The sequence below is a fragment of the Pinus tabuliformis genome, chromosome 1_1, assembly GCF_031772625.1.
Source record: "Pinus tabuliformis cultivar Carrire ecotype Pingquan chromosome 1_1, CPIR1, whole genome shotgun sequence".
Taxonomy (NCBI): Eukaryota; Viridiplantae; Streptophyta; class Pinopsida; order Pinales; family Pinaceae; genus Pinus; species Pinus tabuliformis.
The window spans coordinates 191,149,691-191,221,779 of NC_142297.1; the positions used below are offsets into that span (position 1 = coordinate 191,149,691).

The following is a 72,089-nucleotide window of genomic DNA, read 5'->3' on the forward strand; positions in this document are numbered from 1 at the left end:
TTGTTTTAATGCAAGATGAATGACCCATTGCTTTCGAAAGTCGTCCAATCAAGGGAAAGTTTTTACACAAAGCTATTTATGAGAAGGAAATGTTGGCAATACTACATGCACTTAAGAAATGGTGACCCTACCTAATGGGAAGACACTTCAAGGTAAAAATGGATCATGATAGCCTTAAATACTTTTTAGAACAAAGATTATCCTCTGAAGAGCAACAAAAGTGGGTCACAAAGATGTTGGGTTATGACTTTGAAATAATCTACAAAAAAGGGAAGCAAAATGTGGTGGCAGATGCACTCTCAAGAAAGGATGAGGATATGAAAGCATTGTTGTGCGCCATTTCTATTATCCAACCAGATTGGATAAACGAAGCAAGGGAGGAATGGAAGAATGATGAAGAAGTGTGGGCACTTATTCGAAAGTTACAACAGGATTCCAGTACATCTGATACACTTAGCTGGCAAAATGATTCGTTATGGTACAAAGATCGCTTATACCTCTGTAAGAATGCTCAACTCAAACAAAATATTCTTATGGAATTGCACACTTCTCCCTTAGGAGGGCACTCGGGATTTTTAAAAACGTACCACAGGGTTAAGAAGGAATTTTTTTGGGATGGCCTTAAATCGGATATTCAAAAGTTTGTGGCGGAATGGTTGGTTTGCCAACAAAATAAAGTTGAAACAATTAAGACCCCGGTCTATTACAACCTTTATCCATTCCAAGCCAATGTTGGGAGGAGGTTTCAATGGATTTTATCACTGGTTTACCCAAGTCTGAGGGAAAGAGTGTCATCATGGTGGTAGTTGACAGACTTACCAATTATGCACACTTTTGTGCATTATCACATCCATTTAAATCTAGTACAATTTCTACTGCATTTATGGAAACAATTCAAAAGCTACATGGAAACCCAAAGATTATTGTAAGTGACAGAGATCCCATTTTCACTGGAATTTTTTGGACAGAATTATTTTCTTGTCTTGGTACTCAGTTAGCTCATAGCTCATCTTATCATCCTCAATCTAATGGGCAAACTGAGATAGTAAACAAATGTTTGGAAGGATATCTTCATTGCTTTGTATCTGATAAACAGACACAATGGGTCAAATGGTTGCCTCTGGTTGAATGGTGGTATAACACTTCCTTCCATACAGCAACAAAAATGACCCCATTTATGGCACTTTATGGATATCAGCCACCATCCATCACATCATATTTAAGAGAAAATTCTAAGGTTCAAGCAGTGGAACATCACATCGAACATCAACAACAAGTCCTCCAACTCTTAAAGGATAACCTCGTGTTGGCACAAAATAGAATGAAACAACAGGTAGATCAACATCGCAGCGAAAGAAGTTTCGATGTAGGTGATTGGGTATTCCTATGGCTACAACCATATAAAAAAATGTCTCTCAAGCAAGCTAAGAAGGATAATAAATTATCACCAAAGTATTATGGTCCGTACAAGGTGTTGCAAAAGATTGATACTATGGCATACAAATTGGAGCTTCCTACAGCTTCTCGAGTGCATCCAGTTTTCCATGTTTCATGTTTAAAGAATGTTATAGGCGACAAGCTCCCAGTTCAAACAATATTGCTAGAACTTGACAAGGAAGGAAAAATTATATTGGAATCGGAAGCAGTCATAGAAACAAGAACTCGACAGCTACGAAATCGATCAATTTCGGAGTATCTCATCAAGTGGAAGAACTTATCTGCTGAAGATTCCACATGGGAGGATGAGAATTTTATATAGAAGCATCCAGAACTACTCAAGCATTGAGGACAACACTTTTTTGAAGGAGAGGGGCATGTTAGGTCCCTATAATACTAGTGATTACCCCATTACTATTGTAGTTGTATCCCTTATTAATATTGTTGTGCCCCTATTGTCCCCATATTGTTATTACTGTGCCCCATAGAATCCCTCTATTGTTATTTTTGTGGCTTTATATTACTATTGTTAGGTCCGCTGGGTTATATTGTGACTCCTTAGACTCCTACATATAGAAAGGAGGTTTTGTCATTTGAATTTTCCAAGAATTGTTCATTTATGTAATGTAAAGGAGGTTTCCCCCTCGAAGAGGCTGAATTCTAAGGTGTTGATCTATCTTTTCTATCTTTTTGTGAGCTGGTTTCATAACAATGTTGCCAAAGGTGTACTTCACAGCTCCAAATATTCATAATGATGCAAATCTGACAATAACCATAATTCATGATGTGCTTTCTCATTGGTCTGGTAATCTTCCTGAAGTTTTGTATCTACAATTGGACAACATTTGCCGTGAAAAAAAAATCAGGTTGTTTTTGGATATCTAAACATGCTTGTTGAATTGAGAATTTTTCAAAAGGTAAAGATTGGTTTCCTTCTTGTTGGGCACACTCATGATCATATTGATCAAATGTTCAATCATTTTTTAGTCACATTGAGGAGGAAGGAAGTTGGGAACTTGCCATCATTAATTGAATGTATTAAGAAATCATACATGCTAGAGCCTACTTTTGATGTGTTGGAAGAAACTGTTGACATGCGAAGATTTATTCTGGGATCGCATGGTGAGGAGAAATGCATTGAACAACTTAATGACATTAGCTTCCAACATCAATTTTGTATCAAAAAAATTGATGGGAAAACACTAATATGGAGCAAGAAGTATTCAACTACTGCAGAATGGGCATCATCATCAGGTTTGGAATTTTTGAAGTTCATTCCAGATCATCCAATATTTTCATCAAAAATATTATTATTACAATCATTTGGTGAAGTTCATAATGCATGAAGACAGTATAGAGATATAAATTATTCTGATTGCCTAGAAGAAATTAAAAAATATATTAGATATACATATGAGTACTTTGATATTGTTGATTCAGTTTGGTGGGAGTCATTTTTCAATAATCAAAATGATATCATTTCAACAACAACAAATGAAGATATACCTTTGAAAAGTCCATTTATTTGGCCACAAAATGTGTCGAATGAACATGAGGAAATAAACATTGTTGAATAGCAACAATCTCAATGTATTATTAATTCTTCACATGTAGAGGAAAGAGAGATGTATATTGGTTCCAGAAGATCTCGTGCACAACGTGAAGCCATGGAAGACCTTTACAGGGGTTCAGTACAGGATATTAAGGAGGGTTGCATGATTGCAGTGCTAGCAGATGGGGATCCCAATGGCTATCCATTTTGGGTTGTTAAAGTTATAAAGGTCTTTAAAAATGAGGATGTTATAGGTGTTGAAGTACATTGGTATGCCACAAATACACACCCATTCAATGGTGTGTATAAGCCAGAGATGGTAGTTGACAAAAAAAATGGTGGAAAGAGAAAAAGAAAGGGTGCAAATATAAATCGCCACCTCACAGACATCTTAAAATTGGAGGATGTTGAAATACTTGTTTATGACTTCAATTTAACAAAGAGAGGAACTCTTCACTTCAAGACGATAGAGATTCTGAAAAGGTTGTTACCAGAAGGAACACTGTTGAGATGGGAGTCTGCTGAAACCAGTTGTAGATCTAGAAGAATTTTGAAACCTAAAATGGTGGGCATGCATGTGGACTCAAATGGGGCACTAGCTGATGAAAGAGAAGAATATGGAACATCTTCGTCAGCATGCAGTCACTCATCTGAAGATGTGAATTCTGATGGTGTGCAAGAAAATATGAGTTATTTTGAATAATTGTTTAAGACAGTTTATATAACTGATGTTTGCATCGTATCTTGAAATATAAATTTTGATTTCCATATGGTGTTAAATCAGAAGTTATGAGTCATTTTTATGTTGTTGGATTATATGTCTTAATTATGATCATTTTTATTGTTTAGAATATCTACAATGCAACATTAAATTAGAGATATAATGTATGTTTCATTCAATATACAATTAATGACATTTGAATTCATTTAGTCATGTAATTTGTTCATAATGTCATGGTTTTTTAATTTTTATGGTTGAAAAAATTTCAATTTCTTTTGTATCTAGCATGTTATCGTTGAAAACATGTTGAATTTATACTTAGGAAAGAAAAATGTTATTCTACCAAAAACATTAGTGTGTTTTTTTTCTCATAAACAACTTTTTTTGGCACATAAAAATTCAGTTTTACTAGCATTTTTTAAAAATGTTGAAAATTGACCCTAAAAAAAATCATTGTTCCAGTATCACCACTTTTTCGTTTTCAAGGTGTTTTTTGCACGAAAATTTCGTTTTCACTGCCATTTTTAAAACATGTTCAAAATTGACCCTAAAAAAAACCATCGTTCCAGTATACACACTTTTCTTTTTTAGCACTGTTTTTGATGTTTTTTCGGGGTTTTTTGGCCAGAGTTCCCGTTTTGAGTTTATAGTTCCCGTTTCAAAGTTTACATTGTTTATCACTCTAATAAGAGGAAGATCCAAATCCCATACATCTCCATTTCTTTTGAATTTTGAAGTTTTCAATAAAAATATACACAATTGTTTAGTTGATTCTGGAGCTTTATCCAACATTCTACCAAGAACAGTTTGTGTGAAATTGAATGTGGAGCCCCAAAAATCTATTGTTCGCATCATGCAATTAGATTGATCTCAAGTCAAAGTTATAGGGGAACTCAATCAAGTCACTATTCAAATCTCATCAAACCTGAAAGTACATCAAGTCATTGACATTCTTGTGGCTAATATCACAAAATTTTGTCGCTTTGTTAGCGCTCGAAATTTCACCTTAGGCTGAGAAAGGTAAACTCCAAGGCAACATCAAACCACTTAGCCTCGTAGCTAGCCCTACGGGGCTGGAGAGGGCTCTCTCCGGTCTATCTCGGTAAAATATTCAATGGATGAGATGACCAATAAGGTAACATTGATTTTAGGCTAGTAAACTGATCAAAAGGGTTGATTTGGGATTTTTAGGGTTTTTTGGTGGCAAATTGGGGAAATGGCAATTTTGGGTGCGGGGATTGGACACAGTTTCTGCAGGGGGTTCTTTGGGGCGAGGTAGGAGACAGTATTGATGCCTTTGATAGAGGTGGATGGATGAGAATGACAGGTGAGGAGCTAAGGAGAGCAAGCAATAACCTTGAATGCTGCTTAAACAATAGAAAACATTGATATTAAGCAAACTTAAAAGAAGAGCATGACAGTCATGAGTTCTACTTTAACACTTCATTTGCCTAATGTGCAGAAGGAAAAGTAAGGAAATGATTCACATAACACACTTACAAGTACAAAGAGAAACACACCATCAACACATGTGTCCACAAGAATCCCAAAAAGGACTACAAAACCCTGGTCTTCCTTTGCCAAAAATTGCAGAGATACAGTGAGTAATACAATAAGAGCTTCTCCCTCAAGAGTCCAACCATGAAAATGAGCAAGAAAGTACATAATATAGATCATCTAACCTCTTTCCCTGCCTCTATGGGTCGAGCTCACTATCCTAGGAGCTGTTTCAACCACTTCTAAACTAAGCACTACAAACTAGGCAGTCAAAACAACTTGCCTCTATAAGCTAGGAAACCAATTCATTCATTTAATTTTCACCTTTTTCATGAATGAATCTTCTAGAAGAGGTACATAAGTGTAAAAGTGTCATAAAATTACATTAATTACATCAAGGAGGATAACAATTCACTCCATAAAGTCAAACAAGGTCAAAACTGCGTTTTTCTGAGCTATATACTTGAAAATTTGGAAAATTTGCCTGACGGGTCGCGCGCCTCTGCCTGACGGGTCGCGCGCCTTTGGGGCCACTTTTGGGGAACTTCTAGGTGTCCAAATGGGGCAAGAGTAGGCTTGTTGGAAAGGTTTGTGAGTCTACTTTCCTACCCAACTGGAATTTCTTAATGTGGTGGTCATTTGCCCCTCCAAAATTGCAATCTCCCAAGACTGCTTTCTCTGTCTCAAAAATGTGGCAGAAAGTCATTTTTTGCTTGTTTTTTGACTTTCTGGAGGCCAAAAACTTCACAAAATCTTTTGGCAATGAGTGAGCATGTGTAAATTTGCATGAAAAATCTGGAAATTCTGAGTTTTTGCAAAATGGAGTTGCCTAGTGAAAGGGTCGCGCGGGGGGTGAGACCCGTTAATGGACAAAACCTGTAAATTGCCTGAAAAAACCAAAATTTACCCAAAATGCTCAAAATTTCTTGGGATTTGTGCTGTGGCTAGGCTATTTAGTGCCTTGGTCCCTCAGTGAAGCCTCGACCAAGATGTGGAGGGGATGAGGCCTCTTTCTCCGTTTTAGTGCCTTGGTCAACCTCCTTGGATCTGGCGATTGAAATTTTGACATTTCTCTAAAACCATGACACCTGTGCAAAAAGTGAAAGAGGTTTTTCTTCTTTGGCATGTTATGGACAAAAACCTCTCTCCGTTTTCCAAAATTCATCTTTTATTTCTCTGGAACATCATTTGAGTGCGACTTGTCCCGATGTGTGAAACAAGGAATTTTGTCGAAATGGAGCGAAATGAAGGGGATAGGGGGCTTCTAAATTCTTGGGGAAATTTTTGGAAGTAGGGAGGGATGTTAGTAAGCAGGGGAAAGTGGAATCTCAGAGATTGAGTGAGGGGAAGGGGTCCAAAAGGGAAAAACACAGGCCAAACCTAGAAAATTGCCAGGTTGTAGCTAGAAACTAGGGTTTGTGCAAAAATGAGGAATTTGGCGGATCTAAGGGATGGGAAGTGTTTGATAAGGTACTTTAAGGATAGGGGAAGGTGTATGAACATCAGGATACAAGTTTTTCCGATGATTTGACCGTCCAAGAGAAATTTCCTTCAAAACCCTAGGAGAGGGAAATGACCTTACCTAGGCGCAACTGAAGCATGGACAAGGTGTAAAAAGACTCATTAGACACTGAGATGATAATGAAAACCCTATGAATGATGATATACTCAGCTGAATGATGACATGGACCGCCATTTGGACAACTTTAGAAGGAGTGAAAGCAAACCCTAGACCTAATGCCTAGTGACCAAAGTTTGCTTGAAGACTCACTGAAATGACAAAATTTGACCTTGACACTCTGAGACCACTTTGTAAGAGCATATTTGATCACTGGAGGAAGGCTGGAAAGACTGACACTAACATGCTTAATCCTTAATAGAGACTGGTCAGAAAAGCTTCATGGCTATTTCGCAACCGACTGGTCCCACATGTGGCTTCCTTATAATGGTAAGCCGAATCAAATAAGGCTTGACCATGAGAAACATCAAAAGTATATCGTCACAAAGCTAGAGGGAGAAAATGAGCCCGTCACGTACAACAACAATATCATTGGAAATTATTCAGTTGAATCATTTCTAGGAAATTTTAATGCAAATACATCACCCTTCTTGGAAAATTTTGTTATATCACAAGTCGAAAATTATTCTCAAACAGATTCTTCTAAGTGCATAAATTTTGTAGATAAACCTGTAGTTGAGTCTTTATTTTGGAAATTATATTTTGATGGATCTAAATCTAACGATGGAGTTGGGGCAAGATGCATATTAGTTAGCCCAGAAGGGGAAAATACTATGTTAGCATGCAGACTTGAATTCGAATTCACAAATAACACTGCCGAATATGAAGCATTAGTTCAAGGGTTGTATAAATTAGTCGTTGACCTTGATATCAAATATCTTCAAGTGTTTGGAGATTCAAAAATTGTAATTAAACAAGTAAGCAATACCATACATTGTCTCTTTGGACATTTGAAACATTAACAATCATTAGTCCAAGACCTCACCTCTCATTTTACAGTGTTCAACATTTCCCCATCCCAAGACTCCAAAATGCAAGTGTCGATCTTTTGGATAACGTTGCATCCAAGCTCATTCCGCCAGGAGATTATAGTCCCGATCGCTTTTCTATTGAATTATTTTTGAGGCCTTCTATTCTCGACAATATCACAAATGTGTGAGTCTTTAATAATGATTCGGATATCATAAATTTTCTAACATCTGAAGGCTCTTATGATGACCAGATAATAGATGAAGATCAACATAACAACCAACTTAAGTAAGAAATAACTGTAAATTCCATACCTTGGTTAATCTGGAAGACTTGTATGATCTTAAGGACATGTTCAAGAAACCCACTAACTCAAAACTTCAAAGTTCAACTTTTAGGTTTGAATTAGTTAATATTGGAACTGACCTTAAACCTCAAAATATCAATCTAGGACTTGGTCTTACACCTAATGAACGATTAGCCTTTTGTTCATTTGTTAAAGAAATACAAAAATGTCTTTGCTTGGAACTATGAAGATCTTAAGACATATGATACTTCTATCATTCAACATACCATTCTGATGATATCCGATGAAAATCTTGTACAACAGAAGTTGAGAAATATTCATCCGAATTTAGAAAATCAAATCAAATCTAAATTAAATAAGCTTCTCAAAGCCAAAATAATTTTTCCTATTAGGCATTCAAGGTGGGTTTCTAACCTCATTCTAGTCAGGAAAAAAAATGGTGATATTCGAATATGTATAGACTTTTGCAATACCAATAAAGCTTGTCAGAAGGACAACTTTCCATTACCTCCTATGGAACAGATACTGCAATCATTTGCAAGCTCAAAACTAATGTCTTTTCTGGATGGATTTTCAGGTTATAATCAGATTCTTGTACATCCAGATGACCGGCTAAAGACCACGTTTCGAACTAAATAGGGCACCTATGCCTATCAAAAGATGCCATTTGGATTACTCAATGTTGGTGCGATATTTCAAAGAGCCATGGACATAGCTTTCAAAGGTTTGGTGAATAAATCAGTGGTAATTTATTTAGATGACATAACTGTATATTCAAAAAAGCACAGTAATCATTTAAAATATTTAAATCAAATCTTTGAGCTTGTTAGAGGTATGGAATTTCTCTCAATCCCAAGAAATCTTTCTTTGCTTTGAGTGAAGGAAAGCTCCTTGGATTTATCGTATCCAAAGAAGGAATTCTTATTGATCCCGATAGGATAAGATAAATTTTTGAAATCTCTTTACCTTATAATAGAAAATCCATGCAATATTTTCTAGGTCAGATAAATTTTGTCAAAATATTTGTCCATGACTTTTCATGAATTGTTTTACCCCTCCAATCTATGATTAAGATAAAAATTATTTTTAAATGGGGACATACCGAGCATGAAGCTTTTAATCTAATTAAACAAGAAATCATAAATGGTCCCTATTTACCAAATCCTAATTTTTCTAATCATTTCATTTTATATACCTTTGCTTCCGAGACATCATATGCAGCTATATTGACATAGGTCAATGATGACAAAATCGAAGCATCAATTTCTTTTTTAGCTCCAATTTGCAGGGGGGTGAATTAAACTATTCAGACATTGAAAAACAAGCTTTCCCTATTTTCAAATCAATAAAGTATTTCAGACCCTTTCTTCTCAAGACTCACACTAAGGTAGTAGTCCCATTCTCAGTAGTGAGGAATTTACTAATGCAAAGAGAAGTAGGTGAGAAAAGAGAAAACTGGGTAACAACACTGCAAGACTATGACATTGAGATCAGACCAGCTAAGATTGTTAAAGGTCAAGGTTTTTGCAGAATGTTAGCAGGAGCATCCAACTTACTAGTACTACAAGATCCAAGTGATGATATACAAATATGTGAGGTAAGAATCAATGATATTGAATCTAAATATGTTGATATCATCTTTTACTTGAAAAATGGATATGCCCCTATGCAACTAAGTTACAAAAGAAAAAGGGCTTTGAGGATAAAAGTTAAGCAATATGAAATCATCAATGATGTGCTGTTTAGGAAAAATTATGATTCTGTTTTTCTTAGATGACTTGAAAAATCTGCGGTAGAAAAGGTTTCGCAGGAACTCCATGATGGACCAGCTAGTGGACATTTTGGAGGAGACACAACAACACATAAAATCTTGCATGTTAGCTATTATTGGCCAACCTTATTCAAATATGCACACAAATATGTAAGGAAATGTAAAATTTGTCAAACAACTGCTGGAAGATAGAGGAAACCTGCATTACCATTGCAGCTGGTCAACATTGAATATCCATTTGAACAATGGGGACTGGACATAATAGGTGAGATCATTCCTCACTCTTTAAAGCAGCATAGATATATCCTTACAGCAACTGATTACTTCACAAAATGGGTGCAAGTGATTCCACTTAAGGTAGCCAATTATGAAAACATCATTGAATTTATTGACCAGTTTATTATACCAGATTTGGCCTACCAGCTGCCCTCATGTTTGAAAATGCATCTTATTTCACAGGCAATGCTATGAAAGAATTTTCTGTTAAAAGAGGTTTTAAACTTAAATATTATGCTAAATATTATCCTCAGGGAAATGGTTTAGCCAAATCTACAAACAAAAATCTCATAAGAATCAACAAACGAGTTGTTGATCAAAGTCATAAAAACTACCACAAATCTTTAACATTTTCTCTATGGGCAGATCAAATAACACAGAGGGCCTCAATAGGCACTTCTCCTTTTCATTTGGTATATGGGAAAGAATTTTTTCTCCCTACAAATGTATCTATTCCCTCTCTAGCCCTGGTTCAGTTTATTGAAGAAACTCCTTCGTCTTCTATGCAATTAAGGCAATCACAAATCCTCAAGCTTGAAGAAGAAAGAGACAAAGCCAAAATCACACATGCACATCATCAACAATTAGTTAAATCTTCATTTGATGCAAATTCTGTAAGTCCTAAATCCTTTCAGCTCGAAGACCTTGTATTGAAGTGGGATAAAGCACACGAGGAAAAAGGTAAGCATACCAAATTCCAAAGAATGTGGCTTGGTCCATTTTAGATTGCAGAGCAAATCAGCCCATCCACCTTTTTACTGCAAGATTTATCAGGCAAGAGAGATTCTCTACCTGTTAATGGGAAGATTTTGAAGAAATATTTTCATAGAAGATAACCTCTTCTATCCGTGTACACTATTGCCTTTATATTTTTAGGAAAATAAAAGTTAAATAGCATTTACTTTTTCCCTTTACAATAATAATCTCTTTTATATTTTGACTTTTTGCTTGTATAAGTAGAGAATGTTGAGAAGATAATTTTCACATTTGAAACATAAGCTAAGTTCTATTACTATGAAACCTTCTTTTTTTCCACCAGAATTATTTGTCGTTTGCGAAACCTCAACTTTATAAAGAAACCTTTGTTCTACCATCAGTTAAGAAAAGTATCTATAACAAAGAAAAGACTCTCTGCAGAAAAGCATCCTTAACTCTATAATTGTCTTCCAGAAACTCTTAAGGAGTCAATGATTCTCCCCATCTACTAAACTTTTATATTTTTAGAGTGTGATTCTAAAATATACTTAAACTTGAAGGATAAGAGGTCTCATCAAGAACCTACTTACCATGATCATAGTGAAGTAATAAACTTCCATTACCCATACTGCATATCAAAACAAGGTATTGGCTTGAGATTATTTTATCAAGAGACAAAGGGTCTCATAACGAGCCAGCTTGTTCAATTGAGTTACAAATAGTGGATGGCATTGTCAATTTTGGCCACCAAACCAAGACAATGGCCTTTAAGTAGAAAAAATAAAAATTTTAGGAAAAATAATTTGTTTAGAAAAGAAAGAAAAAGGAAGTATATGAATCTAAATTTATCTCTAAAAATTGCACTCTTATCTGGATAGGATACTAAATCATTACTGGTTAAAATGTAACCCTGTCGAGGCTATGGATGCCTACTAGCAGCATAGGCTCTACCTGTGACAAATGAGTACATCTAAAAGCTAATTTGCTAGAGCCCCTTGCTTCATCTTTAAAACCAAGTAAAGACTGGTGTAGACAAAGCAATTTTCATTTTGAAAAGGATAATCAAATGGATGATAATTAGGTGGATTTTATTTTCTTATTCAAAGAAATGTCACTTATCTTAGATTTAAAGTATTTCTTATTTTCTAAACTATCTTTATTTTTTAAGTTTTAGAAATTTCAAGAAACTATCAGATTTAACTGGTTCTTCCAGCGAATCACCAATTGTTGTGCTATTCAATAACCTTCTCCTGCCCCCCCTCCCCCACCAACATTTTATTGATTTATTAACTAATGTTCTATTAGTAAATAGGGACCCTTTAGTAAAAGACCTGCAAGAAAAATTTAGCACTTAGGTGCTTTCTTTTGAACTTTTAGAAATAAATCAAGATATCAAGTCAAAACCCTCTAAGATTAGCAATTCTTTCCTTTTCGCATATCGCTGGACCAAGTACGTTGAAGGGTTAATTAACAAACAAAATCCGCGAATTGCGATAGAATGAATCACTGCATTTAACTTAGACATCATTAGACTTTTCATTCAAAACTAAGACTTAAGGCATTTCCTATAAAATGAAGCGCTTATCGCAATCACATATTGGCGTTCACAAAGGATGCAACTCGAAAAGCATGTCGTAACATGCGAGATGCGATATTGCAATAGAACGAGTCAACCTTATCACATCGCGTCAATTTACTTAAAAGCCCAATCTTATGAACTGCGTGAGCTTGCGAAGTGCGATAAAACCCAAACCCGATAGAAGCAAATGTTATAAATTGTAAGTTAAGTCTGACACGTAGTGAAAAGCACTTTATGAAATAATTACTCATTTGGGAAAACTACGCTCTAAACGATAAATAATATGTCACTTATCTCACATCTCACATCCTGTAGAATATTAAAAAACACTAGGAAAGCGCACAACCAAAATTGCGATAGTGCAATTTGCAATACTACGATAATCTTATCGCAATCGCAAAAAATCGGCGTTGTCGCAGTTTAAACCTGCCACCTTAAAGTTTTTCCTTCTCGTTTGCGATGTGGTAGTTTAATGAGTAATAAAGGCAACGATAAGAGACCTTAGTGGATATTTAATAAATTTAATGGCATTTATGCTAAAAAGCGACTCGACATGATACGATATCTTTTCATCTTCATTTTGATTAAAAACTCCTTTCTTGTCACCTTTTTGAGGTTAACTGTATCATTTATTCTCACTGTCATTCTCGCTTGTGTTTATCCAATAACTTCCATTTTGCTCCATTTTAGGAAAACTCAGCAAAGAACATCATTAGAAACAAGAAACAATGTTGAAGAAGAGGAAGATGACTGCATCTAAGAAATAAGAGATGGTGTCGCTTTCCTCTGATACCACATGCAGCAAGGATAGAGGAACTTCGACATGGGAGGCCATATATAATTTTTTAGAAGAAGAGAAGCCTAGGCCACTGGTAACGAAGGCCACGGCAGATGCTCAAGAGTCATCTGACGCCTTCTATTTCAAAACAGCATGTTCATTCCTACACCGAATAGCTGCGAGACCAAAGGTAATACCATACACAGATATGGTCAATTGGGTAATCGACGAGGTAAACATCACAGACAGAACCTTCAAGAATCACAGGAAAGAGGTCATGGGGTCTTTCTTAGCAGACATCCTACGACTAATGTACCAGTTACCAAAGCCACAAAATCTCTACAACAAACAGTTCCTTGAGAAATTCGCCAAAGAAAATGAGGAACCGTCAGATGTCATGCAGACTTGGAAATCAAGCAAAGGCAAGCTCAAGTAGGATAAAATTGGTGTGTACTAAATGACATCCATTTCTCCCCCTCATAGTTTTGCAACAACAATGATATGTAGGTTATTCAGTAGACCCGATAGCACAAATTTTTCCATGGAATGGCTCCCGTTATAGATGCAACAGCGAATGCAACAATTATGAACTGGGCTCAAATTTTATCAAGGAATTTGGAAAAGACCATTATAGAATATAGAAGGAAAAGAAGGTCTTCTTTAATGATTTTTCCCCCTTTCTTCATGAGTGATTTTGTTATGGACACAATCTATTTTTGTTCTCAATTTCCCAATATGGGATGGAAGAGGATTGTATGGAACCCGCTTCCCATCCATATATACCATAAAATTTTGTGGGAATCTCAATTCCACCCCCATTTTTATAAAATATGTGAAGGGGTTATGCTACCCATTCATAGTGTATGACAAAACTACCCCTAGGTTTTCTAAAGAGGTTGAAGTAGATATCTTGTTAGTAGCCAGATGGTTTGGGGAAGAGACCTTCACCTACATCAGATTTTTTGGGAGCATTGCTTCACCGCATGTCCTTCCATATTATGTCCTCGACAAACTAATGGTAAGAGAAATAGCCTACCAAACAGTCGGGGGGGGGGGGGGGCGGCGGGGTCGGATTAAGTAGAGGACTGAAAGAGAAGAAGAAGGTCATTTGGCCTACATTCCCATTACAATGTGGTGCTTTTTCACTACACGATTATGGACATGCATTAAAATAAGAAGAGATTATTATGTCTGTGAAATTAGCTAAAGTTATGGGAAGGTAATATGACCCAAATGGCATTGTTAAGGAATTTACTACTATGGTAAAAGTAAAAAATTTCACCTACGAAGAGGACAACTTTGATGACCTCTTCCTATAGGCAGAAACATTTTCACAAGTTTTGCATATGGAATCACTACTTTTGACCCTAGAAGATGTTAAGGATTTCCTTGTGTACTGCAGAATGAACCCATAAGGGAGCCAACTCCCAACGTAAGCTTTGAGGGAAGCTCCAAAGAAAACTCTGAAGAAGAAACCCAAGAGAGGTCAACTCATGAGTCAGAACACTCAGAGAAGCAGTCTCAAAATATGGGAGGAAACACAAATAAAGAGTCTGGAAAAGACACAAATGAAAGTACAAAGGAGATGACCGAGCAGGCCTTAGTAAAGAAAAAAGCAAAGGTTGCTTCTACTCCAACAGAGTCAGGTAAATCTCCAATCATTGACGTGGAACAAGAATGGGATCAGTTTAATAAAAAGCTCCACACATACACAAACCCTAAGTAAACATCTGAAATACAAACTCCCAAGCACACTCAACATAAGGGAAATCCAGAAACAACAGGGGAAGGAGCTACAAGCACTCAGGACATTGGGATCATTCCTGCTATTCCTACTTCATAAATTGTCTTAAGAATTGAGGAAATACCTTCATTAAATGCATTCTATAGTCCTACCCACAAGGATGTAGTCAAAATACAAAGGAAGAAAAGGAAACTGGACAACATGGTTGTTACAACTCTAGAAAATGAACCAATGGATATCGCATGGAAGGACTCGCCTATTGACCCATCTAAGAATCTCACAAAATTGTCGCAGTTCACACGAGCCTATGCCACAGTGACCATCGATAAGGCGACAGAGGTCCAAATGCTGCTAAAGGAAAAAGAACAAAAAAATCTGGTGCTAGAACAACAATTAACCCAAGAAAAAGCTAATCAGTAAGCAGAATTACAAATAGCCCAGCTCCAAAAAGAATTTGAATAGATGACGATACAACACCAAAGATAATACCATACACAGATATGGTCAATTGGGTAATCGATGAGGTAGAAATCACAGACAAAACCTTCAAGAATCACAGGCAAGAGGTCATGGGGTCTTTCTCAGTAGACATCCTATGACTAATATACTAGTTACCAAAGCCGCAAAATCTCTACAGCAAACAGTTCCTTCAGAAATTCGCCAAATAAAATGAGGACCCATCAGACGTCATGCAGACTTGGAAATCAAGCGAAGGCAAGCTCAAGCGGGATAAAATTGGTGTGTACTCAATGATATCCATTTCTCCCCCTCATAGTTTCGCAACAACAATGATATGTAGGTTATTCGGTAGACCTGACAGCACAAAGTTTTCCATGGAATGGCTCTCGTTAATAGATGCAGCAGTGAATGCAACAATTATGAACTGAGTTAAAATTTTATCAGGCAATTTGGCAAAGAGAATTATAGAATATAGAAGGAAAAGAATGTCTTCTTTAATGATTTTTCCCCGTTTCTTCATGAGTGCTTTTGTTAGGGATGTAATCTATTTTTGTTCTCAATTTCCCAATATGGGATGGAAGAGGATTGTATGGAACCCACTTCCCATCCATATATACCATAAAATTTTGTTGGAATCTCAATTCCACCCCCATTTTTATAAAATATGTGAAGGGGTTATGCTACCCATTCATATAATAGTGTATGACAAAACCACCCCTAGGTTTTCTAAAGCGGTTGAAGTATATATCTTGCGAGTACCCAGAAGGTTTGGGGAAGAGACATTCACCTACATCAGATTTTTTGGGAGCATTGCTTCACCGCATGTCCTCCCATATTATGTCCCTGACAAACTAATGGCCAGAGAAATAGCCTACCAAACAGCAAGGGAAGGCGAATTAAGTAGAGGACTGAAAGAGAAGAAGAAGGCCATTTGGCCTACATTCCCATTACAATGTGGTGCTTTTTCACTACACAATTATGGACATGCATTAAAATAAGAAGAGATTATTATGTCTCTGAAATTAGCTAAAGTTCCGGGAAGGCAATATGACCCAAATGGCACTGTTAAGGAATTTACTACTATGGTAAAAGTAAAAAATTTCACCCACGAAGAGGACACCTTTGATGACCTCTTCCTATAGGTAGAAAAATTTTCACAAGGTTTTCATATGGAATCACTATTTTTGACCCTAGAAGATGTTAAGGATTTCGATGTGTATAGGGAAAAGAGATTATTAAAGGTCCCATTGCACCTACTGCAGATTGAACCCATAAGGGAGCCAACTCCCAACGTAAGCTTGGAGGGAAGCTCCAAAGAAAACTCTGAAGAAGAAACCCAAGAGAGGTTGACTCATGAGTTAGAACACTCAGAGCAGCAATCTCAAAATGGGGGAGGAAACACAAATAAAGAGTCTGAAAAAGACACAGCTGAAAGTACAGAGGAGACGACCAAGCAGGCCTTAGCAAAGAAACAAGCAGAGGTTGCTTCTACTTCAACTCAGTCAGGTAAATCTCCAATCATTGACCTGGAACAAGAATGGGAGAAGTTCAATAAAAAGCTCCACATAGACACAAACCCTAAGAAAACATCTGAAATGCAAACTCCCAAGAACACCCAGCATAAGGAAAATCTAGAAACAATAGGGGAAGGAGCTACAAGCACTCAAGACATTGGGATCATTCCTGCTATTCCTACTTCATAAATTGTCTTAAGAATTGAGGAAATACCTTCGTTTAGATGTATTCTATAGTCCTACCCACAAGGATGTAGTCAAAAGACAAAGGAAGAAAAGGAAACTAGACAACATGGTTGTTACAAATCTAGAAAATGAACCAATGGATATCGCATGGAAGGACTCGCCTATTGACCCATCGGAGAATCTCTCAAAGTTGTCGCAGTTCACACGAGCCTATGCCACAGTGACCATTGATAAGGCGACAGAGGTCCAAATGCTGCTGAAGGAAAAAGAACAAAAAAATCTGGTGCTAGAACAACAATTAGCCCAAGAAAAATCTAATCAGTAAGAAGAATTACAAGTAGCCCAGCTCCAAAAAGAATTCGAACAAATGAGGATACAACACCAAGTTAGCTTAGCAGAAAAGGATTCACAGATAAAACCCATGATAGATAAATTTAAATATAATCCACAAATCGACGAATTCATCAAAGAAGCACTCAGCCTCAATTCCTTACTAATGCAACAAAAGGAAGTATTTTGCCAGAAAGTATCGCAAATAAATCCTTATTGCGAGACCAGTGATAAATTAACAAGCCAAGTTATGGATATGAGGTTTGAGGATGACGAAATCCACAAAAGGGTTTCTAAATTTATCACCTAGAAAGAATCAAACGATGGGAGAAAGGCTGACCTACCAAAGCTAGAAGAGTCTCATAAAGATATTTTGTTCACGGATTGGGATTCTCGTTTTAAACAAGAAAAAAGGGAAACAATGATAACACTGATAGTAGCAAAAAACATAATAAAATCCATTAACGAAAATATTCATGGTGCCAATCTTGTCAAGGAGTGTGTACCAAGTTCTCTTCCAAATGTTAAACAGCTAGAGCAACAGTGGAAACAACTAGCGCAAGAAAATGAGGAGGCAATCAAACAGTTAAACAGATTGAATTGGGAAGCATACTGACAATTTCTAGGAAAAAAATAGAGCCAGTGGATGACTCTAAAATTTTTAGCAACCTCTACACAAAAGATGGTGCCAACACTGACAGATGCCATATTTGTTGGGCAGTTAAAATCTGCAATCGGCCAACCACCTCAGCTCAAGCCAATGACTGATATTTACGACCTTAGAGATCAAGTTCGAAGGGGTTAGTCATTAATTTACTTTTCTTTTAGTTTTATTTTTTCATATTCTGAGGAAGGTTGTTTGAAACCTCCTCAGCTATTTTTGTAATAATCTATTTTAAGACATATAGTTTAGTATTTAAACCCCTCCCATGCATTTAGAGAGGGGTCCAAATTTTTTATCAAAAATATTTTTCAAGACATTACACTTCTGTAATTTTGAGGAGGTTTTGATGAAATGAATGGAGCAGGATCTATTCTTCTTTACATATCTAACATGTTCTACTGAAATGAACTTTTGTACTCTTAGAATGTGTTGGATTGAATGAGATTGGGTCAATATCGTTCAAGCACATGAGCAGGACTTACCATACATGGTACTTTTATCGTATGATTATGTTTTATTGATGTATTAAGCAATAATTATTCTTTCAATTGTTTTCTGTATCAAAGTCAGAATTATAGTTTCGCATTATTGCACTTTTGTATGATGTTAGCTCTGATTCCATTTTGAATACATGAATGATTTTTATATGCAATATATTTTTCTCAATCATTTTGTCTAACTATTTATCAAAAATGATTATTGTTAAACAATTTAATTTCTTTTGGCAGTTGAATGATCTTTATTACCAATTGTTGTAAGACATCATTGTAGATCACATATCGTATTTTATTCCCGAGTATATTATAGTTAGATAATGTTAGATTAAAGAGATATGCATATGTTTAGTAGTTATATTAGATTACATTTAGCTTAGTCATTTATCGTTACATCTTATATCATCCCACCAACATTATCAAATCTCTCTGGGAAACTGGTCCCATTATCCCCAGTCGGAGCCACTATACCAAACGGAAAAGGAGATGCTTTCAAGGTTTGTACTGGGTGGTTTTCCCCCATGGTGTTGTAGAGATTTTCGAGGCTTCAACATGTTCCAAGGGCTCGATGGTTCTTGGCCCTTTCCTGTTAGGCCTTAGCACTTTGTGACTAAATGCTTGACCAGGGTCCATGTTTATCAGATATCGGGAATATCCATTAACTTTTTACATTCAATGTTATGGGGGCAATTAGATATTGGAAATTAATCATTAAGAAACTCATCACCGATACCTGTGACTAGGGAACTATCTTATCAAATATCAGAGAAATCAAATATATTTTGTTATTGAATAACTTTGTTATACACTCGATGGTCCAGAGGCTCGATAGGAGGAACCTTGTATAGAACTCTAAATATTGATGCCATCAATTGCTACATAAATATTATGTATGTTAATTGATGCTATACCTATAATACTTGGTCCCACCAGTGCCAGAACACCCTCCTTCGGTTTTGTATTGCTTCAATATGTTTCGTGGGGGGTTCGATGGCAGTTTTGGTACGCAGGGGGGCATCCCAATTCCTTTCATTGTATTCCACGTACCTTCGGTGTTTTACTTCATTGACATCATTTTGAAACCACCTATCGATTAAGTTTTGAGCATGGTGGGACCCCTTGAAATGAATAAGGGTTATCAATCTAATTGAAGTTGCATTGATCCTTGATCTGATGATTGAAGTTGTTTTGTGTTGATCCAAGATGTGTTGATCAAAGGTTTTTCCTTGTGCATCTAACTGTGCTCTTCTTGATTTCCTCTTATCACACCTTCATCACTCCTGTGTATATGGGAAGCAGAATCGGGTGAGTTTCCCCTCTGGTGCTAAGAGGGTGAAAGGGATATTAGAGCTTGTGCACAATGATGTGTTTGGACTTGTTTCGGTTCGATAATTGGGTAAGTTTGTGGTCTATGTATCAATTATAGATGACTTCTCAAGGAATACATGGATATATTTTCTTAGGAAGAAATTTGAAAACTTTGACAAGTTTAAAGAATTTAAGGTTCTAGTGGAAGACCAAAAAGAGAAGAAGATAAACTTGTTGAGGACAGATAACGTTGGAGAGTTCTATAAGAAGGAATTTGAAGAGTTCTGTAAGGAGTGTGAAGTTTAAAGAATTTAAGGTTCTAGTGGAAAACCAAAAAGAGAAGAAGATAAAGTTGTTGAGGATAGATAACGTTGGAGAGTTCTACAAGAAGGAATTTGAAGAGTTCCGTAAGGAGTGTGGTATAGCACGGTAGAAGACTAATCCATACCCACCTTAGCAAAATAGAGTTGCGGAAAGAAAGATCAATACATTGATGGAAAATGAAAGAAGCATGCTCAGTGGTGTCAGGTTAGGACAAGACTTTTGGGAAAAGGTGGTGGAGACGACATGTTACATGGTTAATAGATCACCTTCACTAGCGTTGGAGGATAAGACTCCACTTGAGGTATGGACTGTTAAGAAAACCTCTCTTTCACATCTAAGGGTATTTGGCTGTGATGCATATGTACATGTTCCAAAGGAGAAAATAACCAAGTTGAATAGTAAATTTGAAAGGTGCATTTTTATTGGGTATAAGGATGGTTTAAAAGGTTATAAGATTTAGAACCCATAAACAAGGAAGGTTGTGTACATCCGAGATGTGGTGTTTAGAGATGTGAAAGATGTTATTAAACATGAGTTCCTACTAAAGGAACCTAAGAAGATAGAGTTTGAGCTAAAGGAGGAAGAATCAGACTCTACAACAGAAGAGGAATCAGAAGATGAAGAACCACAAACTCTAGCTGTGAAAAGATCATTTTGAGAAAGAAAGCAGCCAAAAAGGTATAGTCCATCTGCTTTTTGTTCAATTTATTTTTATCTATTACTGATGATGATCCTAGAACTGTCAAGGAGGAAGTATATTTAAAGGATAGAAAACTCTGGAAAGAGGCCATGGTTGATGAAATGAAATCTTTGGATGAAAATGAGGCTTGGGATCTGGTGGAGTTGTCGGCTGGAAAGAAACCCATTGGAAGAACTCGGGTGGCTCATTCGTACAGGGGTTAACCGCCTAAAAAGGGTGGTTTTCTCTCTCCAGGGCCTAGACATGTGGCAGCTAATGTATGGGCTCGGGCAGAGCCCATCCAAAACAACTTACCGCCCACGGCCCGCCCGAATTCCCGCTTGTTTCGTGATTTCCCTTTGTATTTAAAAATACATTAAAACATGAAAATCCTGCTCATATCAGACTTGAAATAATATATAGCAGCATTAATAAACCCTTTCAGGTCCGGTTTCATCGCATCAGCACTTTTCCTTCATATTTCGTTTATTTAATGAAAATGCGACTTACATTTAAAAAGCCCTTTTTCCAGACTTGAAAATATATAAAATATCACCTATATCTCCATCAGGTCTTGCTATTGCGAGCTATGTTTATATTGGCCACACTCCATTGTAATGCTTCGATGCGATTGATCACAATCGCATATCGCACATACCCCTAGGCCATTTGTAAGTGCTCCTCTATGGTTTGCCGACGCGATATTGTGATTCAACTTGGGCCATCGATCTGCGCGCTTGATCGACGGTCCTCATTGACCCTGCTGACTGTTGTCGCATATTCCATGTGGTCTCTGTCGATAGCCTCTGCTTGCCACCGCTAATTGCGATTTGCCGATCGGATCTAGACCATTGATCGGCCAGATCTAATGGCTCTCATGCAAAATAGTTTTAAACTGTCGATACTCTGTTTTTCAATGTTTTCTCTATGTTTTTGCCCCCCGATAATGTAATCTAACTTTTTGAAAGGTTCTTCTTTTGTGATAGTCTTGAATGTTTAGAATACTTTGAAGACTTAAAGGGTTTTCTAACATCCATTTGGATCACGCCTTCCCACTGAAAAAGCTTTTGGACCACCAAAAGTTGGTTTTTAAGCATCAATCAAATGAGGATACAACTTCCTCACTTGTCCAATCTCTATCCATCTTGCACTGCTTGGTTTTGAACCTTTGAGTTCGATTCTGAGGTACTCAACATCCCCTCTGCACGTAGTTCTCACCTTCCTGTCTAGAACTGTATCTTCCTGCAACTCATTGAGATATTCAGGCAACAGATCATCAATAGAAGTAAATTGACTTTGCTCTGTGGGATCTTCATTCAATGAAGGTTCAAATAGTCTCAATTTCTCTGCTTTAACTACTGAATAAATGTGCATGTAAGCTGGCAAATCAAGGTGAAAAGTGTTCTCACCAATTTTCTCCAGTATTTTAAAAGGCCCATACCTTATTGGCTTCCGCTTCTTACCTTCACCTTGCATTCTATCTTTGTTGATGTATAGCTAGACTTGATCACAAACTTGGAAGCTATACTCAATTCGATGCTTATCATACAATTCTTTATCATATGTGGGATAATTAACTACTACATAATTAAACGTCTCAAAATGATAACATATGGGTTTACCATGTTGCATCAACACTACTCCCATGGCATAGTCATTGGCATCTGTTTCAATCTCAAATGGTCTTTGAAGATCTGGCAATGTTAGTATTGGTGCTATACTAATCTTTTCTTTCAAGGTGTCGAAGGCTTTTTGTTGTTTGCCTCCCCACTGAGAAACCTTGTTCAATCCTGTTAAAGCATGTAAGAGAGATGCAAATAAAGAAAAGTTAGCAATAAACTTTCAACAATATTGTGTTGCTCCCAAGAAGCTCCTAACTTCTGTAGCAGTTTTGGGTTTAGGCCAGTTCACAATTACTTCAACCTTAGAGAGATCTATTTTCAATTCACCACCCCCTACAATATGACCCAAATAATTCAAAGATGTTTTGCCAAATTCACATTTTGATAACTTAACATAGATATTTTCTCTTTTCAAAATATCTAGAGTTTTCTTTACATGCTTTAAATGTTCTTCCCATGTTTTACTGAAAACAAGAATGTCATCTAAATATACAACTACAAAATCATCAATAAAAGGTCTGAGTACATCATTCATAACTCTCATGAAAGTGGCAGGAGCATTAGTTAAGCCAAAAGGCATAACTAGCCATTCATACAACCCTTGCTTTGTTTTGAAAGTAGTCTTCCATGCATCTTGTTCTGCTACTCTGACCTGATGATAGCCACTACGCAATTCCAACTTGGAAAAGTAAACAGCTTCTTTCAACTGATCTAATAGATCATCTATGCGAGGAAGAGGATAATGATTCTTGATCGTTATTTTATTCAGTGTTCTATAATCAATGCACATCGTCCATGAACCATCTTTCTTTCTCACCAACATAATTGGAGATCCACATGGTGATGTGCTTGGTCTTATGAACCCTTTATCGAGCAGCTCTTGTACCTGCTTCTTGATCTCTGCATTCTCTAAAGCAGATAACCTGTACATTCCGATGTTAGGCAATGGAGCATCTTGCTGCAAATGAATATCATGTACTATTTCCCTTTTGGGTGGCAGACCTTTAGATTTTTTAAACATGATATCATATTCTGAAACAACTTTTTCTAAATCAGCTTTCTGTTTAGCATCACAGCCTTCAAATGCATTGGTTTTATCAGGGGTCTTTTCCTTTACAACCATTAGTAAAAATTGCTTGCATGAATTTACAATTCTTTTCATCTGCCCTGAGTTTATGAGAGTATAGTTATTTCTAAGTTGATGAGCTCTTACAATATATTCTATTTCATCTTTTGTGAGTTGATACTTATTTTCAGTTCTATATAAAATGGCTTTTCTATCATACAAGTAAGGACTTCCTAAAACAATACCACATATATCCAAGGGAATTATATCTAACTCAACCTCATCTACAAAAGTTGACCCAATAGCAAACCTAAGTTTACATTGTCTAGTCACTTGTAGTTTTGCTTTATCACATACCCAACCTAATGGATATGGCTTCTTGTGAGGTGTTGTTAGTAAGCCCAACTTCTTTACAATTGTTTCAGAAATCAAGTTTACTTGTGAACCACGATCAAATAAAGTATCAATCTTTTGATGCTTGGAAATAACTCTAATATGAAAAATCTCATGTCTTTTCCTTTCATTGTCTTCATTATCAATAGATTGTGCAGAATTACTAGTAGATGCTTCAGAATTTTTACCTTTTATACCAGTGATTTTGATTGTTGTTTCATCACCTAAGTCTGACCCCAAATCTTTCTGAATAGCAGCAGCAATCTTCTTCTTCTTACCACCAAACTTCTTGGGTTTCAGCTCCGGATGTAAAGACCAACAGTGTTCATCATCATGTCCATCCTTCTTGCAATGAGTGCATGAAGGTTTTTCTTTCTGTACAGTGTTTGTCTTCCTCTCCTTCCATTTTTGCTTCTTCTTTTCCTTGTTCTTGCTTGCAGTGGGTTTTGATGATCCCCCAATCTCTGGGTTCACATTCTTGCCTCTAGCCTCTAAATGTGTAGCCTGAATGGATACTTCATCTATGCTAGTGGGGTTAAACATGAGAATGGTGTGTCTCAAATAGCTGTGCAGACCACCTATATACTTCAACAAAGTTTCAGGTGAGTCTAGAGAAATGCCTAGAATTAAAGCTCTTTTTCTAAATTCCTAGGTATAGCTTTGTACACTTTGGTCCTTTAAATGGCGAAGAGTTTTCCAACTCATCATTGCTTGCTGCATATAAGCTAGTGGATGGAATTTTTTTTTAATGGAAGAAACAAATTCATTCCAGGTAGAAAAAATCTTACCATGCTTCTTCAAATCAGCTTGTGTCTTGCCTTCCCACCACACTAGGGTAGTTCCTCCAAGGCGAAGGCTAGCCAGCTGAATCTTTCTCCTTTATGAATTGATGTTCTGCACCTTGCAATATACATCAATCTGTCTAATCTAGTTATCTAGCTTTTTTGCATTTAATTCACCATCATAAATTGGTAAATCAAATTTCACATCTAATTTAATCACAGCAGCTTTCTTCTTTTTCTTTTCGGGGCTAATTTTATGTGAATAAGATGATGAGGATGGTGATGATGGAGTAGATGGTGGAGAGGGCCTCCCTTCTTTTCCTTTTCCTTCTGAATGGCCATCTAGAAGAGTTTCCTCTAATCCTTTTTCTGTTTGAGATGTTGAAGTGCTTTCACCTCTGCCTTTCTTAAATTCTCTATACATCTCTTCCACCATGGCTCTCATGGTCATGAAACTATCCATGAACTGAGAGTCTGATTCTGATGAGGTTTGTTCTACCATCCTCCTCCTAGGATAGACTCTTCCAATTTCTGGATTAACCTTGACAAGTTCTCCTTCTCCTAGTTTGAGCTTTGACCTAGTTAGCATTCAACAATCCAACACAAGCTTGTCTAACCTTAGCAAACCTAAAGCTCTGATACCACTTGATCTGATAATGAAATCTTAGACAATTATTAAGGTATTACAGACTCATGTGCAGGGATTTTCCTATGTTATTTTGTGCAATGGATCAATAAGATTGTGAAATACATAAACAATGAAGTAGTTAAAGAACATAATAGATAAACACACATAAACACAACAAGTTTAATAAGGAATTCACCCAACACTCCTAGGCTACGTCTCCTAGTCCAAACTTCAGTGGTGACCTCTCTATTATGTCTTCAGAAGTAGAGTTTTTACAAAAGTGAGCTCAATTTGAGTCTCACACAACAAATACAAAACAACAAGGTTTTCTGAGTACACAAACTCTCCTCATTGACTCTCTGTCTCTGTTTGTTCTCTGTCTTAGCACTGCTTGTCTCTGTTTCCGCCAGTCTATGGCTTTAAAACCAATCGGCGTTGTCTTTTCGTTTCTCCTTCTCAGGCTCTCTGGCTTCCCAGCCTCTGTCTGCTCAGATCCCCCTCTGAGCGTTAGCAATCATTGCTAAAACGCCTACAGGTATGTTGGCCACCTGTTCTATAACAGAATGGGTCATCAGGCCTTTGAAATTCCCAGAAACAATGTTCTCTGTTTACACAGATAAATACATTTAAACACGGGAAAAATCTGCCAAAACACTGTTCATCGAACTTCAAATATCCATTAATCCACCCTATACTTCTATCAAGTCCGCCTTTTAATTGCTTATCGCATCTCCACCGTTGATCTAAGAGATCTAGATCCAACGGTTGAGATCCATTTCGGGCGGCTCATTCATACGTGGGTTAACTGCCCCGAAAAGGGTGGTTTTCTCTCTCCAGGGCCTAGACACGTGGCAGCCAATGTATGGGCTCAAGCGGAGCCCAGCTAAAACCACTTACTGCTCACGACCCACCTGAAATCCCACTTATTTCGTGATTTCCCTTTGTATTTGAAAATACATTAAAAAATGAAAAAATAATTGTCTAAGATCTCATTATCAGATCAAGAACAGATGGATGTGAAGACAACATTTCATCATGGGGACATGGAAGAAGAGATCTACATGAAGCAACCTGAAAGTTTTGCGGTGAAGGATAAAATAGAACTGGTATGCAGGTTAAAAAAGTCTTTGTATGGGTTAAAACAATCACCAAGGATGTGGTATCAGAAATTTGATATATTTATACGAGAACTTGGCTTCACCATAAGAAAAGAAGATCACTATATGTATTTTAAATTAATTGGTGACCGTGTTATTTATTTGGTCTTGTATGTGGATGATAAGTTTTCAATTGGAAATAACAAATAAATTATCTAGGAATTGAAGACCAAATTGTCCTCCAAATTCGACATGAAAGATCTTGGTGCTGCAAACTATATTTTAGGCATGGAAATTAAATAAGATCAAGCAAAGATGAAGCTCTAGTTAAATCAGAGGAAGTATGTCAAGATAATATTGCAGAGGTTTAATATGCAAGATAGTAAATTGGTGAAGGTTCCTATTCCTATAGGTGTAAAATTATCTCTTGAATGGTGTCCCAAGACACAAGAAGAGGAAGAGGACATGTCCTGTGTTCCATACGCAAGTGAAGTGGGTAGCCTAATGTATGAAATCGTCTATACTAGACCAAACATTGCACATGCAGTGGGAGTATTGAGCAGGCTTATGCCAAAACCAAGGAATGAGCATTGGACATCAGTGAAGTGGGTTTTCAGGTATTTTCGTGGCATTAGTGATTATGGTTTGTGCTACCAATAAATACCAAGATTGGAAAAAGTTTTGGACATTTGTGGCTTTGTTGATGGATATTGGGCTTGAGATCTTGATCAGAGAAGATCTACAAGGGAGTATGTGTTTAACTTGTTTGGAGGTGCAGTTAGTTGGGTGAGTAAGAGACAGTCTATAGTGGAACTTTCAACTACAGAGGAAAAATACAAGGTAGACACTCATGCAAGCAAGGAAGCAGTTTGGTTGCAGAGATTGTGTTCAAGTATGGGTATTAGTACAACGAGCTATAAGGATAGACTGTGATAGCCAAAGTGAAATTTTCTTGGCAAAGAACCCTGCTTATGATTCAAAGACAAAGCGAATTGATCTTAAGTATCACTTTATGAGGGATATGGTTGAGGACAAAAAGGTGTTGCTAGTAAAGGTGGACACTTTGAAGAATACTGTAGATGCATTGATGAAGGTTGTGAGCATTGAGAAGCTCTCTTGGTGTAGAGAAACAATAGTTGTTGGACCAATGACTAAGCTCTCATGTGTCCCCCTATGGAAAGAAAACAACATGTGGTAGAATGTTAGGTGTGTGTTATATGTTTTCCACAATTGTGAAGCGGGGGGGTGGCTAGACCCCCCTTGGTTGCGCCAGGCGTAATAGCGAGTGTAGCATGCCCCCCTACACAGGGTTCAAGGTAGCACATTGAGAAAAAAATTTTGGACCCTATATTAGGTGGGCAGACCTACCTTTGATTTTGTGCATGGATTAAATTCGCACATGGTTTTGGGCATGGTGGTCTTCTTCCCATGGTATTTTTTAGATCCGGTCAAGCGAACTACGTTTATATTCTAATCCAAGGTTAATGGATTGGGGTTTATGGATGCTTAGACATGTATATATATGTATTGTAATATTGAAAGGAACATAATGAAAAATCAATCTAGTAGTTCCGATTTTGGGATCCAGGGGAAAATCTCTGTGTATATCTGTTTTATGTTTTATGCTCTCACCATTATTTATTTCCTGTTTTTAAGAATTCTTTTGCAGGCAATTTCTGTATAGGGTTAAAACTTACATTAAGTTTCTTTGCAAGTTTGCATATGTATGTAGTTCCTTCGACCATAACTTGAATCCCTCTATTGGAAACTTTTTTTTACTGCAAATGTTATCCTTGCCTACAATTATTCATCTTTTGTAATTCTTCTCCTTTTAAGAGTATTCCCCCTATTTACAACTTCTCCTTTTCTTGTACCTTCTTCCTTTCTTATAATTTAACTCTCCTTTGACATCAAAGGGTCGCGTCCTTTTACCTTACAATTCTTCTCACATGTACTTCTCTTTTTTTGTAAACTTGTGCTCCCCCTTAATTGATGCTTCCTTATATGTAACTCTTCTTTCGTTTGCAGCTTTTCTTAGTTTCCACAACTCTTCCCCTATTTGAAACTTCTCCCCCTTTTGATATCAAGGAAAATGTGTTTCTACCCCTAAACTTATGCATTGATGTTAATCGAAATACATCATTTACTTCATTTTCTTCAGATGTTATCTATTGTCCACATCTTGCAAAATTTTCATATCACCATTCACCTCTTACAACTGTACATTCTAATGCGTCCATCTTCTTGATAAGGCATGCCACCTCTTGCTTCACTTGAAGCTATACTCTCTTTTATTAATGATTTTTTTAGTGATATTACTTCCATAGAGAACTTTTGTTTCTTTTAATGTCATTAAAGACATATACATTGTTTAGAGACCTGATAGTATTTTACCTATCTTTGTGAACCTATTTTTCTTATTTCACATCCTTTACAATGGAATATGAGATCATACAGTTGATCAACCATTAGACTTACCACATAATTACCGATCAAACGAGAAAATGAACAGGTACCGATTTTTTTGAGGTAGCAAAAAATCATCTGATTTTGCAAAGTGGTGATGCCAGAATACACTTTTTTTTAGCATATTTTTGACACTTTAAATTTTCTCATGTATCAAGTATGAACAATTTTTTTAGATATTAGTGATTTTCATGTTGATTTTGAAAAGTGTTGATGCATTAACAACCCCTTTTTTAAGAGGGTTGAATTTTGACACTTTAATTTTTCTAATGCCTTCTTCTTCCCATAAGATTTTTTTTTTGAGTGTATTTTTTGTGTTTGTGTGTTTTCATTTTTCTTTTCAATTTTGTTTGTAATGAAATCTTGATTTTTACGCATAGTTAAAAGAAAATAAAAAACAAAATGGTCAATATTTTAAAGTTAGTATTTTTTATATGTTTATGTAATGTTAATTAATATTTCAATGGACATCAAATAATTGTCACAAAACACAATAATTTTAAACATTTGACAAAAAAACACATTTTTTATATAAATATAATGAAAAAAATACACATTTTCAGAATTTTTGTCAAAAATGACATGTCAAATAAACAATTTTTATAGGAAAATCCTAACAAAAAAACTTTAAAAAATAGCATTTTTTATGAATTTTATGTTAAAAAATAATAGTAATCACAGGGTTTTTACAAACAAAAAAAATGATTCACATAAAAATTAAAGTGAAAATCAAATAATACAAATATTGAACATATAACAACAATAATCAAATGTTTATTCTTCTCATAAAATCTCAAAGTCAAAACATTACAAGTAAAACTAATGAATATCTTTCAAAATTGAGTTTGATTTTCAATCATAACTTAAATGTCATCAAGAATATCATATAATCCATGTTCATCAACTTCTTCAACTTCATTATTTTCTTCTTCGACAATATTTCCTGCTTGAGTTTCCTCATTTTCCTCTTCTAAAAATGGATCTTTCATGTCTGTAAATCTCCCAAAGTGTCATTTTCCAATCATTCCATGTAACGGTGGTTGAAGTTCCTTTGCCTTTTTTGCCACACGTGATTCATTGGAATCTCTTTTCCTCAAACCAACTTCTTACATTGCATCTGGAAGAAATTGAAGAGCATTAATTCTTAGTTGAATAAAATTGCATTGTAGTGGGTCTCTTTCAACTGCAATACAATTTCTTCCTTTTTGTAGGCAACATGCTAGTGTTGTACCTAATCATCAAGCACAAAAACAATAAGTTAGTAAATTAGTATAAACACATAATAACAAAAAAATAAAATATCAAAATTCAATCTTATATAATAAAACTTGCCCCACTAACTCGAATATCTAGGAAGATGGGGGGAGGAGATGGAGGCTCTGAAACCGCGCTCCGCAGAAGACCGCGACGGTTTCGGATGAAATCAACTTGCATCGGCTGCAGGACCACAGAACGGTAGATTCTGTCGGGAGATAGGGTTTTTCGGAACTAGTGACAGCGCGACGGCGACGGTAGCAGTTTTCGACATGGAGGACTTTCCGTTAACGGACCTCGTGGAATATTCCGAGGATCCGCTATCTGGACAGGCGGTGTTCATCGACCCCATTTTCTCATCTTCAGTTTTGACATCTGATACTGCTCAGGAACTACAGGCTAGGGTTTACTTGACGCCTAATACCCCAACAGAACAGGGTCTTGGGGCTCCGCCGTTATCTCCCGGGACCGCTTCCTTGCTCGCGTCTTCATACCCTGAGGCTCTGACTCTTGAAGATATACCTTCCGCTCCGATTGTCATTCCTTCCTCGCTCTCGGATCCTAGGGTTTATGTGCCCCCGCAGACGAACCCGGCTACCCCCTCTGCGTCTATTGGGCCAAAGCCCTCCGGATGTTTCGGCACTCCAGTGGTAAATACAAGTGCTCCGGGGCCTAGCTCGGCGGGCACCTCAAGCCCCCTTTCAGACCACCCTTGCGCCCCGAGAACAAAGAAGCTCAAGGCAAGATGTGTTAGGGCTATCAGAAAGGACACCACTGTCACATTTGGGAATTCGACAAGTTTCGAGGAAACCATGGCGCTCGCATGCACCGTCCTAGTTGGTCACGTGCGAGGACGCACATTCTCGGCAGATCGCTTGCTTCGATGGGTTAAGGAGATTTGGGGCTCTCTGCTCCCTACGCTCCCTGAGGTTGAGGTTCTCCCACGGGGATGGTTCACCCTCCAATTCGCGAAAGAAGATCACACGAACATTGTACTTGAGCACTATTGGCACATAGAGACCGCTCCAGTACTCTTGAAGCGATGGACTCCGTTATTCGATCCTGAAAGGGAGCAGATCGCTGCTGGACCTCTGTGGGTAAGGCTACCCGGACTCCCTAGGCAATATTGGAATGAAGAGGCCTTCATCAAAATTGGAAACGCTCTGGGGAGGTACTTGGATCATGACCGCTCTTATGTAGACACTCGGAGAAGAACCATGGCTCGCATCCTGGTACATCTTGACACCAGGGAAGGGTTGGAGGAGGACATCACTCTGCAATGGGGAAGGCACAAGCGCATCCAGATACTGGACTATGAGGGTGTCCCATTTCGCTGCAATCGGTGCCACCAGGTAGGGCATCTCTATAAGGATTGCCCTCTCAATAATCGTGGAGACAGCCCTCCAAAAGTTACTCCTATTGTTCCTCGAAGATCTGCGCCTCAGATCTCCCCGCCTCAGAAGGTTTCATCGAATCCTCATGGAGGGCTTCATCATACACCGTCTTCTGCTGAGGGCACATTCACTCCTCCCATGACAAGGACAAGAGCAGCAGCTGCAGCAATTCAGAAATCGGGTACTGATCTTCCTCATTCAACTCTTTCTCTTTCCCTTTCATCTGATTACTTTAACTCTATCTCTGTATCTAAGGCACAATGCTCAATTCCGCCGCCCCCTCCTACTACTGCCTCTATCCCTCCTTCCCTTACCATTGATCACTCCCTGTCCCCATCTCGCCCTTATGTGTCTCATCCTGAATCAAAACCCCCTCACCATTATTCTCTTCGGCCCCGTCCCTCTCAATCTGTATCTGATGGTACCTCGGGGTTATGCATTATTCCCCCTGAACCTGGTCACACCTCAGCCAGGGGTCGAAAATCCAATCTGAACAAAGCCATTAGGCGTGCTGGGGCTGAAGTTGCTTCGGGACGTCAATCCACCATTGTCGGGGCCCTTAGAGCTACAATCCCCCCACAGCGGGGTCCCCCATGAAGTGCCTTTCCTTCAACTGCAGGGGTTTAGCTAGCTCCCCCAAAAAGCTAGCCCTAAAATGACTTTTTCAGGTCGAATCTCCTGACATCATCCTCCTTCAAGAGACTCTAGGTTCTGCAGAATCCATATCTCTCGCCTTAAAATCGATTGCGCCTAGGTGGCAGTTCATAGGGTTGGATGCTATGGGCCGTTCGGGTGGTATGGCCATTGGACTAAACCCCTATTCCATCAGATTGGACTCTTCTTGGGGAGGGCCTGGATATTTGGGAGCTGACATTTTTTCAAAAGACCTTGGGCGGCAACTGCGCATCATCAATATATATGGACCCTGTCAGCAGAGAGAAGGTTTCTGGAGCACCCTCCTTGATCGATCTTTGATGCAAGCGGAAAACCTGATCATAGGTGGCGACCTAAATTTCTCCTTGGGATATAGTGAATCTTGGGGCTCATCTGCTCAAGCAGATCCCATATCAGACTTCATGAGGAACCTGCTCGAACAGCATGACCTCATTGACATCCCTATGAATCATCCTCTCCCCACCTGGAGGAACCGGAGGATCGGGCCAGCAGCTTTGGCTCGCAGACTTGATCGTTTTTTGATCAAGGGACCGCTGCTTCGTCATCTCCATCGCTATAAACAGTGGGTGAGTTCGGGGGGAATTTCGGATCACTCTCCCATCCTGATGGAAATTTTGGGCCCCCAACCTAAACCAAAAGCTCCTTTCAAATTCAATCATCATTGGTTGCAGGACCCTGAATTCTCTAAACTGGTCACGGACTTTTGGGTTGCTCACCCTATTGACAGAGAATCCTCTTTGGCTAGGGGTTTTGTCAAAAATCTGACAGAACTCAAACATATTGTGATCGAATGGGCTAAGATGAAAAAGGCCAAGGAAGATGAACTGCTCATCTCGATAGAAGCTGACATACACGCTCTGTTGGATGAACAAAACCTGGGCTTTAATTCTGTGGAAAGTAAAAACAGGCTGGTCGATCTAGAAAAGCAGAAGCACAGCATTCTCAAGTTCAGAGAGGAATCGATCAGGCTGAGGAGTAGAGCCACTTGGCTAAAGGCAGGGGATGAAAACTCTAGATTCTTCCATAATTATGCAAATGGGAGGAGGGTGGCAAATACCATCTGGAACCTACCCTATCCTGATGGGGGTCTGGCAGACTCCTTCAACAAACTCTCCAGACTTGGCACCTCCTATTTCAAAGGTATCTTCAAATGCCCTGAGGGAACCAACCTTGCTGAGATCATTCGTGTAGCTTCCCATTTCCCGAGGTTCGTTAACAATGAAGACTTGGAGGATCTCAATGCACCGGTCACCATGAATGAATTGGAGAACACCATAAAATGGTTCCAGAAGGAAAAGAGCCCTGGTCCTGATGGATGGACCACTGAATTTTATCTGGCCTTTTATGACATCATTGGTGAAGACATTTTAAAGGTGGTGGAGGAGAGCAGAACTTCTGGACAGATCTATCATGCCATAAATTCCACCTTCATCGCTCTCATTCCCAAGTCAGACTCTCCATCATCCTTCGTTGATTTTCGTCCCATTTTGCTCTGCAATGTTCTCTATAAGATCATATCCAAGATTATTGCCAATAGGATCAGACCCATCCTATCCAAACACATCGCTCCTCAGCAGTTCGCTTTCTTGGAAAATAGGCAGATTCATGAAGCCATTGGCTCTGCTCAGGAAGCCATTCACTCTATTTGGTCCAAGCACCTCAAGAGCATTCTTCTCAAAATTGACCTCTCAAAAGCGTTTGATAGAGTCAGCTGGCTCTACATCAAAATGATTCTCATCCACCTGGGCTTCCCTCATCAGCTTATCACTTAGATTATGGCATGCATCACCTCACCTACTTATAGTATTCTGATTAACGGAGCTGCATCCCATTTCTTCCACTCTGAAAGAGGACTTCGTCAGGGATGCCCCCTTTCCCCCCTCTTGTTCCTATTGGTAACTGAAGCGCTCAGTCGACTCATCATTTCCGCAAGGAGGGATGGCACCATCCGAGGCTTAAAGATCTCAGATGCTTGTTTCCTAACTCACCTTCTGTTCGTGGATGATGTCCTTATTCTCCTTGATGGAAGCATCAGGGACACCTCATCCTTCAACAGAATCCTAAATCTTTTTTCTCATGCCACAAGGATGGTGGTAAACCATGAGAAGTCTTCCATCACTCTGGTTGGTACTTCTGCAGCTGAATCTCAATCAGCTATGCGGGCCTTCCCTTTTATCACTCAACCTCTGGATCGAGGTCTTAAATACCTTGGATACTGGCTAAAGCCTACAGCCCAAAAGATAGCTGACTGGGTGTGGCTTGTCACCAAGATTGAGAAGAAAATATCATGTTGGTACTTCAGATATCTCTCCAGAGCAGGCAGATTAACTCTGATCAAATCCGTGCTGGAAGCGACCCCTGTTTTTTGGATGGCTCTAGCATGGATACCCCGGAACATCCTCTCTAAGATTCAGAGACTATGCAACAGATATCTGTGGGCTGGAAAGGAAGAGAAGCGCACCTTTGCATGGATCTCCTGGAACAAGATTGCTCTCCCCAAGAAATGGGGGGGATGGGGATTAAAGGATCTGGCATCTTTTGCAAAAGCACTTGCTGCAAAGATGGGTTGGGCGTTGTTGACTTCCCACAGTTTATGGACTGACATTACATACCATAAGTACATCTGGCCTCTTGACATCATCGATTGGGCTAGACTCCCAAGCTGGAACAGAACGGGCATCTCATCCATATGGAAAGCCCTCCTTCACTCCCTCCCCCTCCTCAGAAGCAATATCGTATGGCGTATCAAGAGTGGAAACAAAGTGCGCATAGGTATGGACCCATGGAGCGGGTGTGGAGGTAGACACCGGCTTCCTCCAGACCTGATTGCCCTCCTAAACTCCCGAGGCATTAGGGTGCTTGCTCAGATCGCTGATACTGAGGGCTCTGACATATTACATCAGGCTTGGAAATCAGGCACCCAATTAGACATCCCTATCAGATGGCACGAACCTTGGAAAGCATACTGCGATGCCCTCTCAGAATCCCATATCAGAATTGTGGAAGGGCCGGATGAACTCATCTGGCAGTTGGCTGACAGTGGGATATACTCTCCTTGTGAAGGATATAAAGTCATCATCTCCCACAGGAAGCCGGAAGTGCTTGATCGATGGTGGCACCAGATTTGGAAGCTAAATGCATCGCCCAGGTCAAAATTATTCTCTTGGTGTGTCCTACGCAATCGCATTCCCACTGATGAACACCTAAAGCGCAGAGCTGTATCCGGTCCCTCGCGATGTGTACTATGCAAAACAGACTCAGAGACCACCGAACACTTATTCTTAAGATGCCCCATTGTTCATCAAATATGGCATAACATCAAACTCCATATTCAGTTCTCTGGGGATTGGTCTGGTACAGACCTCATCGACGCTTGGATCGACTGGGGAAACAAACACAGTGGCTCGAAAGCTGCAAACCTTCCGATCATAGTTAACTGGACTATTTGGAAGGTCAGGAATCGAATGATCTTTGATGGATGGGAGGCCAGGTGGCCTCTCGTTGAAGCTGGAATCATTACAGCTTTTAACGAATTACCAAATCCTCCTCTCTTAAAACAGCGACGATCGACCCCTCCTCCCACCATCGACATGAGCTCGCCATGGGCCTTCTTCGATGGGGCTGCAAACGAACATGGCTGCGGAGCGGGCATCATTATCCACAAATCCTCGAGGCACTTCTACCACATCAAAGTTGGATTGGGGGATGGCACAAACAATTACTCTGAGCTCATTTCTCTTCGTCATTTGCTACATTTTGCACTCAGTCACCAATGCACCAACATCAACATTTTGGGCGATTCACAGATTGTCGTTAACTGGGTCAATAGAGTTACCACATGTCACTCACACACCCTAAATGTACTGCTTGATGAAGTTTTTATACTAAAGGAAGCTTTTAATTTATTTCACATCTCTCATATATACAGAGAACATAACTAGACTGCTGACAAGCTTTCCAAGGAGGCCGCGGTGATGGAGCATGGATTATGGGAAATCACTGAATTTTTGGATCAGCAGGAGCAGAAGTACTACCACCGGCCTTATATAGACCCGACATATCCTACTGCGGGTCAAGGGGCGATATAATAAAACAGTTTTTATGTTTTTGACTGCACATCATGATATATCTTGCAATAGATTGCGGATTGCCAAAAATGGCACCTATCTTGCATAATTTTTGTAAATGTAACAGACAGATATATAGCATTGAACTGCTATTTTTGAAAAAAGGTACAAAACAGTTGGCATATGCTTTCAAAGCATCTACATATGTAATTTTTCATATTATAATGAAATATTACGGATTTTTCCAGTGGAAAAAAAAAAATAAAACTTGCCTGAACCTGAAAATAAATCCAAAACCCAATCTCCTTCATTTGAACATAAATCTATAAGATAGTTAATCAATGTTTGTGGCTTTTGATATATGTTAGTTATCTCTCCTTTTTCATCTTTAACCTCATATGTTAACTTTTTTACAACATCATCATCAACCAGTACTTCGCTATGACTCTTTCCATCTACTTGGTTCAGAAAAATGGACTTATAGCTATCATCTTTTGCCCAGCATTCAACATGGATGAACTCACAATCACTTGTAATTGGCTGATCTCTGGGAGAAATATGATTTGACTTTTGCATGTAACATGACATAGTAAAAGTTCAATCCACTTGTATATAAAAATAAAATAAAATAATTACATTAATCAAACATACAATTTCAATGTCTTACCATGTAAGCTGCATCCTTGAGTTTGATTTTCTCTTGAAGCTTTTTAAAAACATTTCAAATTGTGTGTCTGAATGAAATGTCACAAATCTCCAAAGTGGTGATGTTGTAACTTCTTGAAAGGCCGTAACCACTTTATTAAAAGCCTGATAAGTGTAAGGCTCACTATCATATTCAATGTTTGAGAAATTGAAACCATGAGGAATGTCTGTAATAACCAGGGCATATTCCCTTTTAGATATGAGTTTTGCAATATATTCACAGTCACCTCGTGTTATTTGATATTGGATAGTGTCCAGTGCATTCCAAATGAAATGTGTAAGAGTAGGATCAAGTTCAAAATTCCTAAGAAGCTACTTTCTCAGCCTTTCCAACTTAATTTTTTCAATGAAACTTTTGAAAGTATTTGGTACTCCATTCACATCCTTCTTCGAAATATTTAATAAATAAATAAATATAAATATAAGTAATATAATAAAATAAAAAATCATACAAATAAAATGAGTATAAAAATCAACATACATTTTTGAATGCAAGATAAAACCTTTGAGTGTTGTTGTAGAACTTAATTTTGGGTAGTTAAGTACAACATCATTCCAACTCTCTTCATTCAACATTTTAACCATATGTTCTTGTATGTTCATATAAATCTTATGATTGAATAAATAAAGTAAAAATTGTTAATATAGAGATATGCATAACAAATAATAACAACAACAATATGTTATATTTAAAAGAAAATTATAATCCAAAAAAAAGAAAAAGTAATTCAACAAACTTACATTTGAAATTTCGAGCACATTTCCTCCAATGAAAATTCACCTGACTTCACACGACATAATATTGATTTGACTAGTTTGTCATCTTTCACACCTTGCAATTTTCTCCAGGGTGTGAGTCATATCATCTTGAAGTTGCTTCATTTCAAGACCTGTCTTACTGTTGGTACATATTATGGGTTTAGACCTTTTAACCTTCTGATTTTTTATGGCAATATTCTCTCACATTTCGAAAATGTCATCAATCAATTCCCATATCTCCCTTGTTCTAAATGTCAATTGGAAAATGTTATCTATGTTTCTGAATAGTTTTGAATTTACTTCGCCACCTTTTAATTTGATTCTATCCTCAATTTGATAACATGTTTCCATACAACATTCCTTCTGAAAGCTTAAACTGACCTTTGTCATATCCCCGCCATATTTTTCTAAAAAATCATTATGAATAAATTTGACCCTTTTTGATAAAAGTCATATAAATTCATACTCATTATCTGCATTATGATACCATGCTAATAACTTTGCCTCTGTTTCTGTTAAACTAGTATAAATGATGCATTTCACTGTTTCAAAAAGATAGTTTCCATGATATTCCTCAATCAATTGTCTTTTGGCCTCTGCTGAATGGTTTCCTCCAATTACATAATATTTGTAGTCAAAACATTGTGTTCTATCAAATACCTCCTTATTGGGAACTTGATTTGGATCAACAAAAACCACATAATCCACCAAATGTGCATATGGATTGTACCTGAACAATGTTTTCAAATTATGGACATGTAGGTGATGTGCCTTTCTAATTTGATATTGAGATTGTCCTTCATTTGACCTATAGAATTGGGTGACATTAAGCTCAAATGTTTTGCCACCATTAATTAATTTATTCTTCCTCAAGTGATTCCGAATGGAATTTTGATTTGTTTTCATAATATCATTCTCTAAATCAGCACCTGGTGTTATGATTTCTTTGCTGCCTTTAGAACTTTCACTTTGTTCTTCACTGTTGCTTATGATTTTAACAGATTCGCCAATTTTTTATTTCTTCTTCTTCCTAGTTAACATATCTTCTTCTATAGAAATAATATCCTCATCATCAAGTGGAAGAGAGACATCCATGGACATTTTTCTTTTCGGTGTTTTATTTATTTTCTCCTTTTCAACAACAGTTCTAACCTCCTTCTCATTAATGGAAACATATTTTTGATCTTCAGCTTGAGCTACAACTTCCACATCTTCAAAAGAAACATGTTTACCTTTGTTAGATTGACCCACTGTATGGATTCTTTGTTGATCCCCTACATGTACCATTGCAGTGTCATGAATTGTTGATCTTTGCTTCATTCTCTTTTCTTGTTCTGACTCTATATGGAAATTGTTGATCACATGCATAATATTTGGTTCCATATAATAAATACCCTCCAGCATCATTGAAAGACTCTCAACAAAATCCTATCAAAGAAAATACAATATGTCAATGATCAATCATTTATAAAAAATTTAATGATCATTACAATAATACATTACACATAAATATAAATAAGCATACTTACAATGTTATTTGAAATGTTGGATGAGATTTCTTCACACAATGGTGTAGATTCTTCATCTGTGTCATACTTGTTCTTTGAGAGACAATATCTAACATTTTCATGTGACTTGGGCAATTTTGCAAGAACATAAACAATGTTTGAATTCAACACCAAACATATGTCTCGTACTCTACCTATCACCTCATATGGTTCACCCATGTAAATCATACCACAGTATAGATAGAGATGTGTACTATCATCAGATTCAACATCTTTAACATGCCATGTAAAATTTGTTTTATTTATTTCTCGTGAATTCATCCATTCAGAAATAATCTTTGGTGCACTTGATGGGCCAGTTGGTCGACTTTTATGTTGTTTCTCAGTTCCGATATGTTCGGCAGTCTTCAAAGCGTGTCCACCTGCAACTTTAGATGATGAAATTGTTGTCTTTGTTCTAGACATATTCACAGAGACCTTCCTTGATGCTATCTTCCTGAAAAACGGATATATATATATATATATTAATCAAAAGCCATATATATAACTTATTAAAAAAAAAATTAACAATATAATTGTTATTTAAATATAAAAATACGTAATTTTAAAAAAATTCATAAAAATTATATCTACAAATTTATAAAGAAATTATTATATATAAATTTTATTTATATTTTTTTAAAATATTAAACAAATATTAAATATAAATTTAAAAAAAAATGATTTATATCTAGATTTTTATAAAATATAATTATATATTAAATTTTAAATTATTAAAATCAACCTGTATAAAAAATATTATACGTTAAATTTTCAATTATTAAAATCAACAAAATTATATATATATTATATATATATTAAATTTTAAACTATTAAAATCCACATGTATATTAAATTTTAAATTATTAAAATCTAACAATTATATATATATATATATATATATATATATATATATATATATATATATATATATATATATAATTTTAAAATTATTAATAAAATTATATTAAATTTTTATATATAATATTTTTTATTATTTTAAAAATTTATAACAAATTTATTAATAAAATTATATAAACTTTTTTTATTATTTTAGAATTTTATAAAAACATTATTAATAAAATTTTATATATAAATTTATGTTTATTATTTTAAAATTTTATTTAAATTTATTATTAAAATTTTATCAAATTTATTAATAAAATTATATTACAAAATCTTATATAAACTTTTTTTTATTATTTTAGAATTTTATAAAAAATATTAATAAAATTTTATATAAAAATTATTATATACATATACATATATATATATATATATAATTTAAATTTTGTTTTTAAAATAACATTAAAATTTTAATTTAAAAAATATTGGCACACCCTTTGGCCATTGGCCGGGGGCCCGGGCGAGTAGGGGGAGGCTGCTTGCAACGTCCCTCCGCCCGCCCGGGCCCCCAACCAACGGCCAAAGGGCCACAAGCCAATTCTGGGAATCACCCTATGGCCCTTTGGCTGCTGGCGAGTGGCCAAAGGGCAAGCCAGGCCGATTTTTTTTTTTTTTTAATTAAAATTTTAATTTAAATAAAAAAAATTAAAATAAAAACAAAAATAAATTATAAAATTATAATTATAATTTTAAATAATAAAATAAAAACAAAAAAAATATAATTACAATTTTAAATAAAATAAAATAAGATAAAATCAAAACAAAAAATGGCTGATTTTTTTTTTAATAATATTTAAAAAAAAAACTATTAATTTTATTTTTATAAATTATTTTTTAATAATTAAAAAAAAAATCTAAATATTTTCTTTTAAATTAAATTTAAATTTTCGAATATTTTCAAACAAATGTATTTTAATTTTTAAAAAACACACACACACACAAAAAAAACAAACAAAATAAGAATAATAAAAATAAAATAAAATTTTATTAATTGTAATTAATAAATATAATTTCAGTTAGAAAAATAAAATAGAAACAAAAAAATTTAAAATTACAAATATTTAACAAAAAAATAAATGTATTTTTTTTTCTAATTGAATATTTTTTTTTTCCATGCAATAATTTTAATGCTCCCTAAGAAAAATTAAAAAATATATATATATAACACCCATTTTTCATTTCAAAAGCCTAAAAAATAAAAAATAAAATAAATAAAAAAATCTTAATTTTTCTCTTAAAAATCCTACAAATTTGTGTTTTTTTTCCTTTTCATCCCTATAAAAAAAGGAGTTTTGCATGTGGTTTTTCCCGTAAAAACACAAAAATTCCCCAAATTCATCTGTAAATAGTCGAGATAGAAAAAAAAACTAACATTTAAAATGCGTAAAACTCTCGTTGAATGTGCTATCTACGATAATGCAGCTCCTCCGCAAAATCGCTCCAAACTTTTTAACAGGACCCAGAAGACTTGATGTGATATGATGAATAGAAATGATGAATTGTATTTTATAGCAATGATTGTGGGATTGATTTATCATTTCTTGAATGTATATATATATATATATATATATATATATAGCTTTAAGTTAGTTTTTATTCATTATGGGATAAAAAAAATATTAATTATAAAAATTAATTTACTTACATAGTAAATGTTAAATAATTTAAATAGAAAAATTATTTTGAGTTTCTATCAATATTTTGAATACTAAGGTGAAATTTTCCAAAACCAAAAGTTTAGTAATATGTTTTCAAGTAAATTATAGATGAAAATTTTGGAGGGAAATATTTAAAAACGAAAGTTTTGGAGGGAAAATATTCAGTGAAAGTTTTTGGGGGAAAACTTTGGAGGGAAAATTTTCAGCGAAAAGTTTTGGGGGGGCGGGGGGGGGGAAGTTTAAAACACGGGTGGGACTCTTTGCAAATCGATTCCAAACACCAAAACTCCAAAGGCCGGAATTGGTGATGGGACTTATTTTTTTATTGCTTGTATCTTCCTACACTACGGGCGTATGGGTGATGCCTCTAGAGATTTGAACACGAGTGGGACTCCTTGCAAATCGATTCCAAACACCAAAACTCCAGAGGCCAGAGTTGGTGATGGGACTTACTTTTTTATTGCTTGTATCTTCCTACACTACGGGTGTATGGGTGACGTCTCCAGAGATTTGAACACGGGTGGGACTCTTTGAAAGTCTATTCCAAACACCAAAACTCTAGAGGACGGAGTTGGTGATGGGACTTGCTTTTTGTTGGGGAAATTCTCAATCTCTAAGTTAGATATTGTCATTGGGAGAGAGTGCATTTGTATCATTCAACATCTTCTGGTTGAAAGTCATGGATTCTTCTGATAATGAAGTTTTTCTTTCTTTAGCATCAACATCTTCATCGTGCAACTACTCTATTAATTTTGATGAATGTAATAGGAATTCTTTCACTATGAATAGAGAGATAAATTTTCCACTTGATCTTAATCTCAAGGATGATGAAAGCAACATTGATGAAGGGCGGAAAAAAGAATTTCCTGTGAATAGAGAGTCAATTTTTCCACTTCCTCCTAATCCTAAGTATTATGAGAGCAGCATTGATGAAGGGGGGATGAAGAACTTCCAGAGTCAAAGTTTCCACATAGTCCTAATCCTAAGGATTATGAGAGCAGCACTGATAAAAGGGGTGATGAAGAATTTCCCAAGTCAAAGTTTCCACTTCCACCCAATCATAAGGATTATGAGAGCAGCACTGATGAAGGGGGGATAAAGAATTTGCAAAGTCAAAGTTTCCACTTCCTCCTAATCTTAAGGATTATGAGAGCACCACTGATGAAGGGGGCGATGAAGAATTTACAAATTCAAAGTTTCCACATAGTCCTAATCCTAAGGATTATGAGAGTAGCACTGATGAAGGAGGGGATGAAGAATTTGCAAAGTCAAAGTCTCCACATAGTATTAATCCTAAAGATTATGAGAGTAGCACAGATGAAGGGGAGGATGAAGAATTTACAGAGTCAAAGTTTCCACATATTCCTAATCCTAAGGATTATAAGAGCACCACTGATGAAGGGGGGGATGAAAAATTTGCATAGTCAAAGTTTCCACATATTCCTAATCCTGAGGACTATGAGAGCACCACTGATGAAGGGGAGGGCAAGGATGAACAATATCCATTAAATAGAGATTCAAAGTTTCCACTTAGTCCTAATCCTAAGGATTATGAGAACACCACTAACGCAGGGGAGGATGAATAATTTTCATTAAATAGAAATTCAAAGTTTCCACTTGTTCCTAATCCCAATGATTATGTAACCACCACTGATGAAGGGAGGATGAAGAATTTTGTGCAAATAATAATTTGACTATGAATAGAGAGTCATATTTTCCACTTAGTCATAATCCTAAGGATTACGCGAGCACCAGTGATGAAGGGGAGGATGAAGAGTTTCTTGAAAATGATCATTTTAGAGGCACAAATGTCAATAATGCATTTTCTCTAAGTGAGTGTTTCAAAGGTAGTCGTGGTGATGATGAATTGAGTCCTCCAAGGGAGGTTTTCAAAAGTAGGGATGAAGATGGTGAAGAATTTCATCTCAGTCAAGATTTCAAAAGCGCAGATGTTGGTAGTGAAGAATTTCCTTCATGTGAGGATGGTAATGAATATTTTCCAAGCAATGATGGTGATGAATTCTATAACTATCTTCGTCAGTATAATATTCCTCCCACTGATGATGAAAATGCTTCTGCAAATAATAATGAAATGAGGGAGACATTGGAAGCAAATATTTTATCTAGGAGTAGGAGTAGGCCTTTTCATATCAATCCAAAATATTCCGGTTATACAAGGGTTAGGAAAAAATATCTCACAAGTAGAAGTTTTGTTGGTGATATGATTTCAAGTGAATGTTGTCAAAAGGATTGCTTGAAACATGTGTATTTCAAGGTTGCTTTAGAGAAAAGGAAGAAATATATGTCAGTAAATAAAAGTATGCAAAATTCATTTTTAGTGGGTTGCATGCAATCTACACTGGTGGGTTATGATTATCATATTTCGAATGTATTGATCTGTAGAAAGGCTTTCAAAATGTTGCATTCAGTTGGTAATTTTCATTTGTCAAGAATCTAAGAAAGACTTGAAAAAGACCCTACATATTATTCAGAAGTACTTTATAAAAGAGAGGTTGGACCATCAGAAATTACTGCAATGTCATGGATGAAAGACTTATTTTCAAAGCATGGAGAGTGTATGCCAAATAAAGACACAATACATATTCCAGATAATTTTCCAAGACGAGAAATCTACAACTTATACAGAGAATATGCAGAAGGTGTTGAAATAGATGGTAATTTTATTACATATTCATATTTTACAAGGATATGGAAGAACGAATTCAACAATGTTCGTATTCCTAAGAAGATAAGGATGGGAATTTGCAGTACATGTGCTTCTCTTAAATAAAAAAGAGATTAATTTCAAGGGACGGAAAGAGGTATGCATTCATAACATTATTTATAAAAATTAGATAGTTATCAACTATGAAAATATATTTATTAATAGTTTTCTTTTATTTTATGTGCAGATTCCATTGTCAAAGCACTTCAAGAGCATCGCAATCAACAAACAAGTGAAAGACAAAAATTGTATAAACATAGAAAAAGTGTTATGATAATCCAAATAAATATTTGGGTTTGATAATTAATGATATGGACCAAAAGAAAACACTTTAGCCACATTTTGTCTGCACACCAAAAAAATTACAGGAAGAAAATTTTATTCAGTTTCACTTGGTTAGCTAAATGGTCTTTAATGGAAAGATGTTGCCAAGGGTTTACTTCACATCTCCAAATATTCATAATGATGCAAATCTTACCATAACTATAATCCATGATGTGCTTTCTCATTGGTCTGGTATTCTTCCTGAAGTCTTGTATCTGTAATTGGACAACACAAGCCCTGAAAATAAAAATCAAGTTCTTTTTGGATATCTAAACATTCTTGTTCAATTGGGAATTTTTAAAAAGGTAAAGGTTGGTTTCCTTCTTGTTGGGCACACTCATTACCATATTGATAATATGTTTAGGCATTTTTCAATAATATTGAGGAGGAAGAATGTTGGGAGCCTTCCATCATTAATTGAATGTATAAAGAAAACATATATTCCAGACCCTGTTTTTTATGTGTTGGAAGAAACAATTGACATGCAAAGGTTTGTTTTGGAATCGCGTGGTGAGGAGAAATGCATTGAAAAAATTAATGACATTAGCTTCCAGCATCAATTTCGTATCAAAAAAATTGATGGAAAAACACTTATATGGGGCCATAAGTATTCAACAGTTGCAGAATGGGGGTCGTCATCAGGTTTAGCATTTTTGAAGTTCATTCTAGATCATCCAATATTTGCATCAAAGATAATATTATTGCAATCAGTTGTTGAACTCAATAATGCACGAAGGCATAAGAGAGAGATAAATTATTCTGAATGTCTGGAAGAAATAAAAAAATGTATTAGAGATACATATGACTACTTTGATGTTGTTGATTCAGTTTGGTGGGAGCATTTTTTCAATGATCAAAGTGATATCATGTCAATATCATGAAATGAATAATCACTTTTGAAGACTCCATTTATTTGGCCTCAAAATATGACAAATGAATAGGACGAAAGACACATTATTGAACAACAACGATCTCAAGGCATTATTAATTCTCAACAGGAAGAGGAAAGAGAAATCTATATTGGTTCTAGAAGATCACATGCACAACATGAAGCCATGGAAGACCTTTACAGGGGTTTTGTGTAAGATGTTAAGGAGGGTTGCATGATAGCAGTATTAGCAGATGGAGATCCACTAGGCTATCCATTTTGGGTTGCAAAGGTTATAAAACTCATTAAAGAAAATTAAGATATTACAGTTATTGAGGTACATTGGTATGCCACAAATACCCACCCATTCAGTGGTGTGTACAAGCCAGAGATGGTAGTTGATAAACAAATTCACATAAAAAGAAAAAGAAAGGGTACAAATATAAATCGTCACCGCACAGACCTATTAAAACTGAAGGATGTTGACATACTTGTCTATGACTTCAATTTAACAAAGGGAGGAACTCTTCGCTTCAAGACCATAGATATTTTCAAGAGGTTGCTACCAAAAGGAATAATGTTGAGATGGGAATCTACTAAACCTAGTCGTAGATCTAGAAGACTTTTGAAACCTAAAATGGTGGGCATGCATGTTGACTCAGATGGGGCTCTAGTTGATGAAAGATAAGAATATGGGTCATCTTCATCTGCATCTAGTCATTCATCTGATAATGTAGATTCTGATGGTGTGCTAGATCCTATAGATGATTTTGAATAAATTTCTAAGACATTTTACATAAATGAATTTTGAATTTTGCATTTTATGTAAATAAATATTTTGACTTCCATATTATCTTACATGAAGTTACGAGTCATTTCTATGTTTGTTGGATTTAATGTTTTAATTAAAAGAAATTCATGTCTTTAGAGATGTTTTCATGGTAACTTGAAATAAATATTTTTGACTTCCGTATGATCTTATATGAAGTTATGGGTCTTTTCTATGTTTTTTGGATTATATGCTTTAATGTATGTGATATTCAATCTACGAAAGTTGATATTTTGATTAAAAGTAAATAAATATTATAAGTTAATGTTGATTTTTTAAATTATACAATGATATTGCAATGACATTATTTATTGTTATCATTTGGTATAAGATAGTTTTAAAATTGTTGAAATTCTAATACCTCATTAAAAATAATACTTCATTTTGATGGTTTATTTTTAGGTTTTTCTTACAATAGGATAAGTTGTCTTATGCTAAAATTTGAAAAGAGCTATAGTTTTATCCTTTGCAATAAAAATTACTCTTGGAATAACAAATCTTTCATTTACTTGTTCATTTTTTAAAATTGTTTTAGTCATATAATTTGTCCATAATTTCATGGTTGAAATGTGTTACAAATTGAAGGTTTTTATTTACAAGGTTGAAAATTTTTCAAAATGTTAAGGTGTTTTTGAATTATGATATTTTATCTTTAATGCTATGGTTGAAAACAATTACAATTTCAAGGTTTTTTAGAGTCAAGATATTTTATTTTTAACTCCATTGCTAGAAATTACTCTTGGAATAATGAATCTTTCATTTACTTGTTCATTTTTAAAAATTGTTTTAGTCATATAATTTGCCCATAATTTCATGGTTGAAATGTGTTACAAACTGAAGGTTTTTAATTACAAGGTTGAAAATTTGTCAAAATGTTAAGGTGTTTCTAAATTATGATATTTTATGTTTAATGCTATGGTTGAAAACAATTACAATTTCAAGGTTTTTTAGAGTCAAGATATTTTATCTTTAACAATATGGATGGAAATAGTTGGAATTATCAGGATTCGAGACATGATATTTTATCTTTAACATCATGTCCGATAATTGTTGGAATTTTACAGTTTTTCAAAGTCCAAATAATTTATCTTTAACTCCATTGCTAAAAATTACTCTTGGAATAATAAATCTTTCTTTTACTTGTTGATTTTTAAAAATTGTTTTAGTCATATAATTTGTCCATAATTTCATGGTTGAAATAGGTTACAAACTGAAATTTTTAATTACAAGGTTGAAAATTTGTCAAAATGTTAAGGTGTTTCTGAATTATGATGTTTTATCTTTAATGCTATGGTCGAAAACAATTACAATTTCAAGGTTTTTTAGAGTCAAGATAATTTATCTTTAACAACATGGATGGAAATAGTTAGAATTATCGGGATTCGAGACATGATATTTTATCTTTAACATCATGTCCGAGAATTGTTGGAATTTTACAGTTTTTCAAAGTTCGGATATTTTCTCTTTAACTCCATTGCTAAAAAATGTCAAAATTGTTCCTTGATTTTTTTTTATTCCATAATAAACAATTTTTTAAGGGTATTTTTTCATCGATTTTTCAATACAAAAATGGTTTTTACTTCCATTTAACAAAAAGTTGAAAATTTACCCTAAAAAAAAGCATTGTTCTCGCATAAATAATTTTCATTTTTGGGTTGTTTTTTCATGTTCTTTTGGGGTTTTTGGGGCTCGAGTGCCCGTTTTGAGGTAATAGTTCATGTTTGATCGGTAACTATGTTTTACACTCAATAGGTTGTTCTTTAAACCTTCAACAAGCAGAACATTATGTGTTTTTGTTATTCCATCGACAAGACTAATTGTGCCTTTTCCAATTATTATTTTCAAGAATGGCATTGGCTCCTTTGACTTCCTTTAGAGAGATAAATTTTATTTTATCTCTTGTTGATCCATAAACTGTCGTGGATATTCCACTAAGTAGTTCATCACAACATATCTGATAATATTATATTAAAAATATGAGATTCTACACTAATACAATTTTATTTAATTTCTAGAACTGTAAAATTAACTGTAATTAGTGCATGCATGTAAAAGTAAATCAAGCAGAAAATTAGAGAACAACAAAATAAGATCACAAACACATAATACACAAGATATCTCTAGGAAACCATTTCAGGAGAAAACCTAATTGGAAGGTGATCCTGCTTCGCTCTCTTTCTCTGTCTGGAAATATCGCTGCAAATACAAAGAAGTAATGCATGTGCCCTGTGGGCTGCTACAATGCACATGTCTTCTCTGTGTGCTCTACTTCCTATCTCTCTTGGTTATATTTGTTCAACTATGGAACAAAATTCTCTCGAAAGAATGGAATGCCTCTTCTTCCTAGTGGCCCTATTATAACACAACCCGGTAGCCTACTAGTGGTTAGGTTTGACTACATCAACTCTTAACTAGAGTTACAAAATAGAATATTCTAGAGTCTTTTACATCAAAAACATGTGGCTAAACCCTTTTCGATGAATAATGGAAGCTGACGTGAAATCCTCCCGAACTATAGGTGTGAAAACATGAAGGTCAACTTCTGAGTGGCATAACTTTTGCATACAAACTCCAATTGACGCAATTCTTGTGCCTTTTGAAAGATCTTTGTGTGTAGAATAACATAAAAAGGTTCACGCTTATGCGGCAAATTTTTACCCCCAAAAAATTCATTTGATGCCTCAAAACACTCTCAAAAGGTTTCGGACCTCGTTTCGCCAAACTGGGTCACATCGATGAAAACGGTCCCGTGAGCTGATTCCTCCACTTTTTCCACTCCAAATGCATCGAGATGGATGAAAAACAATATAATTATCCAATTCAGATCACTTTTCATATGACTTGAACATCCACTATCTATACACCATTGGATTTCTTTGTTTTGAACATATAGAGCTAGACCACATTCTTCCTACTTCTCTTGCTTCCTTATCCATACCTTTGTTCTTTGATTTCTATTTCTAATAATATATTTTATTTGCTTTTAAACATTCAACATGATCTAATAAGGGGGGAAATAAATTATAATTTTTTATAGCATTCTCATTAAAACTTCTAATATTGTTGCTCACACAACCATTCTTTGAGATCTTATATGATCCTTTGTTTATATTCCTCATATAGTCATTTATTGGATATGCACTCCAATCTATTGCCTTGTGACCAAAATTATTACATGAAAATAAATACCCATGAAAGAAATTTTGATACCTGGATGAGAAGGAACTTCTTGGGGGAATAATTCTTCTGAACCCATTCTAACTCTTTTTGTGAGGAAACTGAGATCTCTAATGATTATTTACCTCATTTTTGGTGTTGTTAGTATTGACGATAGGGTCATGTTCTTGTTCATCCTTGGCTTTATTTCTCACTCTGCATCCATTGCTTCTAAATCCTTTGAGCACATTAGCATAGATTTTAGAATCTTCTTTTCATTTCTTTTATAATGTTATTTAGCTTGATTCTCCCTTAACAGTTCCATGATAACCAAGACATGTTTTAATAAAAGGAGATTTCTAAAAATTAAGAATATCATATAATATTTCAGTACTCTTTCCAAACATAAAATTTTGACTCAACTAATCATTGGATTTTTCTAAATCCTTTCTCAATGAAACAATCTCAACTTATAGTTTCTCACAATGTCCTTCCTTTTCTATGAGTTGGCTTCACAACATTTCTTTTGTTTTCTTTGCCTCTTCTAGTTGTAACTTCATGAGAGAGACTGATGATTCATCAATATCCCAATTCTTTTCTTTCTCATAATTATGTAATAGATCATTCTACTTTTTAATATTCCTTCTAAGCCTTATTGTTTCTTCTAAGGTAATAATAATTTCTCTGTCAAGATCTACCTCTCCATTAGCATCTTCTTCCTTTCAATATGATATCTCTTTCTAATTGTCTTTATCTTCTTGATCAGTATAATATTCAGCCTTCATGGCCACAAGTTAGAATTATTCTTTGTCGTTATTATATGCATATTCATTACTTTATTCTAATGAGCCACCATATTATTTGGAATAAAAGATTTTCTTCTTGAGACATGTTTCATTTTTATGCTTATAAGATATTCTCTTATCTTCATGTTCTTCTTTATTGCTACTATTTTCTAAAATTACATTTGGATATCTAGAAGCAAGATGAACTATTCTACCACAAGTACAAAAAAATGGTAGCTTACCTTTGTCTTTTTCATATCTTCTTTCGTAGATTGCACTTATTTTGCATCTAATTCATTTCGGGAATGATCTTAGGCTTTCAATTCTTTTGTCTTATTTTTACATGCAATATGAGATCCATGTAGTTCATCAATCTTCAGATTCTCCACTTCTTTCATTTCTTTAATTTCATCTCCTTCACAGTTGTTTTGCAACTCATCCCACATCTCTTTATTTGTTTAACAATCATAACCTTAATAATATTTGAACTTGATGGACCACACAAAATGGCATTTATGGCTTTTGCATTATCTTCAAAAGCCTTCTTTCCATCTTAACCAAATGGAAGAGTTTTTGGATCTATATAACCATCCACTACAAATTTCCAAATGTCAGATCCTAGATAATGGGTATACAAACAACATTTGTAAATACACCAACACTCGAAGGCATTATACTCCACTACAATCATCAAATTTAGGATCCATGAGAAGCGGTTAATCCATGTTGAGAAACACATGGGGAGCATTAAATGCAATGTCCAACAATTTCCCCTCTAATGTGAGTCAGGTGAGTTTCGAACTCGAGGCCTATAGCTCTTATACCAATATATGGACCACAATTGAATCCATTAGACCAAAACCTACAGGCGTCAATCTCGGCTACCCTCACTAGATTTAGGATCCACGATAGGTGGGTAGTCCATGTCGCAAAACACATGGGGAGCATTGAACCCAATGCCCAACAATTTTGTATACATATCACCACTGTAGACCAAAACCCAAAGGTGTTATGCTCCGTTATAATCACCAAATTTAGGATCCACGAGGGGCGGTTAGTCCATATCGCGAGGAGCGTTGAAATCAATGTCTAAAAAATCTCCCTCCAATGCGAGTAAAGTGAGTTTCAAACTCAAGAACTATATCTTTGATACCAGTATACGAACCACGATTATCATTAGATCGAAACTCGTGGGTATTAGTCTCCACTAGAATATCTAGATTTAGAATCCATAAGAGGTAGTGAGTCCATGTTGTGAAACACACAAGGAGTGTTAAGCCTAATTTCCAACACACGAAAACCCAATACACCAACAAAAGCACCATAGTGTGCAATTTGGAAACATTCACCATGAATTTTGGAATTTCTTCAGCCTTCACGAATTTGGAAGGTCAAGACCTTGGGATTCTAGAGCATTGATCAACATAAGAGAATTAGATGCATCGATGTCAAGGCATAAGGGGGGCACAAGGGATAGGCCCCCTATATCTAAACAACATCAAGGATTTTAGGAGGTTATTTAGGGTTTTAGAGGGTCAAAGCTCAAAGTGGGAACCTGCAATCTCTCTCTCTCTCTCTCTCTCTATATATATATATATCTATATCTATATCTATATCTATATCTATATATATATATATATATATATATATATATATATATATATATATATATATATATATATATATATATATATTATTAAGCACACCCTTATACTTGCCAATTCTAAAAAAAATTGAACAATTTAAGAAAGGACAAAGTGGCATTCCATTATTAGCCACTAGATATGAGAAGTTTAGCTTTAGAAAACTTAAAGTGTAATGTTTACAATTTGCAATAAGGTCCATGAAGGGCCTATGAGACAAAGAATTCTTTATAGCAACTATTTTTTTCTCATATTTCTTGTTAATCATGATTATGATAAGACATAAAAAACATTCCCTTCTTAATAGATTTTGCATATTTTAATAACTATGTTGAAAACCACGATAAAACACTTTGGTTCTATAAAGAGATTAGATTCATATTTCAGATTAAGAAGGTGCAAACATTTATTACTTGACCCCAATCATTGTTATATGATTATTTTTACAATGTTTTAGGTTCATATGATGGATGCACTAGACTTTAGTGACTCCCGAAAACCTATGTACAATATGTAAAAGCTGAGATGACCCAAAAAATGAGAAGAACGCAAGCAATAACCACAAGGATCATCCCTTTGGAATGTCACTTTTCATTTCTTCTTGACATGGAAGCTTTTCTTATTGTAATGTTGTTGTTGAAAATACAATATTTAAATCACCATAAACCAAAAATGAAACCCATCATACAAAACCTATGTTTTGAGTTGCCAATTGTACAATCCATGTCACTATCATATAAATTTTTTTCTCGAACTGATGATTGTCAAAACTAAATATATGCCCAAAAAATATCTTTGGAACACCCTAAAATTTTCCCATAACATCTTTGGGCAGTGAACAAGCCCCTAGTCCCTAGTGAAGCCCCCAAAAAATTGGAGACATTTCCTAAGGGTCCATAAGTACTCAAAGCATAGGAACGATGGGTACATGATTTTTTTCGAGTAGGGATGAGTTCCCATGCAACATAACACCTAGTTTATTAAGGTTAATCCACATAAATACTAACTCCTAATATATTAGCCCCTTAATTTATAACCCATTAATTCCTAATCCTTGTTAGAATTTCTTGAATCCAACACCCGGTATTCGGTTCCCAACAATTATTAACTGAATGAATACACAACTAAGTTCCTAACCAAAATATTTATCGGAAGAAAAATCACTCAATCTTAATCACATACACAAACATATTTCTAACCAATCTACAGTTCTTCATAATGAATTAATAAAAAAACTTACTTGGGCTCCCATCTTGGGATAATTTTCCAACTGAGAAAATAAAAAATTGATCACCAACCTCACTGCACTCTCACAGACCCAGTACATGCTCACTGAGAATCCTCTCTCAATATTGTGTTGTTGTTGTGTCTTAGTTCCTCACTTTAAGCTCAATTTATAACTTTCCTAAGCTAAAATTGACAACCAAAATTAGCTTGTCAAGTTAACTGAAGATAAGTGACTTACTTTAGTTAACAATCTTATCTTTAGCTTTCTTTACTTTAACTCAAGTACAAGTCATAAATTTAGGTTTCTTTGCATGAGCATCTCATGCATGTCACATGCAACACATTCACGAGTGTGCAACTCACTTGTACACTCTGCATGTCACATGCAAGCTTCTAAAGAGGAGATACTTCTAGTCAAAATACAAGACTAGAAGTACCTTCCAAGCTACAAAACTCATCACTCCCTCTTAGTGAAGGAGATACTGCCGCATTATCCATTATTGTAGCTACCTCTTCCACTTGGATATGTCTCAAACACTGCCGCATTATCCATTATTGTAGTTACTCCCTTTGAACTAAAATGCTTCCCTGCTACATACTTCAGGATCTAAGCTAAAGACTTGTTCCTTCCAACCATGCTCCTAGGATCCTTCTCTTAAGCATCTAACATGTCATATGATACCAATTGAGACTCCTGAAAATACATAAAGAATCACTCTTCCTTGCCACCTACTCCCTCTCAGCAACCAACATTATTATTATATCCAATATCCCCTTGGATATATCCACAAGTTGTCCTCACAACCTATATGACTATGCATGTCTAATACCAAGCACTACATACATCTAAGGTCACTCCCTCTGAATATAGAAGCTCATGTCCAACTCGGCAAAAAACTCTATGTCCATCATCCTCTAAGGTCGATACCAAGAGCACGTGTACCATAAACCCTGGAAAAATAACATCCATGTCACCTCTAGAAATCCTCTTAAATCTAGCTAGAATCTGGCACATTCAACCCCCTTCATTGCATGCATGGTACTAGTCCCACTAAACACATTGCAGCTTGAGCCTGTATCTGAAATATTGCGGAACATTGACCTCATCCCTATCATGTGACTGGACGCTTTATTATCCACTATTCATAACCCATTTTCCTCATACACAACAATACTACAATTAGAAACACAAGCAACTAGAGAAAATTTATTCTCAAGTTTCTCCATAAAGTCATCAATCTCAGTTGATGCTGATGCAACCATCTAATCCTCCTCCTCCTTCTTGTATGGACATTGGCTCACATAGTGACCAATCTTGTGACACACAAAGAACTTCACTTTTCTTCATGTCCCCCACTTCCTTTTACTTTATTTTTCCCCTTTATAGCATGAAAAAGATTCTCCTCATCATCCTTACCATACAGTTGGCCGTGTATTTTTGGAACGTCTCTTCATGTATGAAATCATCCCACAATCTATCCCAAGTGAACATATTTCTCGTTTGATGATCCCATCAGCAAAGACATCCCATTTCAGAGGAAAGCCACTTAAGGTTGACCTAACTAATTCTTCACTGTCAATAATTTCCCCCATTACTGCCAAGTAATCTCTAATCTGAGTGATCCTAGTTAGGTATGATGCAATTTTGTCATTTTCGGGCATCTTGGCATTTCTCAGATTCTCCTTCAACACCATCTTTCTATTTTGGTTTGTACTCTAGTATAGCTTGGTCAGAGATGCGCACATCTCAAAGGCATACTTCTTCCCCATCACATGAGGTATAATATGGTCATTAATGGAGTCCATGATTATTCTCTTGGCCTTCAAATTCTTATTAAACTCGGCTAATTGAGTAGAATATGTAGGAATTTGGATGACCTTCTCCACAATGTCCCACAACTCCTGCTCCTCAAATAATAGAACAATCCGCTCATTCCATGGGTTGAAATTTCCTACCCCATCCGACCTATCCTCATAACATTACCCAATAATTATCTCAAATCCCACTGACCAACAATAATTTTCACCATTTTTATTAATTTCTTTTTTAAATGGGTCCTCTTTTTCCTCTTTCCCCCTTTTTAAAAATTGCCCCACCTTTTCTTTTCAACTCAAAAATTGCCTATAAAAAAAATATCGACCCTTAAAAACAAATTGTGGTTCGTATGATCCCAACCAACCTGGCTCCGATGATCTGACACGAACCCAAATATTGTAATTATGAGAGCAGTTCAAAGTTGGGACTCTGATACCATGTTAGAATATCCCAAACCCAATAATTGGTATTTGGCTCCCAACAATTATTAACTGAACAAATACACAGGGAAGTTCCTAACCAAAATATTTACTGGAAGCAAAATTACTCACTCTGAGTCACATATACGTAAACATAGTTATGCCCAATCAACAGTCCTCCATTAAAAAATTAATCACGAAACTTACTTGTCTCCCATCATGGGATAATGGCCCAAATAAGAAAATACAAAATTGATCACCAACCTCACTACACTCTCTCGAACCCAACACATGCTCAATGAGAAGCCTCATTCAATCTTGTGTTGTTGTTGTGTCTTAGCTCCTCAATTTAAGGTTCAATTTATAACATTCCTAAGCTAAGATTGACTACCAAAATTAGTATGTCAAGTTCACTGAAAATAAGTAACTTTACTTTAGTTAACTATCCTACCTTTAACTTTCTTTACTTTAATTGAAGTGCAAATCATAAATTTAGTTTGCTTAGCATGTACATTTCATGCATGTCGCATGCAACACATTTGGATGTGTGCAACTAACTTGCACATTCTGCATGCCACATGCAAGCTCCTAAAGAGAAAAATCAAAGTCCTTCTAGTCAAGACACAAGACTATAAGTACCTTCCAAGCTACAAAACTCAACAATCCTTTAATCCTAAACCACCAACCCGTAACTTAACCATTACTTATTTAAGTAACCTAATCCATGAACTAGATAATTATGACCATAATATTATATGACAATTTGTTTTTATTTGAACAATATAAATATACATTAGTAATATACTAACGATATGATATAATCAATAATAAATATACAATACAATAAAAATGAAATATAAAATATTGATTGATTATCATTGTGGATATAAAAATGAAATTTCCGATCCATCATGGAGTGCTTATGGAGATTGACCTAGCCGCAGAGAGTTCTGCGCGCGCGAGAGAGGAGCAGACACAGCAAGAGGCTGCATGAAGCTCTAATGCCATGGCCCCAGGAGGGGGCCGCGAACTAGATCCTCCCCTTCCACCTGAGCTAACTGCGCTCCGGGAAATGGCCAACAATTGAAAACCAGCAGAAGTTTGTCAAAAGAATGGAATCCATCCCCACAGTTGCTCTGTCGAATGAAGAACCCTGCAAAGCGGAGTTGAATCTAGCAGAAAAAGTGCTTATTGGACAGTTCACTAGGCTATAGCCCTCGCCTAAAGTTGTAGATGTCTGGGTACAAAGGAACTGGCAATCTCTTGTCAAGGAAGGAATCAAAAGTCACTTCGTTGGTAAAGGCTTCTTTGTATTCGTATTTGAAGCGTTAGAAGACAGGAACCTCATATTCAGAAATGGCATGTATTTCATGGGGCCTGAGGATTTATACCTAAATCAATGGACTCCAAACTTCGATCCGACACAAGATGTGCCCTCGGTTGTCCCTGTTTGGGTGTGCTTGCCTCATTTACCTCTGCATTGTTGGAACCCCAAATCCTTAGGAACCATAGGCAACAAACTTGGCAAATACATCGGTCGAGCAGAAAGGAGGGACCAGTACTCCTGTGTGAGAATTTGTGTAGAATTTGACCTGGAGGAAGGCCTCCCTAAAGTAATCAAACTCATGGTGGTTGACTGGTCTCACATCCAAGTGCTAGATTATGAGCAACTCCCATTTAAATGCCGACATTGCCATGGCTATGGGCACTTTTCCAGGCACTGTAAAAATAAATCAGAGGAGGGGGCCGAGAATGTGAAAGGAGATCAATGGACTCGGGTCCAGAAACCAAGAACAGCTAAGCAGAACAACAGAAACAAAGGGAAAGGAGTGTCCACGGGGAGTGGTTCTCCTCCCATAGTCCAAGCTGAGGGGAGCACAGTCCCTCTAAGAGCCGACATACCCACCAATCCCTTTGATATACTCAGTACACTAGAAAAACACCCAGATCCAGTAGATAAAGAGGTTGAACAACGGGCCATTATCATGGAAGAAGACAAAAGGCAGGAGGAAACATGCCCTCTCCAAACTGGAATTCCAAAAGGTGTCTCCAGCTCCCCAACCTATGCAGATATGAAAAGGAAAAAGACTCCAGAGATCTCGGGATCCTCGGAAGATGACACAACTAAGAGGCCTTCAAAAAGAGTGGGGAGGAAATCTCACAAAGAGGCCAGAGAAGAAGAGGCAAAGAGACAAAAAATGCAAGGTAGCCAACCCATGATTAAGATGTCCATCGACAAAAATACTAGAACCAGGTCTCCCAAGGGAGGTACTGCCCCTCCCTCTGCTAGTAAATAATGCAATTAGTCTCTTGGAATTGCAAGGGACTGGGGAATCCCTCAAAAGCTAAAGCAGTCAAGAACCTATTAAAACCATAATTTCTCGAGATCCTCATGCTCCAAGAGACTAAAATAGAAGGGGAACCCCTTCTAGAACTCAACAAAGTGGAATGGAAAACAAAAGCAAGAAAAACAGTAAGTGCAAGGGGTACATGAGGTAGGCTTGCCAATCTCTAGGAGGAAGACAAGTTTCAATTTGGGAGCTCCTTTCAGACGCAGCACTGGATTTACACCGACTCTGACACCTTCCTTGTAAGATTATCTTTGCTCTCTTTAATATTTATGTACTTGTCCTCTATGCAGAAAAGAAAGACTGTTGGCAAGCCTTGACCAACTTCCTTGAAGCTTACTCCCTCAAGAATATAATTCTAGCAGGAGACTTCAATCTAATCCTTGACCCAAAGGAAAAAAGAGGAGGAATCAGCAGTAGGGACCACTTCCTTCCCTTCGTGGAAGACCTGATTCAACAATGGGATCTACTGGACTTTAAGCCAAAAATAGGGCTTTACACATGGACAAATAACAGAGTTGGGGCGGAGCACATTTCAGCCTGGTTGGACAGATTCCTACTCCAGAGCACCTTCCTCTCCGAAAAGAAGATCATCTCCACAAAAATTCTGCCAAAGCTGACTTCAGATCATAAACCCATTCTTCTTTTGTTGGAAGAAGAGGAAAATTTGGGCCAATCCCCTTCCAGTTCAGCCCTCTCTGGGCAGACAAAGAAGGGTTTATGGATACAGTCAAGAAGGCCTAGTCCATCCATGTTCTTGGATCGCCCAGCTATGTGTGGGAGCAAAAGCTAAAGGCCACCAAAACAGCCTTGAAAGAATGGATAAAAAAGCCCACAGACTCCCCCACTAGTCATAGAAAACAGAATATAAAGCAGCTGCTTGATTTGCAAAGGGGCCTGGAGCTGCAAGACATCACCTGCTCAGAAATTCAGATTGAGCAAGAACTCCAACTAAGCACTCTCTGATCATTCAGAGAGGAGGAAGAATCCTTGAGACTCAAATCACACAATCTTTGGCTTGTGTCTGGAGACAAAAATTCAGCCTTTTTTCACAAGGAAATCCGAACTTGACTTTCTAGAAACCACATTGTTGAAATCACCTCACCGGATGGGGCTGCTATCAAAGGCACAACTCTGATAAAAGAGGCTGCAACCTCTCACTTCTATCAGCTGTAAAAAGAAGAAGGTGTGGATGATGATGAGGAATCACAAGACTTCCTCAAGCACGTTCCAAGACTAGTTAACGAGGAGGATAACTCAATACTCCTGAAGCCCTTCACCAAAAATGAAATCAGCAATTTCATATGGAAGATGGAACGAGACAAAGCTCCAGGACCCGATGGGTTCTCCATCCACTTTTATAGAATCTGTTGGGACACCATCAAGGTTGATTTGTACCGAATGATCAAAGGCTTCCTCCAAAAATCCAAAATGGGAGGAAGCACAAACTCCACTTTCCTAGCTCTAATCCCTAAAGAAGCGAACCCAGTGGCATTCGACCGCTTTAGGCCAATCTCGCTATGTAATGTGTCCTACAAAATACTCACCAAGTTACTTGCAAATAGAATAAAGTCGCTGCTGGAAAAACTCATCTCTCCCAACCAAGGTGGATTTGTCAAAGGCAGGCACATCCTGGACAACGTGATACTTGTGCAGGAAATCATCCATTCCAGCCATCAATGCAAAGAGCAAGGTATGCTTATTAAGCTGGACATGGTGAACACCTTTGACCGAGTAAGGCACTCTTTCCTCCTCCAAGTTCTTTCTGCATTTGGTTTCAGTCCTGATTTTATAAAATTGATTAAAGCATGTATTGGAGAACCTTGGATAGCCCCTCTAGTAAATGGCAGGCTGACAAACTACTTCAAAGCTTCGAGGGGCATTAGGCAAGGTTGCCCACTGTTCCCCTTCCTGTACATTCTGATGGCAGATTCCTTGAGCCAAAAGCTTACAACAAAGAAGCTCAATGGGTCACTTCCAGGTATTAGGGCGATAAATGGAACAACACCAATTAATCATGCCTTGTTCGTAGATGACTCTATCCTTATGGGAGGAGCCTCCATTAAAATTGCTAGGGCCTTCAATGAAGTAATCCAAAGCTTCTACAGAGTCTCCGGAGCTATGGTCAACAAGAGGAAAAGCAATGTGTATGGTTGGGCGGTAGACCAGCAAACTATTCTCAGGATTTCCCAAGCCCTGGGCTTCACAGGCTACGTCTCTTGGGACAAATTCAAGTACCTAGGCCTGCCTTTAACATTGGGAACCAGCAAGGCCCCTCATTGGATGGAAATTATCAGCAAAATCAAGGCAAAAATGACTGCATGGGGCGGGCAGTGGCTTACCACAGCCGGGAAGCTCATTCTTGTTAAATTTGTTCTCTCCTCCCTTCCTATCTACCAGGCTTCGTTTCTTTTAGCTCCAAAAATGATCACCGAACAACTATCTAAGTTGATTTGAAATTTCCTATGGCAAGGAGGAAAGGGGAAGCAAAAAAAAATTCACCTTGTAAGCTAGGACATAGTGAAAATGCCAATATATGAAGGCGAACTACAGGTAAGAGATCCCGGGTTGGCCAATCTGGCTTTGGGAGGCAAGATTCTCTGGAAAATCTTCACAAATAAAAGACATCCTATAAGCCAAGTTCTAATTAAAAAGTATCTGCACGAACTCTCAATAAATAATGTGGATGAAGGAGCTTCCTACAAAGGAACCACGCTATGGAAGCTTTGTAGCCAAGGCTAGGAGTTCTTTAAAGACCATCTCTACAGAATCCGAGGAGATGGAAAAAGAATTGGGCTATGGGAAAACAAGATCATGGGCCTCCAATCCCTAAAATTTGCCCCGGAAATTGCAGATTTGCGTGAATGGCTCATCTAGAAAGGTATTCACAAGCTTGCTGATATATTCTCTTGGGACTCTAGAGGGAACTGGAGCAACTGGGTTATCCATCGCACCCTTGACTGGATGCTCCCTCAACTTCACCTCTTTCTAGCTAAGCTCTCTGGTCTAGCTCTTGTGCATCTCCATTCGAGGGACAAGTAGGGCTGGGGGAAGACCGAAGCTTACTCAACATTGCAGGGCTTTACAGCTCTTCAAGAACAACAACCTCAGATCCACTCTACAATGCTTTGGCAGCATGTTTGGGACCCCTTTGGTCTCCCAAAAATCAATTTCTTCTACTGGATTCTCATGCACAGAAGGGTCCTCACTGGAGATAATTTAGTGAAATGTGGAATTATAGGTCCCCATAGATGCCCTCTCTACTGCATGGCTCAAGAAACGATTGAACATTTGTTCATCGAATGCCCCTTCACTCAAAAAGTATGGTTGCAAGCAATGCTGGGGCTCAATGCCCAAATTCCAGCGCAACTTTCAGTAGTTAGTCTCTTCATCTCATGGAAAGAGCGTTATCCTCACACTCTGAAGAGAAAATAAACATGGGCCAAAATATGGAATGCAATTCCAAAATACATCTGCTGGGAAATTTAGTTAGCTAGGAATGAAGCCATCTTCAACAACAGATTACAATCCACCAATGTAGTGACAGCCAAAGCAAAAGCTCTGCTACTGGAAACATACGAAAATAGACCTCAAAAGTCAAACAATTCTCTCCTCCCCGAAGAGATCAGCTGGCTAGGTGAGCCCCGGGGCGGGCTAACAATAAAAAGAACCCCTCCCGGCCTTGCCTCAACCCAGAGTGGCGGCTTTGAATCTCTGAGTCGGACTTTCAAAAGTGGTGGAAAAATCAGGGCAAAGTTTCGATATTCTTCGACGGAGCCTCCAAAGGAAACCCAAGGATATCAGGGGCAGGGGGAGTAATCTACTCTTCAAACGGGCAGAAAAAGGATAGCTTCAGTTGGGGCCTAGGACGGAGCACTAATAACCAGGCCAAGATTCTAGGACTGCTCAAAGCATGTTAGCTTACTCAAGGGAACAGAGGGGAAACCCTTCAAGTCTTTTGGGGATTCAGACATCCTGATAAAAATCCTAAACAATGGCGATCAACTCAATAGCTCAGCACTCAACAAGACCCTTGAAAGCCTAAGAAATCTGCTTCAGAATTTCACTAACTGTTCATTCTACCATATCCTTCGAACTCTGAACAAGGAAGCTGACATAATGGCAAATAAGGGATGTCTATTAGCTCAAGGCTTTCTGTCAAAGAATGATGAAGCAATAGAAAGGCATCCAATCCCTTAACAGAGAAGACCAGCAGTGCAAGGTCAGGGCAGCCAATGTTTCGCTCTCCCCATGCAATGTCTCTGTCTCCATGAATGCCCAAAGCTTGGCATAGGCAGCATACATCTGAAACCCAACCGAACGCTGAAGACCGATGTTGATCCATGGCCCTGTTACATGTTGACAAACGCTGGTTAAATGAGGATGATTGCAAATGATGCATGGCAATGACTCATCGCTGCTAGAGCAGCATAAAAAGAACCTTACAACGGGCTAGACACAGCTAGTGTGATCATCACTCAAGCATATAACTCTCAAACAGTGAGATAATGAATCGGCTCAGCAACATTTTCATAAGCAGAGGATTCAGTTTGTCGAGCTGTTGGAATCGATTTTGGCAATGTCAGGCTTGCCTTATCCTGCCAGAGAAAAGTTGAACAGGATCCTTAGATGTCTCCCTTGTATACTTAGGTCCCGAAGTGCTAATCAAGAAACTCCAAGTAAATCAATTGTATCAGTGAAGGCCCAATGGATAAAACCAGATTTTGACAATTCTGAATCGCTAGGAATCATACAGCTGAAGCCTAATGTAATAGGGGTTGTTTGGCTCAGGCCCAACCTTACTTTTTAATAAAAATCAATCATTCTTATTAAAAATAAATAAAAATGAAATTTCTATAATATAAATTAACAATGTTGTTGAGAGAAATTTTTAATTTGATCATTAATTCATTAAAACATATTGTTATATATAACTAATTTATTGAAAACATATTGTTATATATAATTAATTTTTTTGAATCCTAAGATTATTAGGGATTAAAAGATATAATAAATTTCAAAAATAAAAAATATTTGTTATGAATTCAATAGATTTATGTAAGAATTAAATTCAGTAAAGAAAACAATAATATTTTTCATAATTATTCAACCAATATTAATTAACAATATATATTAATAATCGAAATAATTAGATTATGAAAATAATAATATTGAAAAAACCTATTGCATTTCAATTTAAAGAAAAAAACATAAAAAGTTTTAATAATACTTTCTCAACAAGTGTGTAAGCATTTTTCATGAGTGTGTAAGCGTTATTATATTATTATACTTATAGGTATATTTTTTTTGGAATGGGACTTTTAGAATTTCAATTTAATTAAAATAATTATTATATGGATGATGATGATTTAATAATAATTTATTTTAGAACTAGTTTTTTTTTGTCATTTTAATTTAATTGATTAATTAAAAAATGAATTAAAAATAAGTGTTATACATATCAGTTCCCCATTTTTAGGCAGTAGTATTGATAAATCATTATATTATAACGTTTATTTACATATAAACAATCTCCACTGGGAGTGAATCTCCATCATTAAAAATCATGTTACATTATTTTATTTTTAAATGTATATATATAAGATTTTTAATTAATAATAATATTATGAAATAAGTATTTGGATGTTTATGATGTTTAATGTCTATCTACATTTATCAATGGATCCCATCGCCACCCCCTCCCCAACGCAACATACAGTGCATGAGATCAGCAGTGGAAAGAACAAAGCACATACACAACATTCTCCCACTTTTTGTTTTCTTTCCACACAGGAGACAACATAAGAGCTTAGTCATTGGTCACTATTTCTATACATCTAAAAAACTTCTCAGTGCACATAGGCTTTGTCAACGCATCTACAATATTCTTTAAAGTGTCCACCTTTACCAGCACCACCTTTTTCTCTTCAATCATATCCCTCAGAAAGTGACACTGAACATCAATGTGTTTTTTCTTTGAATAATAAGCAGGGTTCTTTGCCACGAAAATTTCATTTTGACTATCACAGTCTATCTTTATAGCTCATTTTACTAGCCCCATACTTGAACACATTCTATGCTACTAAACTGTTTTCTTACTTACATGAGTGGCTACTATATAGTCAACCTCTGTACTTGAAAATGCCACTACAGGGTATCTTTTGCTCATACCCATTATAAAAATACTAACCATTTCTGATCAGGGTGATTAATAAGTTCATTATTAATTAATAAGTTCATTATAGTGTCTATCATGTAATTGGTATATAATTGCTATATAAACCTATGAAATACTGATTACAATATTGTGCCAAATGTCCCACAAGATTTATAGAATAATATTAATGAGTTGAAATGCCCGATCCTATGATGTCCTACAGAATACAGAAGGCATGGCAAACCATTGTCGAATCATTGATCGGTCTTAAATAAAAATGACTCAGATATGAGCCCATTTTACTTAAAAAGACTTGCTCTCATGTGTTCTCTTCGTAGGGGCTTGTAAGCATTATACTAGATTTTTCTGAGTAGACTGACTAATGAATTCATTATTGCCTGAAAATTGTCTGAAAGTAACGTAGACACATGAGAGATGTATATGGCCATATTAGATACTAATTACATATTGGAACAAATGTGTCAGAACAACTGAGTTGCCCTGCCTAATCTTGTGATGTACTCATCCTAGAACCTTTGACTGATCTTAAATGGAAATAACTAAGAGTGTGATCAGATCATTCCTTGTAACAGTTGAACGGATGAAAAGAACATTTGGGAAAAATTTTCTGCAGAGCAAGTTTAATGGTATCACCTTGCTGAACAACAGCTCCTTCCTTCTCCACAAGGACCGCGTGAACAATATCTTCATAGTTTCCTCCATCCTGACAAAGAACCTAGAACCTTTGACTGATCTTAAATGGAAATAACTAAGAGTGTGATCAGATCATTCCTTGTAACAGTTGAGCGGATGAAAAGAACATTTGGGAAAAATTTTCTGCAGAGCAAGTTTAATGGTATCACCTTGCTGAACAACAGCTCCTTCCTTCTCCACAAGGACCGCGTGAACAATATCTTCATAGTTTCCTCCATCCTGACAAAGAAATGCAATAATACCAGCTTGCAAGGGAGAAAGGCTGGGGTTGAATGCTGCAGACTCAATATAAAATCCTGTACAAATGTCCCCTTTTGTTGTCATCAGAGCGATTCCAGAAGGACACTTACTATATGGAGCATGTGACAAGTTTGCAGCTTTAAGAGCTGCTACCTTGAGTTGATGCAAATCTTCAGAGCCTGAAGGGTTGTGGATATCTTCCTCCTTTACATCTCCATCACCGGTACGCAAGTTCAATGCATCTTCCTTCACATCTCCATCATTACACTTAAGATTCAATTCAGGAGAATTCATAGACCGGAATGCCAAGCCACCGGGTCTCGGCATGCTCATCAGCAATCAATATGTTAATCTCAGGCACACCCCAAACTTCTTGCAGAAATTGCCTGCAATGCCCACATGGGGCCGCTGAGACTGCAATGAATCTAAGCTGGGCCTCCCCGTGTTGCGCTGCATTGGCTACCAGAAACTGCTCGGCATGAACAGAATGATTCAGAGGAAGACCTTCAAATTCCAAATTTACTCCCTTGAAGATGCGTCCGCTCGCTCCAAGGCCGACAGCTCCGACACAAAATCTGGAGATGGGAACCCTGGCAAGAAGTTGAGTAGGCTTTACCAATGTAGCAAGATACTGCATTTCCGACAGACCTGTTTCTTTACACAAACGCTGAACCTCATCGGCTTCGATCACCTTTCCGACAGACCTGTTTCTTTACACAAACGCTGAACCTCATCGGCTTCGATCACAAAAGGTGAGCTTACTCCCATTGTTGCAAACGTTCAAAGTTTCAACAGCCTTTTCACCAATGTTGTATTAATCGTTATCAGGATTAAATCGGAAAAAAATCGGGAAAAATCAGAATTATCGGGAAATTATCCGAAAAAATCGAGAAATAATCGTTTGTTACAAAAATATTCATTTTTTTCAATTTTTTTAATATCTAAACCATCTACAACATAAAATAAATACATTGACACATAAATATGATAAAAAAACTAATATATAAGATGTTTAATATTATTTCTAGCGCTAAAATCACACATAACATTGAATCATGTCCTGAATAGTAAGTCCTGCTCATCGTCAAAATATCAACAAAAAATATGATAATGTATCTTATCATGTCATAATATCATTGACAATAAAATGAAGAAAATAACTAAAGTCTAATCCTATTGATTTCGTCTGTCCCTCTTGCAAGAAAATGCCACAGCTTTCCCTGTCCCTCTTGCAAGAAAATGCCACAGCTTTCCCTTTCCCTCTAGATGTAGATGTTTGCGTTGATGGAATTGGCAGTGGAGTCTGCTATGCTCTAGAAGCTGAAGAACTAGAAGTAGGAGCTATAGGAAGTAGACCACGTCCTCTACTGGTGGCAGGGGTAGCTCGGGCAGGTGGTGTCAGCTGAAAACATTACAATCTCCCAATGATAAGTCTACTGGATTTTGAATGAAATCTAAAATTCTACTTTCTCCATATGAAATCCAATGAGGCCATAACCACTCTCAAACATCCTGAGTCATTTCACGGTAATGTTAAAAATTTAAATAAAAGTGACAATGACATTAAGGAGAATGTCATTGTCACTTTTACTTTAGGAATTTAACATTACCATGAATAGCATATCAATACTAGGGCCTAGACTTGATCATTAAGCTGCCCCACTCAAAATTATTTGTTTTTTTCAAAAAAAAATTGCATTTCAAACATTTAGCATCCCTTAAAAAACCAAAAAAAACATTATAAAACCTCCCTGCCCTCTCTTGCGACCCTAGCGATTTTTTAAGTTTTTATCGCGATTTTTTCGTTTTTATCGCGATTTTCTCATAAAATCGTGATTTTTTCAATAAAAATCAGCAAAAAAAATCCGGGATTTTTTCATATAATTATCGCAATTTTATGAAGAGAGAAAAAAAATAGCGATTTTTCCATTTTATTGTGATTTTCACAACAATACTTTGCACAGAGTTGGAATAATTTTAGATCTGAGCAGAACCTACAATATATGCTTGATATTAAAATTGCACCTGGCCAATTTATCAAAGAGAATTAACCAGAAGGGTGTTTCGAGAAATGCAACCATTACCTCACAAGGGCAGCGTACAGACTAACAGTCGAAACATAACCTTAATACATACCTTGAAATAGAGCCCAGCAACACAAAACCAGCCCTCTCAATGTCCACACAAGAGTATTAAATTCAACATTACGAGAAATAAAAACAGATCTACTGAAGAAATAGTGAAATTTTCCACAAATACCCTAAAACACAATGCAGCGCACTATGCAGCAGGCAAAGTTGAAAATATGGTACCCTCTAACAAATCAAACCTTATTTATTGCACAAGATTGGCCGAAAGAAGAATAACTAAAATCCATATGTTTTGGATTCTAGTTTTTTTAGAGAAATCTTTTTTGGTGTGGTTAGGATAAGAGGAAGAGTCAGATAATGCAACCAGTTAAATAGAGAAGTAAATTCTTCTAACTGTTAAATTGAAAACTCTTACATTTGAGCAATTTCTGGATTACCAATATAATAATATAATTAGGATGAACCACACTGGCTAGTTTGAAATGTTGACAAATGAAATCTTTATGTAATTTTCACCTGAAATTTTTTTTCCCTGATACCAGATATAGATCACAAAAGCCTAAATCCACTTAATTATAGCTATTAAAAGCCAGATATCATGCTTGCACCCTACTTGCTTGCCTGGGAGCTAGCTATCATGCTCTTGCCCTACTTGCTTGCCTAGGCAGTGGGAAGGCTAAATTAAGGTAATGATAGCTTTTTGTGTACTCTATCAGGGGCTATGAATTGCCTTCAGCCCTAAAAAAAATTTTGAGAAATTCACACCGTAGTACTCTGCAAACGACATAACCAGATCGGTAATCCTGATGACAAGGCAAGTGTTTCAGTCGAAACGCGTATGCTGAAAGATAATTCACCAGATCTTCATTTACACTGTCCAGGCGGTTAAACAGAATTGGTATATTATAGCAAAGGACGCTTCAAAATAATCTAGACACTTTCACCAATAATTTCCCCCAAAATACATCGAAAATTTTTCCTTAACGGGGCTTTTTCAGCACCAGAAAAAATGTACAGGGGCTCAAAAATATATGGGAAACACAGCATTCACCGGTTCAATCCTTCAGGAAAAAAAAGGAAAAAAAGACACAGACAAGCAGGGAAATTCACAAACTCCAGAAATTTAGCAACTCAGATTTAAATCCCCAAATAGGGTACTGAAATTATCGTTTCCAGCAGCGAAAGAGACAGAAGAAACTGCTAGAAATTACCTGGCCGGGCTGAAAATTTCCGCCAATTTGTTCGCGTGATCCCGTTGCTCTTCTGACCGGCGAAATTCTTAGGCAGAGTAATTCAAAGCATTATGGCTCCACTTTCATGGGTGGATGAACATGATGGGAATCGCATCGGCCTCCTTCAACTAGAGCCGTTATATAGATTCTCGGTCTCTATCGGAAGAAGTTTTTAAATCTACAAACTCTAGACGTATTTGGAAGCAGTGGCAGGCTAGGCAGAGATACTAACCATAGAACCCAGATTTGGTGCAGTGTTCCAATCCCTCCTCCAAACTCAAGTGGAATTTCAACGCAACTGTGATTTTCATAGTTGTTTTTGTGGGATTTCCATGTCACGTTTTGTGAGGGGTTGTTATCAGAACAAGAGAAGCCAAACGCATGAATTTTTTAAGATTTTCAGAGTTAACATTGTTGTCGGATATCGATGACACTCTTTGTGACGGGCTGTTATAATGAGGAGAGAAGCCTTGGGCTGTTATAATGAGGAGAGAAGCAAGGCTTGTGCCTTTAACAGCTAAGCCAGAGTCAGATATATAATATAATAATGATAATATCAATTTATAAAAAGAATTAAAACTAGCATTTGCACCTAATGTCAAAAGAAACGCTGTAAGGCATAGTGTGTGGAAGAATATTGAAATGTGAATGGGCTTTTATGGGCTTTTTTGAAAGCAAGGGTCGATGTATTTGAGTTTTAATTTGAGGAAGCCATGTCGAAAAGCATATTTGGGGGTTAAAGTGGCTACGAAAAGGAATGCAAGTAGTCTTAAATGTCCATTGAACTTGTCTAGACCCCTCATATTTGGATTGAAATTGCGTAGTTGAAGGTGAAGGTAAAGGAATGAATTCACGCGAAACGCAAACAAGAACTGGGTATCCATATCGATTTGAATAGGGTTACTTAAGAAATCATTAATCAAACAGGAAATTTAATTAATATGAAGACATATTGAAAACATCTATTATATTCATTGAAATAAATTGATTTTGTTAACAAAATATGTTAAAACCCATTGATAATGAATCGGTTGTGAAGACATAAACTATCAAAATGGTATTTGATCTTGAAACATCTTTTTTCAAGTTTCAAATGGAAAATACAAATAGTGAATATAATATTCTAAAGAACTCTGTGCTTGTCATTCCATATTTGACATTGTATCAAAACTTGTTGGAGGCATCGAAGACCTGAAGAAGCAGTAATGAACCTACGAAATGTATATTTTGTTAGAAGTTGTAATATGTAAATCGGTTGTGGAAATTTATTAGTAATACTTTGAAAGTGAGTTGTGTTAAAATGAATTTGGAATGAATGGAAATGAAGTTACCTTTGCCATGGGGATTTATATATTGTTAGTGGAAGATGCACGGTGAATGATGGCATACTGAACACCATTGGAGATTTATGCGTAGTTGGAGACGCATATTTCTTGCTTGCTATTCTGCTCAAATAAAGAACATGAGGTTTTTATCAAAATCTAATAAAAAACAAAGTGTTTTCAAGATTTTGTTTCTATGATTGAAAATGTCATACCTGAGCTCATTAGGGTCAAAATCAAATCAATCAAAAGCCTAGAGTTCCTAGGATTCCATATCTGACAACATAGTTAAGTTCATTGAGATAAAATCAATCTTTAACCAAAAGCATGGGGATTTTAAGATTTCATTTCTGTGGTGTTCCGCACCTTCTATCTATTGGAATTTTTAAAAACTTTTGCCTCCAGGATAGGCCAAGTGGTAGACAGAATGGGCACCTTGCTCAAAACTGGGGGCAGAGTGGGAACCCAAAATAAAGAACAAGAGAATCCCCAATGTATCCCCCACAGACCCATTCCCCTGAAACTTAAAACAGAGAATTGGGACGTATTTGGAAAAGGAATGCTTTCTTTCTATGATGTTGATGCAGAAGGGAGTAGATGTGCATGTCGTGTGTCCGCATTGAAATCAAAAGCATCAGGTTCTTAGATTTCGTTTCTCTGATTTAAAACACCATAAATAAGCTCATTAAGATCACAACAAAAATTTCATCAAAGACATGAGGTTCTTGTTGTTCAGTTTCTGTGACTGACAATGCCATAATGAAGCTCACTAAGATAAAAATCAAACTCGGGTGTTCTTGAGATTTGGTTTCTGTGATCAAAAACATCGTAATTAAACTCATTAAGATCAAGATTAAAATTCAGATTCTTGAAATTTAGTTTCTATGCCTGTAATCGCCACAACTAATCTCATTAAGATCAAAAATTAGAGTTTAATAAAAAACATGGGATTTTTAAAGTTTCATTCCTGTGATTGAAAACGCCATAAAGAAGGTCATTAAGATCAAAATCTAAACTAAAACAACAACAGGTGTTTGATTTCGTTTCTGTGGTTGGAAATGCCATAATTAAGCTCATTGGAATGAAAATCAAAGCTTGATCAAAAGCGTGGGGTTCTTAAACTTAGTTTATAGACACTCTTGTGCAAAAGAGGAGGCAAATCCAAGTTTTGGAAGCTGAATGCTCCATGTTAGTTATATAGTTTGTGACCTCAACAAGTGATTGAAGAGATGGACTTCGATTATCAGGAATCTCACCCTACTAATACTGGTCAAGATGAAGCTCTCAGCAAGCATGTTTTTCATTAGTATTTCATATTATGTAAAACAACGTCAATTTTAGGTATCTTTTATAGGGTTCATCCTAGAAAAAACTTTTTTAAATACTCTGTGAAATGAGAATTTCGATCTTCTATACCCAACACATACAACGAGATAGATATGGTGGTTTTTGTTAACATCATCTTCTTTTGTATTGCGCTAACCTGCCCAGCTCAGCTGTGGCTTTTTTCTAATACAAATATTACCCATTTCTGTTTTATGTCTCCGTGTGTAACATTCCTATCATTGAAACTGCCTTAAGGTCAGAGCTATAATTGAAACAAACCTGGAATTATGATTGAAACAAAACAAAAAGCCTATTCTCCTAGAATCAAATTTGTGTTTAATAAAAAATATCTAAATATGGCTTTTCACCAAAAATTACTCAAAAGCATCAGGATTTTTAGTTTTCTTCTCTGTGATTGAAAGAAAGCATGCGGCTCATTATGATCGAAGTGTCCTAAGGTAATTGAAATAAACCTCAAATTGCAATTATATCAAAATGCCTATTCTCCCAGATTAAAAAATCAAAATGCAATAAAGAACATGAGGTTTTTATCAAAATCTAATAAAAAACAATGCGTTTTAAGATTTTGTTTCTATGATTGAAAATGTCATACCTGAGCTCATTAGGGTCAAAATCAAATCAATCAAAAGTCTAGAGTTCCTAGGATTCCATATCTGACAACATAATTAAGTTCATGGAGATAAAATCAAAATTTAACCAAAAGCATGGGGATTTTAAGATTTCATTTCTGTGATTGAAAACATCGTAACTAAGCTCAATAAAATCAAAATAATTTTAAACAAAATGTCGAGTGTTTTAAATCTCTTCCGTGATTAAAAGCAACATAACGGAACTCATTAAGAACGAAGCCTCAAAGGTAATTGAAATAAAACTTACATTTCAACTGTTTCAAAAGAGCCTATTCCAAAATAATTTTAAACAAAATGTCGAGTCTTTTGAATCTCTTCTTTGATTGAAAGCAACATAATGGAACTCATTAAGAATGAATCCTCGAAGGTAATTGAGATAAAACTTACATTGCAAC

The 72,089-nt window shown here is 36.4% G+C and overlaps 1 protein-coding gene and 1 pseudogene across 1 annotated transcript; one reads left to right on the forward strand and one right to left on the reverse strand.

Moving 5' to 3' along the window:
- The first annotated feature begins 32,285 nt into the window (after positions 1–32,285).
- Positions 32,286–57,912, forward strand: LOC149212177 (uncharacterized). The gene is made up of 3 exons (XM_089388583.1): positions 32,286–33,628; positions 34,268–35,854; positions 57,333–57,912. Exons 1-3 carry the CDS (start codon positions 32,286–32,288, stop codon positions 57,910–57,912), a joined length of 3,510 nt encoding a protein of 1,169 aa, XP_089244709.1.
- A 6,471-nt stretch (positions 57,913–64,383) lies between these two features.
- LOC149212178 (cytidine deaminase 1 pseudogene) lies at positions 64,384–65,783 on the reverse strand (annotated as a pseudogene).
- Between the last annotated feature and the right edge of the window lie 6,306 nt (positions 65,784–72,089).

Bases quoted from the DNA above. Each gene is read 5' to 3' on its own strand.
- LOC149212177 (XM_089388583.1), top strand. From the start codon at position 32,286: ATGGGCCGTTCGGGTGGTATGGCCATTGGACTAAACCCCTATTCCATC. The intron at 33,629-34,267 runs GTCAGACTCTCC...TCATGCCACAAG, and splicing joins TTCATCGCTCTCATTCCCAA to GATGGTGGTAAACCATGAGA. The intron at 35,855-57,332 runs GCACTTCTACCA...GCACTTTTCCAG, and splicing joins ATTATCCACAAATCCTCGAG to GCACTGTAAAAATAAATCAG.